This window comes from Salvelinus alpinus, chromosome 25, assembly GCF_045679555.1.
Source record: "Salvelinus alpinus chromosome 25, SLU_Salpinus.1, whole genome shotgun sequence".
NCBI classification, from domain to species: domain Eukaryota; kingdom Metazoa; phylum Chordata; class Actinopteri; order Salmoniformes; family Salmonidae; genus Salvelinus; species Salvelinus alpinus.
The window spans coordinates 44,308,060-44,378,673 of record NC_092110.1 but is presented as its reverse complement, the minus strand read 5'-3'; the positions used below and the strand labels follow the sequence as shown (position 1 = coordinate 44,378,673).

Genomic DNA, 70,614 nt, shown 5'->3' with positions numbered 1-70,614 from the left:
AACCCTCCGTCCTGGTTGTTCTGTAATCCTGATGAACCCTCTGCCCTGGTTGTTCTGTAATCCTGATGAACCCTCCGTCCTGGTTGTTCTGTAATCCTGATGAACCCTCCGTCCTGGTTGTTCTGTAATCCTGATGAACCCTCCGTCCTGGTTGTTCTGTAATCCTGATGAACCCTCCGTCCTGGTTGTTCTGTAATCCTGATGAACCCTCTGCCCTGGTTGTTCTGTAATGCTGATGAACCCTCTGCCCTGGTTGTTCTGTAATGCTGATGAACCCTCCTTCCTGGTTGTTCTGTAATCCTGATGAACCCTCCGTCCTGGTTGTTCTGTAATCCTGATGAACCCTCCGCCCTGGTTGTTCTGTAATGCTGATGAACCCTCCGTCCTGGTTGTTCTGTAATGCTGATGAACCCTCCGTCCTGGTTGTTCTGTAATGCTGATGAACCCTCCGTCCTGGTTGTTCTGTAATCCCGATGAACCCTCTGCCCTGGTTGTTCTGTAATCCTGATGAACCCTCTGCCCTGGTTGTTCTGTAATGCTGAGGAACCCTCCGTCCTGGTTGTTCTGTAATCCTGATGAACCCTCCGTCCTGGTTGTTCTGTAATCCTGATGAACCCTCCGTCCTGGTTGTTCTGTAATCCTGATGAACCCTCCGTCCTGGTTGTTCTGTAATCCTGATGAACCCTCTGTCCTGGTTGTTCTGTAATCCTGAGGAACCCTCTATCCTGGTTGTTCTGTAATCCTGAGGAACCCTCTGTCCTGGTTGTTCTGTAATCCTGATGAACCCTCTGCCCTGGTTGTTCTGTAATGCTGATGAACCCTCTGCCCTGGTTGTTCTGTAATGCTGATGAACCCTCCTTCCTGGTTGTTCTGTAATCCTGATGAACCCTCCGTCCTGGTTGTTCTGTAATCCTGATGAACCCTCCGCCCTGGTTGTTCTGTAATGCTGATGAACCCTCCGTCCTGGTTGTTCTGTAATGCTGATGAACCCTCTGTCCTGGTTGTTCTGTAATCCTGAGGAACCCTCCGTCCTGGTTCTGTAATCCTGATGAACCCTCTGCCCTGGCTGTTCTGTAATCCTGATGAACCCTCCGTCCTGGTTGTTCTGTAATCCTGATGAATCCTCTGCCCTGGTTGTTCTGTAATCCTGATGAACCCTCCGTCCTGGTTGTTCTGTAATCCTGATGAACCCTCCGTCCTGGTTGTTCTGTAATCCTGATGAACCCTCCGTCCTGGTTGTTCTGTAATCCTGAGGAATCCTCCGTCCTGGTTGTTCTGTAATCCTGATGAACCCTCCGTCCTGGTTGTTCTGTAATCCTGGTGAACCCTCCGTCCTGGTTGTTCTGTAATCCTGGTGAACCCTCCGTCCTGGTTGTTCTGTAATCCTGGTGAACCCTCCGTCCTGGTTGTTCTGTAATCCTGATGAACCCTCCGTCCTGGTTGTTCTGTAATCCTGATGAACCCTCTGTCCTGGTTCTGTAATCCTGAGGAACCCTCTATCCTGGTTGTTCTGTAATCCTGATGAACCCTCCGTCCTGGTTGTTCTGTAATCCTGGTGAACCCTCCGTCCTGGTTGTTCTGTAATCCTGGTGAACCCTCCGTCCTGGTTGTTCTGTAATCCTGATGAACCCTCCGTCCTGGTTGTTCTGTAATCCTGATGAACCCTCTGTCCTGGTTCTGTAATCCTGATGAACCCTCCGTCCTGGTTGTTCTGTAATCCTGATGAACCCTCCGTCCTGGTTGTTCTGTAATCCTGAGGAATCCTCTGCCCTGGTTGTTCTGTAATCCTGGTGAACCCTCCGTCCTGGTTGTTCTGTAATCCTGGTGAACCCTCCGTCCTGGTTGTTCTGTAATCCTGGTGAACCCTCCGTCCTGGTTGTTCTGTAATCCTGATGAACCCTCCGTCCTGGTTGTTCTGTAATCCTGATGAACCCTCTGTCCTGGTTCTGTAATCCTGATGAACCCTCCGTCCTGGCTGTTCTGTAATCCTGATGAACCCTCCGTCCTGGTTGTTCTGTAATCCTGATGAACCCTCCGTCCTCTCTGTCTTGTCCTGCAGGAGAAGCTGAAGCTGGTGACGGTCCTGGGAGCAGGGCTGCTGTGTGGTACTGCCCTGGCTGTCATCATCCCTGAGGGGGTCCATGCCCTGTATGAGGAGGTCCTGGAGGGTAAGACTCAGGCCATGTCCCAAAAGGCGCCCTATATTCCCTTTTTATAGTGCACTACTTTTGACCAGGTCCTATGGGGTTCTAGTCAAAAGTAGTGCACTATGTAATGCTGAGCACAGATCGAACAATGAGCCAGATATTTCACCGGATGTATGAATCTGAAGCATCCGCTTGGCGTTTCCACTCACTACCAAATATGGTGGTGAGAGGAAGTCCAGTGGCCGGCAGTGGGAGAAGGAGATGAATTTCGGCTCAACTTTCTGCCAATTTTCTCATCGATGAAACATTTGATCTCAATACAGTATTCTGTTCTTAAAACTAGAATTTGTTACAAACAGAGTGGACTAAGTTTTGTAGACTTTACCCTTTGCCAAAGTAAAAGAAAAAAAAAAAATGACGTTGTTTAGGAGTGCAAAGGAGAATTTTAGTTATCGTGCACTTCAGAGTAGGCGTTCCCTAACGGATATATGCAAATGCAAGCTAGAACGCGCCAATAGGATCTCGCTAGCTCGTGCTTGGCTCTTTGTTCCCATTGGAAAGGACAGTCTGTAGTCTATCTTGGGTTAGTTATAAAAAATCTTTGGTGGTAGTGTCTGTTCTGCGTTTGTCTGACTGGGTATGTCTGTCTGTACATAGCGACGCTAGCAAGCCCAAGTAGGTAACAGTGAGGACATAGTGAAGTGAATCAGGGTTTCCATTAGCTGGGTAAATGTTGTCTTTTGCCCCTCTTTTAATAATAATTCAAAGCCAATACATAGGTTAGGGTTTCTGTCTCTACTGTATGGGTTAGGATTTCTGTCTCTACTGTCTGGGTTAGGGTTTCTGTCTCTACTGTATGGGTTAGGATTTCTGTCTCTACTCTATGGGTTAGGGTCTCTGTCTCTACTGTCTGGGTTAGGGTCTCTGTCTCTACTGTCTGGGTTAGGGTATCTGTCTCTACTGTCTGGGTTATGGTCTCTGTCTCTACTGTCTGGGTTATGGTCTCTGTCTCTACTGTCTGGGTTAGGGTTTCTGTCTCTACTGTCTGGGTTAGGGTATCTGTCTCTACTGTCTGGGTTATGGTCTCTGTCTCTACTGTCTGGGTTAGGGTTTCTGTCTCTACTGTCTGGGTTAGGGTTTCTGTCTCTACTGTATGGGTTAGGGTCTCTGTCTCTACTGTCTGGGTTAGGGTCTCTGTCTCTACTGTCTGGGTTAGGGTCTCTGTCTCTACTGTCTGGGTTAGGGTCTCTGTCTCTACTGTCTGGGTTAGGGTCTCTGTCTCTACTGTCTGGGTTAGGGTATCTGTCTCTACTGTCTGGGTTATGGTCTCTGTCTCTACTGTCTGGGTTATGGTCTCTGTCTCTACTGTCTGGGTTAGGGTTTCTGTCTCTACTGTCTGGGTTAGGGTATCTGTCTCTACTGTCTGGGTTATGGTCTCTGTCTCTACTGTCTGGGTTAGGGTTTCTGTCTCTACTGTCTGGGTTAGGGTATCTGTCTCTACTGTCTGGGTTATGGTCTCTGTCTCTACTGTCTGGGTTAGGGTCTCTGTCTCTACTGTCTGGGTTAGGGTTTCTGTCTCTACTGTCTGGGTTAGGGTATCTGTCTCTACTGTCTGGGTTATGGTCTCTGTCTCTACTGTCTGGGTTAGGGTCTCTGTCTCTACTGTATGGGTTAGGGTTTCTGTCTCTACTGTCTGGGTTAGGGTCTCAGTCTCTACTGTATGGGTTAGGGTTTCTGTCTCTACTGTCTGGGTTAGGGTCTCTGTCTCTACTGTATGGGTTAGGGTTTCTGTCTCTACTGTATGGGTTAGGGTCTCTGTCTCTACTGTCTGGGTTAGGGTCTCTGTCTCTACTGTCTGGGGTTAGGGTCTCTGTCTCTACTGTCTGGGTTAGGGTCTCTGTCTCTACTGTCTGGGTTAGGGTTTCTGTCTCTACTGTATGGGTTAGGGTCTCTGTCTCTACTGTATGGGTTAGGGTCTCGGGTCTCTGTCTCTACTGTATGGGTTAGGGTCTCTGTCTCTACTGTATGGGTTAGGGTCTCTGTCTCTACTGTATGGGTTAGGGTCTCTGTCTCTACTGTCTGGGTTAGGGTCTCTGTCTCTACTGTCTGGGTTAGGGTCTCTGTCTCTACTGTATGGGGTTAGGGTCTCTGTCTCTACTGTATGGGTTAGGGTCTCTGTCTCTACTGTCTGGGTCTCGGTCTCAGTCTCTCTCTCTGTGTAGGTGTGCACCACGCCCCTGGCCAGGTGGAGGGGGTGGGGGTGTCCGAGCCCAGGGACGGTGTGGATGCAGCTCTGGGGGTCAGTGGGGAGCACAGCCACAGCCACGAGCACCTCCATGCCTACATCGGGGTGTCCCTGGTCCTGGGGTTTGTCTTCATGCTGCTGGTCGACCAGATAGGAAGCGCCCACGTACACAGCACTGCTGACGGTCAGTACACACACACACACACACACACACACACACACACACACACACACACACACACACACACACACACACACACACACACACACACAGACACACACACACAGACAGACACAGACACAGACATACAGCAGTGCTGACGGTCAGTCTGGGAACAGCATGTGTACACACACACACACACACACACACACACACACACACACACACACACACACACACACACAGCAATAACAGTCAGTATGGGTGGAGCTCAGCACTCTCAGGGCCTGTTTCCCAGACACAGATTAAGTCTAGTAGTCCTGGACTAAAACAACTTCAGTGGAGAATGACCATTGGAAGTTCTTTTCAGCCCAGTTCTAGGATTAATCAGTCCGGGAAACCGGGCCCTCAAGGTTCTACTTTATTAGATGTACGATTTGTCCGTGGAGTGGGTCTGTCTGATTTGTCCGTGGAGTGGGTCTGTCTGATTTGTCCGTGGTGGGGTCTGTCTGATTTGTCCGTGGTGGGGTCTGTCTGATTTGTCCGTGGAGTGGGTCTGTCTGATTTGTCCGTGGAGGGGTCTGTCTGATTTGTCCGTGGTGTGGTCTGTCTGATTTGTCCGTGGAGTGGTCTGTCTGATTTGTCCGTGGTGTGGTCTGTCTGATTTGTCCGTGGTGGGGTCTGTCTGATTTGTCCGTGGTGGGGTCTGTCTGATTTGTCCGTGGTGGGGTCTGTCTGATTTGTCCGTGGTGGGGTCTGTCTGATTTGTCCGTGGTGGGGTCTGTCTGATTTGTCCGTGGAGCGGTTCTGTCTGATTTGATATGTGTTTAGATCCAGAGTCTGCGAGGGTTGCCAGCTCAAAGATCACCACCACCTTGGGACTGGTGGTCCATGCAGCAGGTAAGATGGCTTCATTATACAGAGTTTCAGACCAGGATGTTTTAGGAAGAAGAGGCTTGTTGGTGGATTTGTTGTTGTTGTTGTTGTTGGTACGTTTTGATAAATGTTTTTAACTGTATGTTCCAGCGGACGGCGTGGCTCTCGGAGCAGCAGCTTCCACCTCTCAGACCAGTGTACAGCTCATTGTCTTCGTGGCCATCATGCTTCACAAGGTACAGGGAAACCTGTAACAACCAGTTCCTCTTCTAGTCCGTGTTCTGTTTCAACAGTTTGTGTGTTCGTAAACAGATGGTCACTGTGTTGCTTAACAGAATAGCTTCCTTCCTCACGAACCCACACTATGACAACGTCTTGACAACATTCTAAACAAATGATTTTCAGTAAAAAAAAAGATGAACAAAACAGATAAAAGGAACAACTATGAGGTAACAATTAGAAAGTAACCAATCAATGGTCTTATAAAGTTCAGTTGTCATTGGTCTGTATGTTAAACTGTCTTCCCCCCCCCCCCCCCCAGGCCCCAGCAGCCTTTGGCCTGGTCTCTTTCCTGATGCATGCTGGTCTAGAGAGGAACCGGATCCGTAAACACCTGCTGGTCTTCGCCCTGGCAGCACCCGTCCTCGCTATGGTTACCTTCGTAGGACTCAGCCAGGTCAGTTGGGGGGGGGGGTCCATGAGCCCATGAGCCCAGAAGGCTACTCCATCCTCCCCACTACTCGTGTCCCCAGCCCATAGAGTGAAATGAAGCCCTGATATAACATGCTACATTTTTAAAGTAGTCAACTGAGTGGAATCACAGCATTCCTTCCAAATGTTGTTTCTCCCTCTTTTCAAAATGTATTTCACTTTATGCTCCTCAGTCATGAGAATTGACGCTCATTCTAATTCCCCATGTTCTTTTTTTTCCTTCTTCCTGGTCTCTTCGACCCTCTAGTCCAGTAAAGAGGCCCTGTCAGATGTGAACGCCACGGGCGTGGCCATGCTCTTCTCTGCCGGGACCTTTCTGTACGTCGCCACGGTACATGTCCTCCCCGAGGTGGGCGGGACCGGACACAGCCACGCTCCTGTTCAGGGGAAGGAAGCAGCGAAGGGACTGAGCAAGGTGGAGGTTGGGGCTCTGGTTCTGGGCTGTCTGATACCGCTGGTGCTGTCTGTTGGACACCAGCACTAGACACACACACACACACACACACACACACACACTGCTACCAGACACACAGGAGACCCAGAGGGGCGAGAGGAGAGAAAGGATTGTAGGAAGGAAGAGGTTTTAGGAAGGAAAAGCAGCCAAAACAGACATCTCTTATTTATCTGTTCTGTGACTGCTGATTGGTTGGAGTGGGACAACGACCCGCGGCGGGACCATTAATAACCCACGCTGGAAGACACAGGGGTGATGATGTCATAATAACAGCACCCTCCCACTTTTTTTTCTACCCTCTACGAGAAGTGATGTCTGTTGATACTGTTTGACGAGAGACTTGTACAATCATGTGTTTTTATATATTTGATTATTTGATTTGAGCTCTAGCTAGGCTGTACAGAGATATAAGCAAGAGAGTTGGATTATGGCCGTATCCTGTTTCAGTGATACAGACGAACTGTCGACCGAACTCCTGAAACTCATCTTAATGGCACATTTGTTTGAAGACTTGGGCTGTACGAAATGTAAAGACCTTATATTGTGACTATTTGCAGTAAAAGTAAAGTTTTTATTTTATTTTAATCAGTGATTTAAACCCTCACTGGTTTTCTGACACACTATAATAACTTTGCTCTTACTGTAAAATGAAATCTGATAGTTATTTATGTTCTTGCTAGTGGGAATCAAGTAAGTATTTAGACGTTTTACATGTAAGTAGTTGTATTTCTATTACGTTTGATCTTACTTAATCGTTACTTATATATCTGCTCTACTGGTAATATGAAACGTCTGGGAGAAATGTGTCTGTAAGACTGATTTCCACAGACCCTAACCCTTGTTAACTGAAAGTTAATGACTGTCTTGCTTCAGGCACATAAAGGAAACGCTTGCCCCGGGATCAGCCTCTTAAATGATACACCGAAACATCTAAACCTATAACAGCCATTCTTTCTTTCACATTTAGTTTGGTTGTTTACCCCCGGACCTGCTTTACTGGTACAGGAAGTGGAGACATGATTGTGAAGTTGCTACTATATACTGTGGTCTGTGGTCAGTTTTGCGTTTTCCCCCACTAATGGTTAAAGTCAAAGCTGAGCCTAGATCTGTACTTGTACTCCTGAGCGATGATTGTATGTAGACAAAATGGCTACTAGTCTTTTTGACCGTGGTGGTGGTGGTCAAATAGACTAGTATCTGTTTTGTCTCTATACAGTATATGAGTAGTCAGAGAGACACATTATAATGAACTCTGAACTGAGGGACCAGCATTATGGGGTGTAGGGAGACAGGAGTCACATAATGAACTCTGAACTGAGGGACCAGCATTATGGGGTGTAGGGAGACAGGAGTCACATAATGAACTCTGAACTGAGGGACCAGCATTATGGGGTGTAGGGAGACAGGAGTCACATAATGAACTCTGAACTGAGGGACCAGCATTATGGGGTGTAGGGAGACAGGAGTCACATAATGAACTCTGAACTGAGGGACCAGCATTATGGGGTGTAGGGAGACAGGAGTCACATAATGAACTCTGAACTGAGGGACCAGCATTATGGGGTGGAGGGAGACAGGAGTCACATAATGAACTCTGAACTGAGGGACCAGCATTATGGGGTGGAGGGAGACAGGAGTCACATTATAATGAACTCTGAACTGAGGGACCAGCATTATGGGGTGGAGGGAGACAGGAGTCACATTATAATGAACTCTGAACTGAGGGACCAGCATTATGGGGTGTAGGGAGACAGGAGTCACATAATGAACTCTGAACTGAGGGACCAGCATTATGGGGTGTAGGGAGACAGGAGTCACATAATGAACTCTGAACTGAGGGACCAGCATTATGGGGTGGAGGGAGACAGGAGTCACATAATGAACTCTGAACTGAGGGACCAGCATTATGGGGTGGAGGGAGACAGGAGTCACATTATAATGAACTCTGAACTGAGGGACCAGCATTATGGGGTGGAGGGAGACAGGAGTCACATTATAATGAACTCTGAACTGAGGGACCAGCATTATGGGGTGTAGGGAGACAGACCGACAGACTGACACAGGCAGACAGACAGACAGACTGACACAGGCAGACAGACAGACAGACAGACTGACACAGGCAGACAGACAGACAGACAGACTGACACAGACAGACACACAGACAGACTGACACAGGCAGACAGACAGACAGACACAGGCAGACAGACAGACTGACACAGGCAGACAGACAGACTGACACAGGCAGACAGACAGACAGACAGACAGCTTTGTCTGGACCACTTAGTTCTCATCTATCAAATCAGATGTTATTAGTCACATGACATTACAGTGAAATGCTGAATACAACAGGTGTAGACTGTACAGTGAAATGCTGAATACAACAGGTGTAGTAGACCTTACAGTGAAATGCTGAATACAACAGGTGTAGTAGACATTACAGTGAAATGCTGAATACAACAGGTGTAGTAGACCTTACAGTGAAATGTTGAATACAACAGGTGTAGTAGACCTTACAGTGAAATGCTGAATACAACAGGTGTAGTAGACCTCACAGTGAAATGCTGAATACAACAGGTGTAGTAGACCTCACAGTGAAATGCTGAATACAACAGGTGTAGTAGACCTTACAGTGAAATGCTGAATACAACAGGTGTAGTAGACCTCACAGTGAAATGCTGAATACAACAGGTGTAGTAGACATTACAGTGAAATGCTTACTTTTCATGCCCTTAACCAACAATACAGAGTTAAAAAGTAGGAAACAATTGCAAAGTAAGAGAAGGAAATGGTAACACAATAACAAGGCTATATACAAGGAGTACCAAGTCAATGTGCAGGGGTACGAGGTAGTAATGAGGCTATATACAAGGAGTACCAAGTCAATGTGCAGGGGTACGAGGTAGTAATGAGGCTATATACAAGGAGTACCAAGTCAATGTGCAGGGGTACGAGGTAGTAATGAGGCTATATACAAGGAGTACCAAGTCAATGTGCAGGGGTACGAGGTAGTAATGAGGCTATATACAAGGAGTACCAAGTCAATGTGCAGGGGTACGAGGTAGTAATGAGGCTATATACAAGGAGTACCAAGTCAATGTGCAGGGGTACGAGGTAGTAATGAGGCTATATACAAGGAGTACCAAGTCAATGTGCAGGGGTACGAGGTAGTAATGAGGCTATATACAAGGAGTACCAAGTCAATGTGCAGGGTACGAGGTAGTAATGAGGCTATATACAAGGAGTACCAAGTCAATGTGCAGGGTACGAGGTATTAATGAGGCTATATACAAGGAGTACCAAGTCAATGTGCAGGGTACGAGGTAGTAATGAGGCTATATACAAGGAGTACCAAGTCAATGTGCAGGGTACGAGGTATTAATGAGGCTATATACAAGGAGTACCAAGTCAATGTGCAGGGGTACGAGGTAGTAATGAGGCTATATACAAGGAGTACCAAGTCAATGTGCAGGGGTACGAGGTAGTAATGAGGCTATATACAAGGAGTACCAAGTCAATGTGCAGGGGTACGAGGTAGTAATGAGGCTATATACAAGGAGTACCAAGTCAATGTGCAGGGGTATGAGGTAGTAATGAGGCTATATACAAGGAGTACCAAGTCAATGTGCAGGGGTACGAGGTAGTAATGAGGCTATATACAAGGAGTACCAAGTCAATGTGCAGGGGTACGAGGTAGTAATGAGGCTATATACAAGGAGTACCAAGTCAATGTGCAGGGGTATGAGGTAGTAATGAGGCTATATACAAGGAGTACCAAGTCAATGTGCAGGGGTACGAGGTAGTAATGAGGCTATATACAAGGAGTACCAAGTCAATGTGCAGGGGTACGAGGTAGTAATGAGGCTATATACAAGGAGTACCAAGTCAATGTGCAGGGGTACGAGGTAGTAATGAGGCTATATACAAGGAGTACCAAGTCAATGTGCAGGGGTACGAGGTAGTAATGAGGCTATATACAAGGAGTACCAAGTCAATGTGCAGGGGTACGAGGTAGTAATGAGGCTATATACAAGGAGTACCAAGTCAATGTGCAGGGGTACGAGGTAGTAATGAGGCTATATACAAGGAGTACCAAGTCAATGTGCAGGGGTACGAGGTAGTAATGAGGCTATATACAAGGAGTACCAAGTCAATGTGCAGGGGTACGAGGTAGTAATGAGGCTATATACAAGGAGTACCAAGTCAATGTGCAGGGGTACGAGGTAGTAATGAGGCTATATACAAGGAGTACCAAGTCAATGTGCAGGGGTATGAGGTAGTAATGAGGCTATATACAAGGAGTACCAAGTCAATGTGCAGGGGTACGAGGTAGTAATGAGGCTATATACAAGGAGTACCAAGTCAATATGCAGGGGTACGAGGTAGTAATGAGGCTATATACAAGGAGTACCAAGTCAATATGCAGGGGTACGAGGTAGTAATGAGGCTATATACAAGGAGTACCAAGTCAATGTGCAGGGGTGTAAACAGTTCTATTTTTGTTTCATCAGACCAGGGGACATTTCTCCAAAAAGTACGATCTTTGTCCCCATGTGCAGTTGCAAACCATAGTCTGGCTTTTTTATGGCGGTTTTGGAGCAGTGGCTTCTTCCTTACTGAGCTGCCTTTCAGGTTATGTCGATATAGGACTCGTTTTACTGTGAATGTAGATACTTTTGTACCTGTTTCCTCCAGCATCTTCACAAGGTCCTTTGCTGTTGTTCTGGGATTGATTTGCACTTTTCGCACCAAAGTAGATTCATCTCTAGGAGACAGAGTCTCCTTCCTGAGGTGTATGACGGTTGCGTGGTCCCATGGTGTTTATACAGATGAACATGGTACCTTCAGGCGTTAGGAAATTGCTCCCAAGAATGAACCAGACTTTTGGAGGTCTACATTGTTTTTCTGAGGTCTTTGCTGATTTCTTTTGATTTTCCCATGAAAGAGGCACTGAGTTTGAAGGTAGGCCTTGAAATACATCCACAGGTACACCTCCAATAGGCTAATTGACATTATTTGAGTCAATCAGAATCTTCTAAATCCATGACATAATTTTCTGAAATTTTCTAAGCTGTTTAAAGGCACAGTCAACTTAGTGTATGTAAACTTCTGATTTGTGATACAGTGAATTATAAGTGAAATAATCTGTATGTAAACAATTGTTGGAAAAATGAATTGTGTCATGTACAAAGTAGATGTCCTAACCGACTTGCCAAAACTATAGTTTGTTAACAAGAAATGTGTGGAGTGGTTGAAAAATGATTTTTAATGACTCCAACCTAAAGTGTATGTAAACTTCCGACCTCAACTGTACATGTAGGTAGGGGTGAAGTGACTAGTCAATCAGGATAGATAATGAACAGAGTAGCAGCAGTGTTGGTAGTTGAGGTAATATAATGTAGGTAATATAATGTAGGTAATATAATGTAGGTAATATAATGTAGGTAATATAATGTAGGTAATATAATGTAGGTTATATAATGTAGGTTATATAATGTAGGTTATATAATGTCGGTACGGGTAAAGTGACTAGTCAATCAGGATACTAAACATAGTAGCAGCAGCGGCGCATGAGTAGAGTGAAAGTGTGTGGCGTCAACATGCATTTGGATGTGTGTGTGAGCGTATGTTGTGAGTGTCGGTGTAGTATTTGTGACTGTGTCAGTAGAGTCCAGTGAGTGCGTAGAGCCAGTACAAGAGATCCAGTGCCAATAAATGGGGGTAAATAGTCTGGGCGGCCATTTGATGAACTGTTCAGCAGTTTTATGGCTGATAGAAGCTGTTAAGGAGCCTTTTGCTCCCAGACTTGGCACTTGGTTCCACGGTAGCAGAGAGAATAGTCTATGACTTGGATGGCTGGAGTCTCTGACAATTTTTAGGGCCTTCCTCTGACACTGAGGTCCTGGATGGCAGGGTGCTCGGCCCCAGGGATGTACTGGGCGATACGCACTACCCTCTGTAGCGCCTTATGGTCGGATGCTAAGCAGTTGCCATACCAAGCGGTGATGCTGCCTGTCAAGATGCTCTCATTGGTGGAGAACTTTTTGAGCATCTGAGGGCCCATGCCAAATCTTTTCAGGCTCCTGAGGGGTAAGAGGCGTTGTCGTGCACTCGTCACGACTGTGTTGGTGTGTTTGGACCATGATAGGTCCTTAGTGATGTGGACACAGAGAACCTAAAGTTTCTCGACCCGCTCCACTACAGCCCCATCGATGTGAATGGGGGCGTGTTTGGCCCTCTGTTTCCTGTAGTCCAAGATCCGCTCGTTTTGTCTTGCTGACGTCGTTGAGGGAGAGGTTGTTGTCCTTGCACCACACTGCCAGGTCTCTGACCTCCCTATAGGCTGTCTCATCATCGTCGGTGATCAGGCCTACCACCGTTGTGTTGTCTGCAAATGTAATAATCGTGTTGAAGTCGTGCATGGCCACGCAGTCGTGGGTGAACAGGGAGTACAGGAGGGGTCTAAGCACACACCCCTGAGGGGCCCCCATGTTGAAGGTCAGTGTGGCGGATGTGTTGTTGCCTACCCTCACCACCAGGGGGCGGTCCAGCAGGAAGTCCAGGATCCAGTTGCAGAGGGAGGTGTTCAGTCCCAGGGTCCTTAGCTTAGTGATGAGCTTGGAGGGCACTATGATGTTGAACGCTAAGCTGTAGTCAATGAACAGCATTCTCACATAGGTTCCTTTAGTCCACGTGGGAAAGGGCAGTGTGGAGTGCAATCTGTTGGGGCGATATGCGAATTGGAGTGGGTCCAGGGTATCTAGGATGATGGTGTTGATGTGAGCCATGACCAGCCTTTCAAAGAATTTCATGGCTACAGGTGTGAGTGCTATGGGGCGATAGTCATTAAGACAGGTTACCTTCACATTCTTGGGCACAGGGACTATGGTGGTCTGCTTGAAACGTAAGTATTACAGACTGGGTCAGGGAGAGGTTGAAAATGTCAGTGAAGACACTTGCCAGCTGGTCAGCGCGTGCTCTCAGCACGCATCTTGGTAATCTGTGCGGCCTTGTAAATGTTAACTTGTTTAAAGGTCTTACGTCGGCTTCGCAGAACATGATCACACAGTCATCTGGAACAGCTGGTTCTCTCATGTATGGTTCAGTGCTGCTTGCCTCAAAGCGAGCATAGAAGGCATTTCGCTCGTCTGGTAGGCTCGCGTCATGGGTTAGCTCGCGGCTCGGTTTCCCTTTCTAATCCGTGATAGTTCGCAAGCCCTGCCACATCCAACGAGCATCAGAGCCTGTGTAGTAGGATTCGATCTTAGTCCTGTATTGATGCTTTGCCTGTTTGATGGTTCGTCGGAGGATGTAGTGGGGTTTCTTATAAGCGTCTGGATTAATGTCCTGCTCCTTGAAAGCGGTACCTCTAGCTCAGTGCAGATGTTACCTGTAATCCATGGCTTCTGGTTGGGATATGTACGTACGGTCACTGTGGGGACGACATCGTCGATGGATCTATTAAAGAAGCCGGTGACTAATGTAGTAAGCTCCGCCTTCAGATGAATCCCGGAACATATTCCAGTCTGCTAAGCTACTGAATTGTTTCGCTAGCACATCATCGGACCACTTCCGTATTGAGCTTCCAGTTAGAGTTTTTGCTTGTAAGCAGGAATAAGAAGGATAGATTTATGGTCAGATTTGCCAAAATGGAGGGCGGGGGAGAGCTTTGTACATGTCTCTGTGTGGAGTACAGGTGATCTAGAGTGTTTGCTCTTCTAGTTGCTGGTAGAAATTAGGTAAAACGTATTTGAGATTTCCTGAATTAAAATCACCGGCCACGAGGAGCACCGCCTCTGGGTGAGCATTTTCTTGTTTGCTTATGGTCCTATACCACTCGTAAGTGCCAGCATCAGTTTTTGGTGGTAAATAGACAACTACAAAAAAGATTGATAAACTCTCTTGGTAAATAGTATGATCTACAGCTTATCATGAGGTATTTTAACTCAGGAGAGCAGAACCTCCAGACCTCCTTAATATGAGAGATCGTTCACCAGCTGTTGTTGACAGCGTCACACACTTCCTCCTTGAGCTGACGCTGCCGTTCTATCCAGCAGATGAATAGATTAAAACCAGCAAGATTTATATTAACCATGTCCTTGTTCAGCCACGACTTGGAGAAACATCGGATGTTACAGTTCTTCAGATCACGTTGATCTCGAATGGAGCTTGTCCAGTTTATTCTCCAGTGATTGCATGTTTGCCAGTAGAACGGAAGATAGAGGCGGGTTTATCCACTCGCCAACGTAGTCTCGTCAGGTATCCCCGGCCTCTATAACGCCACCTCTTCCTTTCTTTAAGTGTCTTTTTTTGAGTGGGATTTGGGCCTGGTCCAGGATGAGCAGTATGTCCTTCGAGGCCTGAATCACCGAGGTAGAAATCTTCATCCAAATCGAGGTTATTCATCGCTGTTCTGATGTCCAGAAGCTCTTCACGGTCGTAGGAAACGAAGGAGGGAAACATTATGTACAAAAAAAAAGTTATGATCAGTGTCACGGCCCCTCTGCATTGCAGGGTTGTTAGTGATTGGAGCCACCTGGGCTCAGTGTATAAAACTGCTTCACTAATCACTTCTCTCTCTCTCTGCTCCTCCAGGTATGATCCTGTTTTGTTTGTTCCTTTGTAGTTGTACATAGTTTTCACTCAGTCATATTCACACACACAGATCCATGCACTTTACATACACCCTACATTATGATACTTTCACACCTCATTCCTTTTTCTTTGTTTAAAGTTAATAGTTCTGGTTTATAATAAAGAACCTTTTTAATTGGCCAAAACCTGTTGTTCGTGTCCCCTCATTTTTGTCACAGGCTATGAGCCGGCCTGTGATATCAGCGCAAAAATAAATACGCAGGAGCTCGTAAAACGGCTGCTATTCCCTCCAGGGTCATTCTGGCAATGTTGCGTCTGTAAAGAGTTAATTATTTTAATTTGGACCAAACAAAACAGCAGTTATAACGTAGATGTGTTTCGTTTTATTTTTTTGGGATTGCTTTAATTTATCTTCAGCCGTTAAAGCTGAGATCTGCATTTGTTGAAACAGCGCCACTGGTCGACCCTGGCGCATCGTGGTAAAAATCATAGTACATAGTCCGCTGTTCTATCGCGCGTGCAATGATGTCTGGGAAAAAACGTTGTTGTTTAAAGTAACGTATTTTCCTTTGTAATATCGCAAACGGACGTGGCAGTTTCACCACTACGGATTCCAGCTTTAAAGGGATACCGCAAGATTTAAGATTTCTCATGAGTACCATTTTTATGTCTCTGCGTGCAGTTTGGACATGATTGAAATGAAGATATCGTTAGCTTAACGCAGTAGCTGAAAGACTCCCGGTACAGTAGTCAGCTCCTCTGAAAAGCATTAAAACAGACCTAACATCCCCAAAGCTGGGTCATTTATAGTCTTACAAAGATATACATAGTAATCAATATTTTATAAATTAGTATATTTTTACTGATAATCATAAGAAACAAGATTCCACTCATGTTGTATCTGTGTCTCAATGGCGCTGCCCGTGCTCTCACAGACAAGTGGACAGAATCTCATTTCTTATGAGTATCAGAAAAATGATCTATTTTATAAAATATCAGTTACTTAGTTTTTTTCCCCCGTAGTATCCCTTTAAGAGCATTAATCATGTTGCTTTGCTTGAGATGGTTTTACTGCAACACTGTATCCAAGTTTCTTGACAAAGAGCTGTCAGTCAAAACGAGCTCATGAATATAAGCTACCCGCCCACTCAGCTTGTCTTTTCAAACTTCCTGGTAGTTAGCCATGAGAGGAAAAAGTACTTTTCAGAATGACTGTTCAGAACCTTTTAATGGGGTTGCCATTGGAACACTTTCCAATAATACTTAGAGGTGCACTACTCACCTGTACCCACAGAGGGGGTGTGTGAGCCTCACTCTCATTCTGTTGGCCTGGGCAGCCTAGGCTACAGTGCTACAGTGGTTTCTGGCCTTGCACAGTAGAGAGGAGAGTAGTCTATCACAGTAGAGAGGTGGTAGAGAGGAGAGGGTAGAGGGTAGTCTATGACAGTAGAGAGGAGAGTAGTCTATGACAGTAGAGAGGAGAGTAGCCTATCACAGTAGAGAGGAGAGTAGCCTATCACAGTAGAGAGGAGAGTAGCCTATCACAGTAGAGAGTAGAGCAGCCTATCACAGTAGAGAGGAGGGTAGCTTATCACAGTAGAGAGGAGAGTAGCCTATCACAGTAGAGAGGAGAGTGTTTTTTCCGTAAAGCTTTTTTGAAATCTGACACAGCGGTTGCATTAAGGAGAAGTTTATCTAAAGTTCCATGCTTAACAGTTGTATCTTTTATCAGTGTTTATTATGAGTATTTCTGTAAATTGATGTGGCTCTCTGCAAAATCACCGGATGTTTTGGAAGCAAAACATTACTGAACATAACACGCCAATGTAAACTGAGGTTTTTGGATATAAATATGAACTTTATCGAACAAAACATACATGTATTGTGTAACATGAAGTCCTATGAGTGTCATCTGATGAAGATCATCAAAGGTTAGTGATTCATTTTATCTCCTTCTGCTTTTTGTGACTCCTCTCTTTGGCTAGAAAAATGGCTGTGTTTTTCTGTGACTAGGTGCTGACCTAACATAAATCGCATGGTATGCTTTCGTTGTAAAGCCTTTTTGAAATCGGACACTGTGGTGGGATTAACAACAAGTTTATCTTTTAAAATGGGGTAAAATACTTGTATGTTTGAGGAATTTTAATTATGAGATTTCTGTTGTTTGAATTTGGCGCCCTGCACTTTCACTGGCTGTTGTCATATCGATCCTGTTAACGGGATATCAGCCGTAAGAAGTTAAAGAGTATCTTAATAAATCGCTCCTCTTTCACCCCAAACTAACCCTGATTCAGATGACCATCCTACCCATGCTAGATTACAGAGACATAAGTTATAGATCGGCAGGTAAGGGTGCTCTCGAGCAGCTAGATATTCTTTACCATTCGGCCATCAGATTTGCCACCAATGCTCCTTATAGGACACATCACTGCACTCTATACTTCTCTGTAAACAGGTAATCTCTGTCTGCGGCATTGAAGGTCCCCAAGAACACAGTGGCCTCCATCGTTCTTAAATGGAAGAAGTTAGGCTCTTCCTAGAGCTGTCTGCCCGGCCAATCAGCGGAGAAGGGCCTTGGTCAGGGAGGTATATACTGTATTCTACCCTATTCTACTGTATCTTAGTCTATGTATTACTCATCTCATATGTATATACTGTATTATATACTATTCTACTGTATTATATCCTATTCTACTGTATCTTAGTCTATGTATTACTCATCTCATATGTATATACTGTATTATATACTATTCTACTGTATTATATCCTATTCTACTGTATCTTAGTCTATGTATTACTCATCTCATATGTATATACTGTATTATATACTATTCTACTGTATTATATCCTATTCTACTGTATCTTAGTCTATGTATTACTCATCTCATATGTATATACTGTATTATATACTATTCTACTGTATTATATCCTATTCTACTGTATCTTAGTCTATGTATTACTCATCTCATATGTATATACTGTATTATATACTATTCTACTGTATTATATCCTATTCTACTGTATCTTAGTCTATGTATTACTCATCTCATATGTATATACTGTATTATATACTATTCTACTGTATTATATCCTATTCTACTGTATCTTAGTCTATGTATTACTCATCTCATATGTATATACTGTATTATATACTATTCTACTGTATCTTAGTCCATGCAGCTCTGACATTGCTCGTCCAAATATTTATATATTCCATTCCTTTAATTAGATGTGTGTGTTGAATATATGTTGTGAAATTGTTAGATATTACTGCACTGTTGGAGCTAGAAATACAAGCATTTCACTACACCCTCAATAACATCTGCTAAACACGTGTATGTGACCAATAAAATGTGATTTGATTTGATTATTACAGCTCATTATGAGCTTTGAGTCTATTATATATTACAATCCCTTTGTGATTCTCCTAATACATTCCTCCATTAAATAAGAGAGACTTTTTTTCACCCTGGTATTTACCTGGTCTGGATGTGTCTAATGATGAGTCTGTCACTGTGTGTGTGTGTGTGTGTGTGTGTGTGTGTGTGTGTGTGTGTGTGTACAGTACTTTTCCTCTGACAGTGTGTGTGCTCTCTGACTCCCCCTACAGGTTAAAGGAGAATGAGCCACACACTGCAGTGCTACAGGAGGCTCTCAGTCCAGGACCCTACAGCAGTCCCTCACACATCTCATCATGTGGACAAGAAGCAGACTGAGGTGGACTACTGCAACTCTCTGTTGGCTGGGCTCCCCGCTTGTGCCATCAAACCCCTGCAACTTACCCAGATCTTAGCCTCAGACAGACACTTCAAAACCTTATTCCTTATTATTTGTTTTTTTGTCATTTATGAATGTGTTATTCAATGCGTTTCTATGGGCTATAGTAGTAAAGGTCATGTTCAATATTTTATCAAATTAGATTTTCATAGATATTTTTTATCCTCAAATTCCAAATCAAATAGCTAAATGATCCATGGTATGATCATCGGCAGGGTAGCCTAGTGGTTAGAGGCAGGTAGCCTAGTGGTTAGAGGCAGGTAGCCTAGTGGTTAGAGGCAGGTAGCCTAGTGGTTAGAGGCAGGTAGCCTAGTGGTTAGAGGAGGCAGGTAGCCTAGTGGTTAGAGGAGGCAGGTAGCCTAGTGGTTAGAGGAGGCAGGTAGCCTAGTGGTTAGAGGAGGCAGGTAGCCTAGTGGTTAGAGGAGGCAGGTAGCCTAGTGGTTAGAGGAGGCAGGTAGCCTAGTGGTTAGAGGCAGGTAGCCTAGTGGTTAGAGGCAGGTAGCCTAGTGGTTAGAGGCAGGTAGCCTAGTGGGTAGAGGAGGCAGGTAGCCTAGTGGTTAGAGGAGGCAGGTAGCCTAGTGGTGAGAGGCAGGTAGCCTAGTGGTTAGAGGAGGCAGGTAGCCTAGTGGTTAGAGGAGGCAGGGTAGCCTAGTGGTTAGAGGCAGGTAGCCTAGTGGTTAGAGGAGGCAGGTAGCCTAGTGGTTAGAGGAGGGAGGTAGTCTAGTGGTTAGAGGAGGCAGGTAGCCTAGTGGTTAGAGGCAGGTAGCCTAGTGGTTAGAGGAGGCAGGTAGCCTAGTGGTTAGAGGAGGCAGGTAGCCTAGTGGTTAGAGGAGGCAGGTAGCCTAGTGGTTAGAGGCAGGTAGCCTAGTGGTTAGAGGAGGCAGGTAGCCTAGTGGTTAGAGGAGGCAGGTAGCCTCGTGGTTAGAGGAGGCAGGTAGCTTAGTGGTTAGAGGAGGCAGGTAGCCTAGTGGTTAGAGGAGGCAGGTAGCCTAGTGGTTAGAGGGGGCAGGTAGCCTAGTGGTTAGAGGAGGCAGGTAGCCTAGTGGTTAGAGGAGGCGGGTAGCCTAGTGGTTAGAGGAGGCAGGTAGCCTAGTGGTTAGAGGAGGCAGGTAGCCTAGTGGTTAGAGGCTGGTAGCCTAGTGGTTAGAGGAGGCAGGTAGCCTAGTGGTTAGAGGAGGCGGGTAGCCTAGTGGTTAGAGGAGGCGGGTAGCCTAGTGGTTAGAGGAGGCGGGTAGCCTAGTGGTTAGAGGAGGCGGGTAGCCTAGTGGTTAGAGGAGGCAGGTAGCCTAGTGGTTAGAGGAGGCGGGTAGCCTAGTGGTTAGAGGAGGCAGGTAGCCTAGTGGTTAGAGGAGGCAGGTAGCCTAGTGGTTAGAGGAGGCGGGTGGCCTAGTGGTTAGAGGCGGGTAGCCTAGTGGTTAGAGGCGGGTAGCCTAGTGGTTAGAGGCGGGTAGCCTAGTGGTTAGAGGCAGGTAGCCTAGTGGTTAGAGGCAGGTAGCCTAGTGGTTAGAGGCAGGTAGCCTAGTGGTTAGAGGCTGGTAGCCTAGTGGTTAGAGGAGGCAGGTAGCCTAGTGGTTAGAGGAGGCAGGTAGCCTAGTGGTTAGAGGAGGCAGGTAGCCTAGTGGTTAGAGGAGGCAGGTAGCCTAGTGGTTATTATGGGGCGGCAGGTAGCCTAGTGGTTAGAGGAGGCAGGTAGCCTAGTGGTTAGAGGAGGCAGGTAGCCTAGTGGTTAGAGGAGGCAGGTAGCCTAGTGGTTATTATGGGGCGGCAGGTAGCCTAGTGGTTAGAGGAGGCAGGTAGCCTAGTGGTTAGAGGAGGCAGGTAGCCTAGTGGGTAGAGGAGGCAGGTAGCCTAGTGGTTAGAGGAGGCGGGTAGCCTAGTGGTTAGAGGAGGCGGGTAGCCTAGTGGTTAGAGGAGGCGGGTAGCCTAGTGGTTAGAGGAGGCAGGTAGCCTAGTGGTTAGAGGAGGCGGGTAGCCTAGTGGTTAGAGGAGGCGGGTAGCCTAGTGGTTAGAGGCTGGTAGCCTAGTGGTTAGAGGCTGGTAGCCTAGTGGTTAGAGGAGGCAGGTAGCCTAGTGGTTAGAGGAGGCAGGTAGCCTAGTGGTTAGAGGAGGCAGGTAGCCTAGTGGTTAGAGGAGGCAGGTAGCCTAGTGGTTAGAGGAGGCAGGTAGCCTAGTGGTTAGAGGAGGCAGGTAGCCTAGTGGTTAGAGGAGGCAGGTAGCCTAGTGGTTAGAGGAGGCAGGTAGCCTAGTGGTTAGAGGAGGCAGGTAGCCTAGTGGTTAGAGGAGGCAGGTAGCCTAGTGGTTAGAGGAGGCGGGTAGCCTAGTGGTTAGAGGAGACGGGTAGCCTAGTGGTTAGAGGAGACGGGTAGCCTAGTGGTTAGAGGAGACGGGTGGCCTAGTGGTTAGAGGAGGCGGGTGGCCTAGTGGTTAGAGGAGGCGGGTGGCCTAGTGGTTAGAGGAGGCGGGTGGCCTAGTGGTTAGAGGAGGCGGGTAGCCTAGTGGTTAGAGGAGGCGGGTAGCCTAGTGGTTAGAGGAGGCGGGTAGCCTAGTGGTTAGAGGAGGCGGGTAGCCTAGTGGTTAGAGGAGGCGGGTAGCCTAGTGGTTAGAGGAGGCGGGTAGCCTAGTGGTTAGAGGAGGCGGGTAGCCTAGTGGTTAGAGGAGGCGGGTAGCCTAGTGGTTAGAGGAGGCGGGTAGCCTAGTGGTTAGAGGAGGCGGGTAGCCTAGTGGTTAGAGGAGGCGGGTAGCCTAGTGGTTAGAGCGTTAGGTCAGTAACCAAAAGGTTGCTAGATTGAATCCCTGAGCTGACAAGGTATAAATCTGTCGTTCTGTCCCTGAACAAGGCAGTTTACCCACTGCTCCTAGGCCGTCATTGTAAATAAGAATTTGTTCTTAACTGACTTGCCAAGTTAAATAAAGCCTAAATAAAAATACAAATAGAAAACAATACCATATGTTAGTTTAAAAAAGTCGCAGGTTTAAGTTTATTCCACCTGAGCGAGTCTGACTAGAAGTAAGAGACCACTATGATGACACACCAAGTGATGACCACCAATCAGAGACCACTATGACACACATAATTATGACCACCAATCAGAGACCACTATGATGACACACCAAATGATGTCCACCAATCAGAGACCACTATGACACACATAATTATGACCACCAATCAGAGACCACTATGATGACACACCAAGTGATGACCACCGGAGACCACCATGATGACCACCAATCAGAGACCACTATGATGACACACCAAATGATGACCACCAATCAGAGACCACTATTATGATGACACACCAAATGCGTTTGATGGATCCTTTTTTTCCTACTTCTAATGCCTCTTATGGGGAAAGTCATCCAATTACGTTACTGAGTTTGGGTAATCCAAAAACGATGTTACTTTGTACAGGTAACTAGTAACTGTAATAGATTACATTTAGAAAGTAACCTACCCAACCCTGTATATAAGTTGACATACCGTTGAAGTCGGAGGTTTACATACACTTAGGTTGGAGTCATTAAAACTCGTTTTTCAACCATTCCACAAATGTCTGGTTAACAAACTATAGTTTTGCCAAGTCGGTTAGGACATCTACTTTGTGCATGACACAATTCATTTTTCCAACAATTGTTTACAGACAGATTATTTCACTTAGAATTCACTGTATCACAATTCCAGTGGGTCAGAAGTTTACATACACTAAGTTGACTGTGCCTTTAAACAGCTTAGAAAATTCCAGAAAATTATGTCATGGCTTTAGAAGCTTCTGATAGGCTAATTGACATAATTTGAGTCAATTGGAGGTGTACCTGTGGATGTATTTCAAGGCCTACCTTCAAACTCAGTGCCTCTTTGCTTGACATCATGGGAAAATCAAAAGAAATCAGCCAAGACCTCAGAAAAGCAATTGTAGACCTCCACAAGTTTGGTTCATCATTGGGAGCAATTTCCAAACGCCTGAAGGTACCACGTTCATCTGTACAAACAATAGTACGCAAGTATAAACACCATGGGACCACGCAGCCATCATACTGCTCAGGAAAGAGATGCATTCTGTCTCTTAGAGATGAACGTACTTTGGTGCGAAAAGTGCAAATCAATCCCAGAACAACAGCAAAGGACCTTGTGAAGATGCTGGAGGAAACAGGTACAAAAGTATCTATATCCACAGTAAAACGAGTCCTATATCGACATAATCTGAAAGGCCGCTCCGCAAGGAAGAAGCCACTGCTCCAAAACCGCCATAAAAAAGCCTTGAAATACATTCACAGGTACACCTCCAATTGACTCAAATTATGTCAATTAGCCTATCAGAAGCTTCTAAAGCCATGCCATATACAGCCCTATATAATCTGTGATACGGAGGAGGACGGAATTCTGAGAATAAATGGATTTCAATAATTTCGGGAAAAAAAAAAGATTGAACTTCTTAGGGAATCAACTAAATGTATTGAAAATGTATTAATTTGCCTACGTTTATCATAAGACATGAACAGGATGAATCAGTGATTTGTATTTCCTAAAACTATCTGAAGAGTCGATGAGAATTCCCCGTCTCTGGCAATGTGCAGTTAAGAACATTGGGCCAGTAAACGAAAGGTCGCTGGTTCGAATCCCCAAACCGACAAGGTGGAAAAATGGACCATTCTGCCGTTGAGCAAGGCAGTTAACCCCAATAACTATTCCGCGGATGATGTGGGCGTCGATTAAGGAAGCCCCCTGCACCTCTCTGATTGGGCTAAATACGGAATGCATTCAACATTTTGATTGAATATTTAACCTTAGTGCCTTATTGCAAACACAATGCATGTTTTTGGAATATTTGCATTCTGTACAGGCTTCCTTCTTTTCACTCTGTCATTTAGGTTAGTATTGAGGAGTAACTACAATGTTGATCTATCCTCAGTTTTTTCCTGTAATTGTTTTAAAGTCACCATTGGCCTCATGGTGAAATCCCTGAGTGGTTTTCTTCCTCTCCGACAACTAAGTTAGGAAGGACGCCTGTATCTTTGTAGTGACTGGGTGTATTGGTACACCATCCAAAGTGTAATTAATAACTTTATGCTGAAAGGGATATTCAATGTGTGCTTTTTTTTTTAACCTATCTACCAATAGGTGCCCTTCTTTGCGAGGCATTGGAAAACCTCCCTGCTCTTTGTGGTTTGAATCTGTGTTTGAAATTCACTGCTCGAGTAAAGGACTTTATGTGTGGGGTAGAAAGATGAGGTAGTCACTCAAAAATAATGTTAAACACTATTATTGCACACAGACTGAGTCCATGCAACTTATTATGTGACCTAGGGTTAGGCCCCTTTTTTCTCAATTTCCGCCTGAATGATGTGCCCAAAGTAAACTGCCTGTTACTCAGGCCCAGAAGCCAGGATAAGCATATAAGTGGTACCATTGGATAGAAAACACTTTGAAGTTCGTAGAAATGTTAAAATAATGTAGGAGAATATAACACAATAGATATGGTAGGAGAAAAATCCAAAGATAAACCAACCGGAATGTTTTTTGTTGTTGTTGAGAGACCATCCTCTTAGAATGGCAAGTATAAGATCATATTGAAAACTAGCTCCCTGGATACAATTCCTATGGATTCCACAGGGTGTCAGCAGTGTATGTTGAAGGTTTCAGGCTTGTAACTTCAAAAAACGAATAAGAAATATCAGTTGTAGTACAGGGACACAGTCTTGGAAATTCATGTTTGCATGAAGACATTACGCACCTGCTAAAATCGGTTTCCTATTGAACATACTACTTTCCGTAAGACATGTTATAGTTTGATTACATTTCAGGGTGTCTGAGGAGTAAATAGAAACGTATTTTGACTTGTTGAAACAAAGTTTAGGGGTAGATTTTCGGATTCCTTTCTCTGCATGTTGAATCAAATCGATGGCGCCAACTAAACAGACTTTTTGGGATCTAAAGAAGGATTTTTATCTAAAACAACACTACATGTTATAGCTGGAACCCCTTGGATGACAAATCAGAGGAAGAGTTTTCAAAAAGTAAGTGAATATTTAATCCCGATTTGTGAATTTATGAAACCTGTGCCGGTGGAAAGATATTTTGAACTGGGGCGCCGTCCTCAAACAATCGCATGGCATGTTTTCGCCGTAATAGCTAATGTAAATCGGATAGTCCAGTTAGATTAACAGGAATTTAAGCTTTCAGCTGATATAAGACACTTATATGTACCTAAATGTTTAAAATCCATAATATGTATGATTATTTATTTGAATTGCGCGCTCCAGTTTCACCGGAAGTTGTCCCGCTAGTGGGACGCCTAGCCCTAAAGCAAATGTTTACTCCTGACCTTATTTAGGTGTATCATAACAAAGGGGTTAAATACTTATTGACTCAAGACATTTCAGCTTTTTATTTGTATTAATTTGTAGATATAATTCCACTTGATGGGGTACTGTGTGAAGGCCAGTGGGTGTGAATAGTTCCTGAAGGCACTGTAGCGACCTAACCAAATACAGCCATCTGGGAGAGGGATCAGTATGTTCAGCAACATGAAGTTGGTAGAAACATTTTTTGTTGAAACTGTAGAAACGTGTACCTACTGTCTCCAGCGTCTGATGTTCTCACTCCTTCTCCACGTGTGTCACGCTGAGCTGCACCTGGCCACCTGTTTCCAGCCTGTTAACGGACGTATCCAACTGCAGGTTCTCGCTGACGTCACAAAGGGGTTGAATACTTACTGACTTAAGACATTTCAGGTTTTCATTTTTAATTTGTTTGTGAACATTAAAAGCGTTTTATTTAAAAATATTTTTTATTAAAATGAATATATGTTTATTGTATATGGTATACCATCCGTCTATATACTGTCCTCTATTAATGATTCAAGGACATCTGGAAAAAATAATGTATATAGTTATTGAGCCAATAGGATACGTGAGCTGCTCTGTAACCACTGTGACAATGTGATGGTATTAACAAGCTAGCTACATACAGTACAGGCTAACCCTAACCCTAAACCCTAACCCTAAACCCTAACCCTAGCTACATACAGTACAGGCTAACCCTAACCCTAACCCTAACCCTAACCCTAACTCTAACTCTCTGACATCCGGCGCCGGAAAGAGATGGCCGCCTCGCTTCGCGTTCCTTGGAAAATATGCAGTATTTTGCTTTTTTATGTGCTATTTCTTACATCGGTACCCCAGGTAATCTTAGGTTTCATTACATACAGTCGGGAGGAACTACTGAATATACGATTAACGTCAACTCATCATCGTTCCTACCAGGAATATGACTTTCCCGAAACGGATCCAGTGTTTTGCCTTCCACCCAATACAATGGATCTGATCCCAGCCGGCGACCCTGTGCGACGCCGTAAAAGGGGCAAACGAGGCGGTCTCGTGGTCAGGCTTCGGAGACGGGCACATCGCGCTCCACTCCCTAGCATACTACTCGCCAATGTCCAGTCTCTTGACAATAAGGTTGATGAAATCCGAGCACGGGTAGCATTCCAGAGAGACATCAGGGATTGCAACGTGCTCTGCTTCACGGAAACATGGCTAACTCAAGAGACGCTAACGGAGTCGGTGCAGCCAGCTGGTTTCTTCATGCATCGCGCCGACAGAAACAAACATCTTTCTGGTAAGAAGAGGGGCGGGGGGGTATGCCTTATGATTAACGAGACGTGGTGTGATCATCATAACAACACACAGGAACTCAAGTCATTCTGTTCACCTGATCTAGAACTCCTCACAATCAAATGTCGACCGCATTATCTACCAAGGGAATTCTCTTCAATCATAATCACAGCCGTATATATTCCCCCCCAAGCAGACACATCGATGGCCCTGAACGAACTTTATCTGACTCTTTGTAAACTGGAAACCACACACCCTGAGGCTGCATTCATCGTAGCTGGGGATTTTAACAAGGCTAATCTAAAAACAAAACTCCCTAAATTCTATCAGCATATCGATTGTGCTACCAGGGCTGGGAAAACCCTAGATCATTGTTATACTAATTTCCGCGACGCATATAAGGCCCTCCCCCGCCCCCCTTTCGGAAAAGCTGACCACGACTCCATTTTGTTGATTCCAGCCTACAAACAGAAACTAAAACAACAAGCTCCCGCGCTCAGGTCTGTTCAACGCTGGTCCGACCAATCTGAATCCACGCTTCAAGACTGCTTCGATCACGCGGATTGGAATATGTTCCGCATTGCGTCCAACAACAATATTGACGAATATGCTGATTCGGTGAGCGAGTTCATTAGGAAGTGCATTGACGATGTCGTACCCACAGCAACGATTAAAACATTCCCAAACCAGAAACCGTGGATTGACGGCAGCATTCGCGTGAAACTGAAAGCACGAACCACTGCTTTTAACCAGGGCAAGGTGACCGGAAGCATGACCGAATACAAACAGTGTAGCTATTCTCTCCGCAAGGCAATCAAACAGGCTAAGTCCCAGTACAGAGACAAAATCGAGTCGCAATTCAACAGCTCAGACACAAGAGGTATGTGGCAGGGTCTACAGTCAATCACGGATTACAAAAAGAAAACCAGCCCCGTCGCGGACCAGGATGTCTTGCTCCCAGACAGGCTAAACAACTTTTTTGCCCGCTTTGAGGACAATACAGTGCCACTGACACGGCCCCCTACCAAAACCTGCGGGCTCTCCTTCACTGCAGCCGAGGTGAGTAAAACATTTAAACGTGTTAACCCTCGCAAGGCTGCAGGCCCAGACGGCATTCCCAGCCGCGTCCTCAGAGCATGCGCAGACCAGCTGGCTGGTGTGTTTACGGACATATTCAATCAATCCTTATCCCAGTCTGCTGTTCCCACATGCTTCAAGAGGGCCACCATTGTTCCTGTTCCCAAGAAAGCTAAGGTAACTGAGCTAAACGACTACCGCCCCGTAGCACTCACTTCCGTCATCATGAAGTGCTTTGAGAGACTAGTCAAGGACCATATCACCTCCACCCTACCGGACACCCTAGACCCACTCCAATTTGCTTACCGACACAATAGGTCCACAGACGACGCAATCGCAACCACACTGCACACTGCCCTAACCCATCTGGACAAGAGGAATACCCATGTGAGAATGCTGTTCATCGATTACAGCTCAGCATTTAACACCATAGTACCCTCCAAACTCGTCATCAAGCTCGAGACCCTGGGTCTCGACCCCGCCCTGTGCAACTGGGTCCTGTACTTCCTGACGGGCCGCCCCCAGGTGGTGAGGGTAGGTAACAACATCTCCACCCCGCTGATCCTCAACACTGGGGCCCCACAAGGGTGCGTTCTGAGCCCTCTCCTGTACTCCCTGTTCACCCACGACTGCGTGGCCATGCACGCCTCCAACTCAATCATCAAGTTTGCGGATGACACTACAGTGGTAGGCTTGATTACCAACAACGACGAGACGGCCTACAGGGAGGAGGTGAGGGCCCTCGGAGTGTGGTGTCAGGAAAATAACCTCACACTCAACGTCAACAAAACAAAGGAGATGATTGTGGACTTCAGGAAACAGCAGAGGGAGCACCCCCCTATCCACATCGACGGGTCAGTAGTGGAGAAGGTGGAAAGTTTTAAGTTCCTCGGTGTACACATCACGGACAAACTGAATTGGTCCACCCACACAGACAGCGTTGTGAAGAAGGCGCAGCAGCGCCTCTTCAACCTCAGGAGGCTGAAGAAATTCGGCTTGTCACCAAAAGCACTCACAAACTTCTACAGATGCACAATCGAGAGCATCCTGTCGGGCTGTATCACCGCCTGGTACGGCAACTGCTCCGCCCACAACCGTAAGGCTCTCCAGAGGGTAGTGAGGTCTGCAGAACGCACCACCGGGGGCAAACTACCTGCCCTCCAGGACACCTACACCACCCGATGTCACAGGAAGGCCATAAAGATCATCAAGGACAACAACCACCCAAGCCACTGCCTGTTCACCCCGCTATCATCCAGAAGGCGAGGTCAGTACAGGTGCATCAAAGCAGGGACCGAGAGACTGAAAAACAGCTTCTATCTCAAGGCCATCAGACTGTTAAACAGCCACCACTAACATTTAGCGGCCGCTGCCAACATACTGACTCAACTCCAGCCACTTTAAAAATGGGAATTGATGGAAATTATGTAAAAATGTACCACTAGCCACTTTAAACAATGCCACTTAATATAATGTTTACATACCCTACATTACCCATCTCATATGTATATACTGTACTCTATATCATCTACTGCATCTTGCCATCTTATGTAATACATGTACCACTAGCCACTTTAAACTATGCCACTTTATGTTTACATACCCTACAGTACTCATCTCATATGTATATACCGTACTCTATACCATCTACTGCATCTTGCCATGCCGTTCTGTACCACCACTCATTCATATATCTTTATGTACATATTCTTTATCCCTTTACACTTGTGTGTGTGTATAAGGTAGTAGTTGTGGAATTGTTAGGTTAGATTACTTGTTGGTTATTACTGCATTGTCGGAACTAGAAGCACAAGCATTTCGCTACACTCGCATTAACATCTGCTAACCATGTGTATGTGACTAATAAAATTTGATTTGATTTGATTTGATTTAACCCTAACCCTAAACCCTAACCCTAACCTGTTTGACCTGACCTCTACACCAAAGATGTACTCTAACCCTAACCCCTAACCCTAACCCCTAACCCTAACCCTAACCCTAGCTACATACAGTACAGGCCTTAAACCTGTTTGACCTGACCTCTACACCAAAGATGTACTCTAACCCTAACCCCTAACCCTAACCCTAACCCTAACCCTAACCCTAACCCTAACCCTAACCCTAACCCCTAACCCCTAACTCTAACCCTAACCCTAACCCTAACCCTAACCCTAACCCTAACCCTAACCCTAACCCTAACCCTAACCCTAACCCTAACCCTAACCCTAACCTGTTTGACCTGACCTCTACACCAAAGATGTACCCTAACCCTAACCCCTAACCCTAACCCTAACCCTAGCTACATACAGTACAGGCCTTAAACCTGTTTGACCTGACCTCTACACCAAAGATGTACCCTAACCCTAACCCCTAACCCTAACCCTAACCCTAACTCTAACCCTAACCCTAACCCTAACCCTAACCCTAACCCTAACCCTAACCCTAACCCTAACCCTAACCCTAACCCTAACCCTAACCCTAACCCTAACCCTAACCCTAACCCTAACCCTAACCCTAACCTAACCCTAACCCCTAACCCTAACCTGTTTGCTAACCCTAACCCTAACCCTAACCCCTAACTCTAACCCTAACCCTAACCCTACCCCTAACACTAACCCTAACCCCTAACCCCTAACCCTAACTCTAACCCTAACCCTAACCTGTTTGACCTGACCTCTACACCAAAGATGTACCCTAACCCTAACCCCTAACCCTAACCCCTAACCCTAACTCTAACCCTAACCTGTTTGACCTGACCTCTACACCAAAGATGTACCCTAACCCTAACCCCTAACCCTAACCCCTAACCCTAACTCTAACCCTAACCCTAACCCCTAACCCTAACTCTAACCCTAACCCTAACCCCTAACCCTAACCCTAACCCCTAACCCCTAACCCTAACCCTAACCCCTAACCCTAACTCTAACCCTAACCTGTTTGACCTGACCTCTACACCAAAGATGTACTCTAACCCTAACCCTAACCCCTAACCCTAACTCTAACCCTAACCCTAACCCTAACCCCTAACCCTAACCCCTAACCCTAACTCTAACCCTAACCCTAACCTGTTTGACCTGACCTCTACACCAAATATGTACTCTTGAAAATAGAAATGCAATTGTGAATCACCCATATAGCCAACACACACACACACACACACACACACACACACACACACACACACACACACACACACACACACACACACACACACACACACACACACACACACACACACACACACACTGCAAGTCGACTTGGAAACATGTTGGGATTTATTTTTCTCGTAGTTGATTGTATTTACATAGATTGGCAACTTTTGAAACATTTTGAAGGTAAACTGACAGAGATAGATTTTAATCTGATATAATTATAAAACGAAAGCAGTTTCTAACTAAGCCTGGTCCTAGATCTGTTTTGTGCTGTCTTGCTTGGCAATGACCATAGGATTTGACAAGACAGCACAAAACAGATCTGGGACCAGGAATAGGTTCAAGGCTACATGGGAATATTCTGTTCTCGACCAGAAAAACAAAGGAAGAAACACTCATCACTGCTAACACGCATCTCACTGTAAATTATACAAATTAATATATACAGAGCATTCAGAAAGTTTTCACCTTGTCATTATCCACATTTTAGTTATGTTACAGCCTTATTCTAAAGTGAATTAAATCAACATTTTACCTCCCTCATCAATCTACACACAATACACCATAATGACGAAGAAAAAAACAGTTTTTTTGAAATGTTAGCAAATTTATACAAATAAAAAAAACTGGAAATATAAAATTTACATAAGTATTCAGACCCTTTACTCAGGAGGGATGGTGGCAGGTTTCCTCCAGACATGATACTTGGCATTCAGGCCAAAGAGTACAATCTTGGTTTCATCAGACCAGAGAATCTTGTTCTCATGGTTTGTGAGTTTTTTTAGGTGCCTTTTGGCAAACTCCAAGCAGGCTGTCATGTGTCTTTTACTGAGGAGTGGCTTCCGTCTGGCCACTCTACCATAAAGGCCTGATTGGTGGAGTGCTGCAGAGATGGTTGTCCTTCTGGAAGGTTCTCCCATCTCCACAGAGGAACTCTAGAGCTCTGTCAGTGACCATCACGTTTTTGGTCACCTCCCTGACCAAGGCCCTTCTTCCCCGATTGCTCAGTTTGGCCGGGTGGCCAGCTCTAGGAAGAGTCTTGGTGGTTCCAAACTTCTTCCATTTAAGAATGATGGAGGCCACTGTTTTCTTGGGGACCTTCAATGATGCAGAAATGTTTTGGTACCCTTCCCCAGATCTAAGCCTCGACACAATCCTGTCTCGGAGCTCTACAGACAATTCCTTCGACCTCATGGCTTGGTTTTTTCTCTGACATGCACCATTAACTGTGGGACCTTATATAGACAGGTGTGTGCCTTTCCAAATCGAGTCCAATCAAGTTAATTTACCACAGGTGGACTCCAATCAAGTTGTAGAAACATCTCAAGGAGGATCAATGGAAACAGGATGCACCTGAGCTCAATTTTGAGTCTCATAGCAAAAGGTCTGAATACTTATGTAAATAAGGTATTTCTGTTTTTCGCTTTGTCATTATGGGGTATTGTGGGTAGATTGATGAGGAAAAAATGTATTTAATCCCTTTTAGAATAAGGCTGTAACCTAACAAAATGTGGAACAAGTCAAGGGGTCTGAATACTTTCTGAATGCATTGTATAACTGAACACATGACATGTACCACGGCGGAAAATAGGCCCTCGTGTTTTAGGCCAGGGAAACATAACATCATATTGAACCTAATATTGTGGTAATAATGTTCAACCTAGGCCTTGTTCTGGTTCAATACATTACAGACCCATAACTCTAACCTAGGCCTTATTCTGGTTCAATACACTGAAGTCCTCTAAGAGCCCATTGAGGATAGCCTTGTGTATACAGAGGAGTAGAAGTAGTTCTATTGGCTGTGGGTCAGTGTTCTGTAGGACAGGTAGGAGTAGAACTAGTTATATTGGCTGTAGGTCAGTGTTCTGTAGGACAGGTAGGAGTAGGACTAGTTCTATTGGCTGTAGGACAGTGTTCTGTAGGTCAGTGTTCTGTAGGACAGGTAGGAGTAGAACTAGTTCTATTGGCTGTAGGTCAGTGTTCTGTAGGACAGTGTTCTGTAGGTCAGTGTTCTGTAGGTCAGTGTTCTGTAGGTCAGTGTTCTGTAGGTCAGTGTTCTGTAGGACAGGTAGGAGTAGGACTAGTTCTATTGGCTGTGGGTCAGTGTTCTGTAGGACAGTGTTCTGTAGGACAGGTAGGAGTAGAACTAGTTCTATTGGCTGTAGGTCAGTGTTCTGTAGGACAGGTAGGAGTAGGACTAGTTCTATTGGCTGTAGGACAGTGTTCTGTAGGACAGGTAGGAGTAGAACTAGTTCTATTGGCTGTAGGTCAATGTTCTGTAGGTCAGTGTTCTGTAGGACAGGTAGGAGTAGGACTAGTTCTATTGGCTGTAGGACAGTGTTCTGTAGGACAGGTAGGAGTAGAACTAGTTCTATTGGCTGTAGGTCAGTGTTCTGTAGGACAGGTAGGAGTAGAACTAGTTCTATTGGCTGTAGGTCAGTGTTCTGTAGGACAGGTAGGAGTAGAACTAGTTATATTGGCTGTAGGTCAGTGTTCTGTAGGACAGGTAGGAGTAGGACTAGTTCTATTGGCTGTAGGTCAGTGTTCTGTAGGACAGGTAGGAGTAGGACTAGTTCTATTGGCTGTAGGTCAGTGTTCTGTAGGACAGGTAGGAGTAGGACTAGTTCTATTGGCTGTAGGACAGTGTTCTGTAGGACAGGTAGGAGTAGGACTAATTCTATTGGCTGTAGGACAGTGTTCTGTAGGAGTAGAACTAGTTCTATTGGCTGTAGGTCAGTGTTCTGTAGGTCAGTGTTCCGTAGGTCGGTGTTCCGTAGGTCGGTGTTCCGTAGGTCGGTGTTCCGTAGGTCGGTGTTCCGTAGGTTGGTGTTCTGTAGGACAGTGTTCCGTAGGACATTCAGGACTGTTCTCCAGGGCATCATGGTAGGAGGCAGAGTTCTATTGGCTGTAGGCGTGGCTCTAGTGTTCTGTAGGACATAGACTAGTCGGCAGAGTCATTTTGGCAATAGGAGAGTTCTGTAGGGTATGGTAGGTAGAGGTGGAGGTGGGGACACTAGGTAGGTAGAGGTGGAGGTGGGGACACTAGGTAGGTAGAGGTGGAGGTGGGGACACTAGGTAGGTAGAGGTGGAGGTGGGGACACTAGGTAGGTAGAGGTGGAGGTGGGGACACTAGGTAGGTAGAGGTGGAGGTGGGGGCACCAGGTAGGTGGAGAACGTCATCGCCCTTTCCATCCTTGCCATGATCTGCAACACACATAATAACATTATGACATTTAATATTGAAGTTAAGATAAAGAGGTTCCCTTTAAATATAACATTTCTTCCTCAGAGGCAGATAAATAGCCCATGTTTGTAACTCTGCCAGCTCACTCCAGTTCACCTCCCCTCTGGCCAGCTGAAGGACACACACACAATGTGCATCCCACACGGCACTCTATTCCCTATATAGTACACTACTTTTAACCAAAGCCCTATGTGCCATGGTCAAAAGTAGTGCACTAAATAGGGAATAGGGTGCCTATGGAGACTCATTCAGATCTCTGCAGTCAGTATAGTAAGTCTAACACACTCCTCTCTGCCAGGCCGGACTAATGCGACAGGGAACAGCTCTAATACATTTCGGCCTTTATATTTCATCTCATCATTTAGGTATCTAGATGGATGTTGGCAGATTTTCTATTTTGTTAAAAGCAAAATAATACAGTGACAAAATAATACAGTGACAGGTGCCAGTCTAAGCTGTGTAGAAAGCTGGAGAGAGAAAGGCAGATTATAGAGTGAGAGACAGAGAGAGGGATCTGTGCAGATAGAGAGAGAGAGAGGCAGGGAGAGAGAGGGATATGTGCAGAGACAGAGAGAGAGAGGGAGGGAGAGGGATCTGTGCAGAGAGAGAGAGAGAGGCAGGGAGAGAGGGATCTGTGCAGAGAGAGAGCGAGAGAGAGGCAGGGAGAGACAGGGATCTGTGCAGAGAGAGAGCGAGAGAGAGGCAGGGAGAGAGAGGGATCTGTGCAGAGAGAGAGAGAGAGAGAGGCAGGGAGAGAGAGGGATCTGTGCAGAGACAGAGAGAGAGAGGGAGGGAGAGGGATCTGTGCAGAGAGAGAGGGGGAGGGAGGGAGAGATTGAGAGGGATCTGTGCAGAGAGAGAGAGAGAGAGAGAGAGAGAGGGGTGGAGAGATACAGAGGGTAGGCGGGAGAGAGAGTGAGAGAAAGAGAGGCTAACTGACTGTAGGTATTTTTGTGTTTGTTTCATTAATCTATTGTTGACACAGTCCCAACATGTTTTGCTTGTCAGCAATCAACTTTTCAAGATATGTAACTTTCAAAATATAGCAATCTGGCAGGTATGATCGACTAATGAAACAAATAGCAGTTTTCCTTTAAGGGATTTTTCTCCCTCATTCTGAACCCTGTCCAGGAAGGCAAAGCTCTGCAGTAATGTCCCTCCCTGCTCCACACAGTTGTCAATGTTATTGCACATTAGCTCAGCCTGTCTCCAATAAATGTCCTTTAGGAATCTACTTGCTAGATGAGAGAAATCTGCAACTGTAGGTCAGTTGAGAGACACACTTTCTGCTGTGTGCAGGAATGAAAAGCTGGAGGCGTTTGTCCTCCGCTCCCCTCCCCCCGTCTCTCCACCCTGCAGCCTGTCACCAGCCCTCCCCTCCCCCCGCCTCCCCTCCCCCCGTCTCTCCACCCTGCAGCCTGTCAGCAGCCCTCCCCTCCCCCCGTCTCTCCACCCTGCAGCCTCCCCTCCCCCCGTCTCTCCACCCTGCAGCCTGTCAGCAGCCCTCCCCTCCCCCCGTCTCTCCACCCTGCAGCCTCCCCTCCCCCCGTCTCTCCACCCTGCAGCCTCCCCTCCCCCCGTCTCTCCACCCTGCAGCCTGTCAGCAGCCCTCCCCTCCCCCCGTCTCTCCACCCTGCAGCCTCCCCTCCCCCCGTCTCTCCACCCTGCAGCCTCCCCTCCCCCCGTCTCTCCACCCTGCAGCCTGTCAGCAGCCCTCCCCTCCCCCCGTCTCTCCACCCTGCAGCCTCCCCTCCCCCCGTCTCTCCACCCTGCAGCCTCCCCTCCCCCCGTCTCTCCACCCTGCAGCCTGTCAGCAGCCCTCCCCTCCCCCCGTCTCTCCACCCTGCAGCCTCCCCTCCCCCCGTCTCTCCACCCTGCAGCCTGTCAGCAGCCCTCCCCTCCCCCCGTCTCCCCTCCCCCCGTCTCTCCACCCTGCCTCCCCTTTTCCACCCATACCAACACTGGCAGTCCCTCCCCTTCTCCAATCAGCACCAATACTGACAGTCCTTCCCCTTTTACAACCAGCACCCCTCCCCTTCTCCAACCAGCAACATCACCGAGAGTCTCTCCCCTTCTCCAACCAGCACCAACACTGACAGTCCCTCCCCTTCTCCAACCAGCACCAACACTGACAGTCCCTCCCCTTCTCCAACCAGCACCAACACTGACAGTCCCTCCCCTTCTCCAACCAGCACCAACACTGACAGTACCTCCCCTTCTTCAACCAGCACCCCTGCCCTTCTCCAACCAGCACCAACACTGACAGTCCCTCCCCTTCTCCAACCAGCACCAAAACTGAACGTCTCTCCCCTTCTCCAACCAGCACCAACAATGACAGCCCCACCCCTTCTCCATCCAGCACCAACACTGACAGTCCTTCCCCTTCTCCAACCAGCACCAACACTGACAGTCCCTCCCCTTCTCCAACCAGCACCAACACTGACAGTCCCTGCCCTTCTCCCACTAGCACCAACACTGACAGTCCCTCCCCTTCTTCAACCAGCACCAACACTGACAGTCCCTCCCCTTCTCCAACCAGCACCAACACTGACAGTCCCTCCCCCTTCTCCAACTAGCACCAACACTGACAGTCCCTCCCCTTCTCCAACCAGCACCAACACTGACAGTCCCTTCCCCTTCTCTAACCAGCACCAACACTGACAGTCCCTCCCCCTTCTCCAACCAGCACCAACACTGACAGTCCCTCCCCTTCTTCAACCAGCACCAACACTGACAGTCCCTCCCCTTCTCCAACCAGCACCAACACTGACAGTCCCTCCCCTTCTCCAACCAGCACCAACACTGACAGTCCCTCCCCTTCTCCAACCAGCACCAACACTGACAGTACCTCCCCTTCTTCAACCAGCACCCCTGCCCTTCTCCAACCAGCACCAACACTGACAGTCCCTCCCCTTCTCCAACCAGCACCAAAACTGAACGTCTCTCCCCTTCTCCAACCAGCACCAACAATGACAGCCCCACCCCTTCTCCATCCAGCACCAACACTGACAGTCCTTCCCCTTCTCCAACCAGCACCAACACTGACAGTCCCTCCCCTTCTCCAACCAGCACCAACACTGACAGTCCCTGCCCTTCTCCCACTAGCACCAACACTGACAGTCCCTCCCCTTCTTCAACCAGCACCAACACTGACAGTCCCTCCCCTTCTCCAACCAGCACCAACACTGACAGTCCCTCCCCCTTCTCCAACTAGCACCAACACTGACAGTCCCTCCCCTTCTCCAACCAGCACCAACACTGACAGTCCCTTCCCCTTCTCTAACCAGCACCAACACTGACAGTCCCTCCCCCTTCTCCAACCAGCACCAACACTGACAGTCCCTCCCCTTCTTCAACCAGCACCCCTGCCCTTCTCCAACCAGCACCAACACTGACAGTCCCTCCCCCTTCTCCAACCAGCACCAACACTGACAGTCCCTTCCCCTTCTCCAACCAGCACCAACACTGACAGTCCCTCCCCCTTCTCCAACCAGCACCAACACTGACAGTCCCTCCCCCTTCTCCAACCAGCACCAACACTGACAGTCCCTCCCCCTTCTCCAACCAGCACCAACACTGACAGCCCCTCCCCTTCTTCAACCAGCACCCCTGCCCTTTTCCAACCAGCACCAACACTGACAGTCCCTTCCCCTTCTCCAACCAGCACCAACACTGACAGTCCCTCCCCTTCTCCAACCAGCACCAACACTGACAGTCCCTCCCCCTTCTCCAACCAGCACCAACACTGCCAGTCCCTCCCCTTCTCCAACCAGCACCAACACTGACAGTCCCTCCCCTTCTCCAACCAGCACCAACACTGACAGCCCCTCCCTCTTCTCCAACCAGCACCAACACTGACAGTCCCTTCCCCTTCTCCAACCAGCACCAACACTGACAGTCCCTCCCCCTTCTCCAACCAGCACCAACACTGACAGTCCCTCCCCTTCTCCAACCAGCACCAACACTGACAGTCCCTCCCCCTTCTCCAACCAGCACCAACACTGACAGTCCCTCCCCCTTCTCCAACCAGCACCAACACTGACAGTCCCTTACGTTCCCACGTACCCCTGCCCTCTCTGTCTCAGCTCTAACTTCTGCCACCCCTCAGCTCCGCCCCATCCCCTGGTGCTGTTACCATGGTAACTCCTACATCGGAGGCCAAATCACCGCCGTGTGTATTTCTCTTTCTGTTTTAATCAGAGAGACACTGGCCTCTAAAGCTTGTTGGCTACGATGGCAGGTTGTGCATATGTGTGTGTGTGTAGCGTGTGTAGCGTGTTTTTTGTGTGTGTGTGTGTGGTTGTGTGTGTGGTTGCGTGTGTTTGGTCACGGATGTAGTAAGGAGGAATAACACAAAAACTGAACACGATACATATGATATGTAAAAACAACTACTACATTTAATTGGATAACATCGTAAAAAGCTTGTACATACCTGTTAAGCTTCACACAGAGAGGCAAACTCTGTGCCTGGATGGTTGCCGGGGGTAGAAGGTGGGGATTTGGGGTTAGAGGGTCTCTGGCTAGAACACAACACTTTCCTGTTAAGTCACGTGACATGAGGAAGGTCCAGGAGCAGAGACTGGAGGAGAGACTGGGGGAGAGACTGGAGCAGAGACTGGAGGAGAGACAGGGGAAGGTCTAGAAGGAGAGACAGGAGGAGAGACTGGAGGAGAGACTGGAAGAGAGACTGGAGGAGAGACTGGGGGAGAGACTGGGGGAGAGACTGGGGGAGAGACAGGGGAAGGTCTAGAAGGAGAGACAGGAGGAGAGACAGGAGGAGAGACAGGAGGAGAGACAGGAGGAGAGACAGGAGCAGAGACAGGAGCAGAGACTGGAGGAGGGTCTAGGAGGAGATACAGGAGGAGAGACTGGAGGAGAGACTGGGGGAGAGACTGGGGGGGAGACTGGGGAGAGACAGGGGAAGGTCTAGAAGGAGAGACAGGAGGAGAGACAGGAGGAGAGACAGGAGGAGAGACAGGAGCAGAGACAGGAGCAGAGACTGGAGGAGAGACTGGAGGAGGGTCTAGGAGGAGAGACAGGAGGAGGGTATAAAACATAGCGATATCTATTCTCTATGGTATAGAATGTCCTCCACTGCAGAACCAGGAGGGTATAGAATGTCCTCCACTGCAGAACCAGGAGGGTATAGAATGTCCTCCACTGCAGAACCAGGAGGGTATAGAATGTCCTCCACTGCAGAACCAGGAGGGTATAGAATGTCCTCCACTGCAGAACCAGGAGGGTATAGAATGTCCTCCACTGCAGAACCAGGAGGGTATAGAATGTCCTCCACTGCAGAACCAGGGGGGTATAGAATGTCCTCCACTGCAGAACCAGGAGGGTATAGAATGTCCTTCACTGCAGAACCAGGAGGGTATAGAATGTCCTCCACTGCAGAACCAGGAGGGTATAGAATGTCCTCCACTGCAGAACCAGGAGGGTATAGAATGTCCTCCACTGCAGAACCAGGGGGGTATAGAATGTCCTCCACTGCAGAACCGGGAGGGTATAGAATGTCCTCCACTGCAGAACCAGGAGGGTATAGATTGTCCTCCCCTGCACAACCAGGAGGGTATAGAATGTCCTCCACTGCAGAACCAGGAGGGTATAGAATGTCCTCCACTGCAGAACCAGGAGGGAATAGATTGTCCTCCCCTGCAGAACCAGGAGGATATAGAATGTCCTCCACTGCAGATCCAGGAGGGTATAGAATGTCCTCCACTGCAGAACCAGGAGGGTATAGAATGTCCTCCACTGCAGAACCAGGGGGGTATAGAATGTCCTCCACTGCAGAACCAGGAGGGTATAGAATGTCCTCCCCTGCAGAACCAGGGGGGTATAGAATGTCCTCCACTGCAGAACCAGGAGGGTATAGAATGTCCTCCACTGCAGAACCAGGGGGGTATAGAATGTCCTCCACTGCAGAACCGGGACGGTATAGAATGTCCTCCACTGCAGAACCAGGAGGGTATAGATTGTCCTCCCCTGCACAACCAGGAGGGTATAGAATGTCCTCCACTGCAGAACCAGGAGGGTATAGATTGTCCTCCCCTGCAGAACCAGGAGGATATAGAATGTCCTCCACTGCAGATCCAGGAGGGTATAGAATGTCCTCCACTGCAGAACCAGGAGGGTATAGAATGTCCTCCACTGCAGAACCAGGGGGGTATAGAATGTCCTCCAATGCAGAACCAGGAGGGTATAGAATATGTCCTCCAATGCAGAACCAGGGGGGTATAGAATGTCCTCCACTGCAGAACCGGGACGGTATAGAATGTCCTCCACTGCAGAACCAGGAGGGTATAGATTGTCCTCCCCTGCACAACCAGGAGGGTATAGAATGTCCTCCACTGCAGAACCAGGAGGGTATAGATTGTCCTCCCCTGCAGAACCAGGAGGATATAGAATGTCCTCCACTGCAGATCCAGGAGGGTATAGAATGTCCTCCACTGCAGAACCAGGAGGGTATAGAATGTCCTCCACTGCAGAACCAGGGGGGTATAGAATGTCCTCCAATGCAGAACCAGGAGGGTATAGAATATGTCCTCCAATGCAGAACCAGGGGGGTATAGAATGTCCTCCAATGCAGAACCAGGAGGGTATAGAATCCATAATAGCAGCAGAGGGGATGGAACAGGAGAGAGAGTCCAGGAGGGTATAGAAAACCTCTGCAGCAAAACTAGGAAGGTATATATTCTATACTATACTCCACTGCACAACCAAGGCTCTGGCGTTTCCTGTTATATGACATGAGGAGAGACAGGATCCTGGAGGAGAGACTGGAGGAGAGACTGGAGGAGAGACTGGGGGAGAGACAGGCATAGGATCCTGGAGGAGAGACTGGAGGAGAGACTGGAGGAGAGACTGGAGGAGAGACTGGAGGAGAGACTGGAGGAGAGACTGGAGGAGAGACTGGAGGAGAGACTGGGGGAGAGACAGGCATAGGATCCTGGAGGAGAGACTGGAGGAGAGACTGGAGGAGAGACTGGGGGAGAGACAGGCATAGGATCCTGGAGGAGAGACTGGAGGAGAGACTGGAGGAGAGACTGGGGGAGAGACAGGCATAGGATCCTGGAGGACAGTCCAGGACTGTTTATAGAACATACCGGTCTCTATACTATAGAACACCTCTACAGTAGAATCAGGTTCCAGGTAGATTCTATACTGCAGTAGAATCAGGGTCCAGGTAGATTATATTCTACAGTAGAATCAGGGGCCAGGTAGATTCTATATTGCAGTAGAATCAGGGACCATGTAAATTATATTCTACAGTAGAATCAGGGTCCAGGTAGATTATTTTCTACAGTAGAATCAGGGACCATGTAAATTATTTTCTACAGTAGAATCAGGGTCCTCTCCGATGCCTCATCAGCAGCTGGCTCGGTTGTGTTGTGCTGACATCACTCTGAGTGATGTCACGTTTCTCTGCCACAGCTGCTTCGTCAGCGGTTGGTTAGTCGGCTCGGCCGCACGGTGAAGACAGGAGGAGAGTACAGCCAAGGGGCTCAGTAACAGCACACTACACACTTAGAAAAAAGGTTTCCAAAATGGTTCTTTGGCTGCCCCCATAAGAGAACCCTTTTTGGTTCCAGGTAGAACCCTTTTGGGTTCCAGGTAGAACCCTCTCTGGAAAGGGTTCTACCTGGAACCAAAAAAGGGTTCTTCAAAGGGTTATCCTATGGGGACAGCCGAAGAACCCTTTTAGATTCTAGATAGCACCTTTTTTCTAAGAGTGTACTGCACACAGTTTCTCCATCTGCATCACAACATACAAACGAGTCCCTGGTCTGCTTCGGGGCTCTCAGATCACTCACTTGTACTTCCTTTCCCTTTCTGTCTGATTCTCTCTCCCCCCTACAGAAGAGAAGGGCTCCGTTAAAAGGCAGCCAATGTGGCTAGTTGTCATGGAGTTGTGCTTCCCGGGGCAACAATGGTTCTTTTCATTCCAACAGCACAGCTCTTAGTTGGGTAGATCTGATAAAGAGGGAGGCTAGAAGGGGGCTGTGGGGAACACTCTGATCCACGTAATATACTATGTCCCAAACTGTTGGGTCTTTGTCCAAGTCCACCTACAGACACTATTTTATTCTCTCCTCTTTTTCTTCTTCATTGATTTGCATATTATAAAGTGTACTTTTGGCTTTAAGATAATATGTCTAAACAATACAAAGGAATGATTCTGATTTCATCAAATACAAATGGGTGAGGAATTAAGAGGAAAGGGTCATCATAGGACAGGAGATACCATTCCTTATGAGAGACAGATGTCATCACAGGACAGGAGATACCATTCCTTATGAGAGACAGATGTTGTCATAGGACAGGAGATACCATTCCTTATGATAGACAGCTGTCATCATAGGACAGGAGATACCATTCCTTATGAGAGACAGATTTCATCATAGGACAGGAGATACCATTCCTTATGAGAGACAGATGTCATCATAGGACAGGAGATACCATTCCTTATGAGAGACAGATGTTATCATAGGACAGGAGATACCATTCCTTATGAGAGACAGATTTCATCATAGGACAGGAGATACCATTCCTTATGAGAGACAGATGTCATCATAGGACAGGAGATACCATTCCTTATGATAGACAGCTGTCATCATAGGACAGGAGATACCATTCCTTATGAGAGACAGATGTTGTCATAGGACAGGAGATACCATTCCTTATGAGAGACAGATGTTGTCATAGGACAGGAGATACCATTCCTTATGATAGACAGATATTGTCACAGGACAGGAGATACCATTCCTTATGAGAGACAGATGTTATCATAGGACAGGAGATACCATTCCTTATGAGAGACAGATGTTATCATAGGACAGGAGATACCATTCCTTATGAGAGACAGATGTTTTAAAGCTGTGCAGCATTGAAGCTAGTTAGGAGGCTATAAGCAGTCAGAGACCACTATGATGACACACCAAATGATGACCACCAATCAGAGACCACTATGATGACACACCAAATGATGACCACCAATCAGAGACCACTATGATGACACACCAAATGATGACCACCAATCAGAGACCACTATGATGACACACCAAATGATGACCACCAATCAGAGACCACTATGATGACACACCAAATGATGACCACCAATCAGAGACCACTATGATGACACACCAAATGATGACCACCAATCAGAGACCACTATGATGACACACCAAATGATGACCACCAATCAGAGACCACTATGATGACACACCAAATGATGACCACCAATCAGAGACCACTATGATGACACACCAAATGATGACCACCAATCAGAGACCACTATGATGACACACCAAATGATGACCACCAATCAGAGACCACTATGATGACACACCAAATGTGTTGGAAGGATCCTTTTTGACTTCTTTGAATGCCTCTTAAGGGAAAAGTAATCCAAAATAATCAGATTACGTTACTGAGTTTGGGTAATCCAAAAGTTGATTTTGCACAGGTAGCTAGCAACTGTAACGAATTACATTTACAAAGTAACTTGTCCAACCCTGGCTATAGCATAGCACATGGTAACCAGTAGTAACCAGTAATCCAGGGTAGTAAGCAGTAGATACCAGTAGTCCAGGGTAGTCAGTAGTTACCAATAACCAGTAGTCCAGGTTGTTAACTAGTAGTTACCAGTAGTTACCACTAACCAGTAGTCCAGGGTATTAACTAGTAGTTACCAGTAGTTACCACTAACCAGTAGTCCAGGGTATTAACTAGTAGTTACCACTAGCAAGTAGTCCAGGGTATTAACTAGTAGTTACCAGTAGTTACCACTAACCAGTAGCCCAGGGTATTAACTAGTAGTTACCAGTAGTTACCACTAACCAGTAGTCCAGGGTAGTAACCAGTAGTTACCAGTATTCCAGGGTAGTAACCAGTATTAACCAGTAGTTACCAGTAGTCCAGGGTAGTCAGTAGTTACCATGAACCAGTAGTCCAGGGTAGTCAGTAGTTACCATGAACCAGTAGTCCAGGGTAGTAACCAGTAGTTACCAGTAGTCCAGGGTAGTAACCAGTAGTTACCACTAACCCGTAGTCCAGGGTATTAACTAGTAGTAACCAGTAGTTACCAGTATTCCAGGGTAGTAACCAGTATTAACCAGTAGTTACCAGTAGTCCAGGGTCGTCAGTAGTTACCATGAACCAGTAGTCCAGGGTAGTAACCAGTAGTTACCAGTAGTCCAGGGTAGTAACCAGTAGTTACCACTAACCCGTAGTCCAGGGTATTAACTAGTAGTAACCAGTAGTTACCACTAACCAGTAGTTCACCAGTAGCATGAAGGTGTGCCTCATCACTTGTCATCCAGGCTGGCTTTGAACTGGAACTGAGCCTCCAGATCCATCTTATCAAAGGTCCTCATGTTGGTCTCCTCCCTGACCCGGTCCCGTACGTGGAAGGAGGCACGGGCGGTAGAGCGAGCGCTCTCCAGCACGGCTCTCTTCTCCCTGAAGATCTGCTCACTCTTCTCCAGCTTCCTCTCGATGGACTGCAGGAGCTCCGTCCTCCTGGCTTGCTCCTCCCCTTCCACACGCTGTCTGTTGAGTCGTTGTAGTCTCTCCTTCTCCTGCCTGCTCTGTACTGCTCTCTGGGCTTTCTCCTTGGCTTTCTCCTCTGCCACCAGAGCTGCCTGCTGGGCCCGTCTCTCTGCTTCCTTGGCCCGGGCCTCCACCTGCTGTTGCTGCTGTTTCTCCCTCTTCTCCGCAGACCTCCTTGCCTTCTGAATCTGCTGCTCCTCCCTCTTAGCCTTCTCCTTCAGCTCCTTGTCTCTCCTCTCTACGATCTGTTCATAGTTTTCCAGGGAACGGCTCAGCTTCTCCTCCGCAGCCTTCCGTGCCTCCTCCCGCTCCTCCTCCTCTCTCCGGGCGATCTCCCTGATCAGGGCTGCGTGGCGCCTCCTCTCGGCCCGGTTCAGTCCCCGGCGCTCCTCGTGGGCCTGGTGCTCCTTCTCCTGCTTCTTCAGCTCGGCAATGGTAAGTTTCTCCTTGAGGAGGAGCTGCTCCTGCTCCAGCACTGCAGCCCTGTCCTCCTCCAGAGCCTTGAGGTTCTGCTCCTGCTGTTCCTTCTTCTGTTTCTCCTCCCTGGCAGTCTGCTGGAGCCTCTGCTGCCTACTGCGCTCTTGCAGCTCCGCCAGCTCCCTCCACCGCTCCTCGCTCTCCGCCACCTGACGCAGCTTAGCGGCCGACGACTCTCTCTCCTGCTGGCTGAGCCGGCGCTGGCGGTGGGACACCTGGGACTGCCACGCCCGCTGGCACTGCAGCACCGCCCGCTGCTTCTCCCGGTCCTCCCGCTCCCGCTGCAGGTCCCCCAGGCGCTTCTCGCTGTCCCACTGCAGGTGAGCCACGTATCGCGTCTGGCTCATGATGTCCTCCTCCTGGTACCGGGCCAGCATCAGAGCAGCGATCTTCCTGTCCCGCTCCGGAACCGCCTTCAGCCCCCGCCGCCGCACCTCCTTGACGATACGCTCCACCTTCTGGGTGGTCTGGAGGGAGTGGCTGAGGTCCCCCAGGCTAAGGCTCCTCCCCATCAAGGAGTTGAAGGTGGCCAGGGTGCGGGCACGGGGGGAGGAGGACTTGGCCCAGTGGTCTCTGGGTCCATCCCAGCTGTAGGAGGAGGAGGCGCCGGACTCCTCTCCAGAGGAGGTGCAGGTGGTGGTAGAGTTGGTGGTGGAGGTGGAGATGGTATCCATCCTCCTTTGTAGGGACTCAAGGGAGTGGCTCTTCCCTCTGCCCTTTGGAGTGGACACAGGGTGGCCGTTGTGGTGAGGGAACGGCCCTCCGAGACCCCCTGTGATGCCGTTGAGAGCTGCTGTAGTCGGGGTGACTGGGCTCTGCACGGAACTCTTGAACATGGTGGATGTCATGGAGGTGGTTGTTCTGGGGAAGCAGGAGGGTTTGGAGGCTGATCTGGGGAAGGTGTTGGAGGCTTTCGGTGTGGTGGCGGTGGTGCTGCTGGGGATCTTTCTGACCACTGGAGGTGGACCTGAGACAGGGCGGGGTGCCTTGGTTAGTTCTGAGGATTTAGGACGTTTAGCAGAACCAAAACCACAGTCCAGACCTTTAGAGGATGAGGACACAGAGCCGAATGAGCTGGTTTTAGAGGACTGCAGAGAGCTACTTTTAGCTAGAGGATTTGTACTAGTTTTATTAATGCTTGGACCTGGTGTTGTAGTAGCAGCTTTAGAGGTCTGTTCTCTACTACTGGGGGAAGGTTTAGATTTAGTAGGACTAGAGGCCACAGGGCCCGGTTTAGATAGCTGAGTTAAGCTGGGTGTGACTGGTGCTCTGTGCTGTTCCTCTGTAGATGATGCAGCATGTCCGTTGACTGCAGCCTGAAGGATTCTCCTCTTATCTTCCCTCGTGATCCTCTCTCTCTCCTCCCGGCATGCTCTCAGCTTGGCGTGCCTGTCCTTCTCATAGACCTCAAACATGCCCGTCGCCACGCGCATGGACCGTCCCGGGGCCTCACGGGCGAAGTCTGACAACGGGCGCGACAAGATCTCCACGGGTTTGACCCCGCAGCGAGCGCAGGCCTCCAAGGAGCGGGGGCTGGTCAGGACGTAACGGCTTCCCTCTGCCACCGGGGTGTCAAAGTTATACAGGTCCAGATGCAGCTTGGGGGATGGTTTACTGGGCTCTGGGTCGCTGCTTGGAGGCTGGAGGTCTTGAGGTAGAGGGTTCGGAGCTTGACTGCTATCTGAAAGGGGGGTTGCTGCCTCCAGACTGACCGGAGGGCTCTGTAGCTGGGTGTGTGGACTGGGAGGCTGGCAGTCTGGAGGGGCAAGGGGAGGAACCTGAAGCTGCCTGTCCAGAGGGCCCTGAAGCTGGGGCTGGGTGTGTGGACTGGGAAGCTGGAAGTCTGGAGGGCTTGGAGAATGAAGCTGCCTGTCAGTAGGGCCCTGAAGCTGGGGCTGGGTGTTTGGACTGGGAGGACTGGCCTCCTGTGCAACAGGGGGAGGAGCTACCATCCTCTCCCCCAGCCCAGCAGAGTGTATGGGTGTGGTCTCTGCATCACTGCCACCCACACCCTCACACTCCTCTGTTGCTTTCCCATCAGCCTGGTCTGGTAGTCTGGTGGGTGCAGAGGCCTGGTCTGGTAGTCTGGTGGGTGCAGAGGCCTGGTCTGGTAGTCTGGCGGGTGCAGGGGCCTGGTCTGGTAGTCTGGTGGGTGCAGAGGCCTGGTCTGGTAGTCTGGCGGGTGCAGAGGCCTGGTCTGGTAGTCTGGCTGGTGCAGAGGCCACCGGCAGGGCCTCCATCTGTTTCCCCTTGGTCTGGTCCTCTGGCTCAGACGGGTCAACCATAGCTGGCTAATATTAGAACAAGAGAGGAAGGGAGGGAGGGAATTAATGTAGAGGAATGGGGTGAATAGACGAGAGAATTTAAGCAGCAGGATCATATCAGGCCATCTCTGTCCTACTCTGTCCAGGGCTTAATCTGTCTGTATGTCTGTCTGTATGTCTGTCTGTGTGGGTGAGGGAATATCTAGAGCATATTTTACATGCATGGATGATGCTTCGGCTGCATACATTCATACATTCTCTTTCATGATTCACAATATGCTGATTATGCTCCAGTAGAGGCCTTTTGTCTTCAGGGGATTTTAAATTAACCAACAACAAGAAGTAATGGAATTATCCTACGACGATGGGGGCAGCTGTTCATTTATATGAATTATTTTACATGGCTATGAACAAGCACAGGATGCCTGCTGCAATGCACATGTCATACACAGGCCGAACACATAGCCGAACAGACCCTTATTACAGACCGAACAGACCCTTATTACAGACCTAACAGACCCTTCTTACAGACTGTTATTTCCACATCCCAATTAAATGTGCATTACGTAGAATAGAATAGAGCCGTATAATAAATAAACAAATTAAGATACTATAAATAATACTATTTTATTACTTATTCATAAGTCATTCATAGGCCTACACACATCAAACATAGTGTATAACCATGTTAAAGCTGATCTATAATAAGTTATGTCTGCAGGCCTACGGCTACCAAAACAACTCCTGTCATATCGCATCAACAGATAATCAACACAGATGACACATCTCACCCCAAACCGAGATAGTCCCCCCCCCCCAGATTAAAAGAATGATCAGTAATATGTATAGGCTATAGCCTACTGACTGAAACAAACCTGCCACTTTGACGATTGTTTCCTAAACCGATGCTTTCTAGTTCCAAATGAGTGCGTTTAGTCCACTCCGCACCCTGCATACTACCAGGTGACGGAGGAATTACTCTGTGCGATGACAGACCCAGAGATGGAAGATCACAGACGTCACCGCGACCTCTGAGCGACGCGACACAGACGCGGTCTTTCTCCGTCTGTTACAGAGGGCCGTTCTTGATGACACGACTCGACGCAGTCTTTCAACTCTTGGTGTTTACATTTATCTGCAGCTTCTATTATTTTTTGTATTTTTTTTTTTAAACCGCAAATAGCTAGGCTATATTCTGTTGGTCGGTCTTTGCTTAGTCTCTGTGCTAGGCTGGTGTGCTTAGTCTCCACCTGCTGTTCTGCGCTCTCCCGCATCTCTCCATCCCTTCATCTCATCTCTTCATCCGATACTATAGCCCCGCCTGCTCCTGCTGCTGCTTGTGACAATATGGTTAAAAAAATATTGTGCAATGGCACTGCAATGCAATCCCCCCTTCTCCCTTTGTCTGCTCATCTTACATTATAAAACGACAATATTATAATATTACTGCAATAATAGAATAATATTTGATTATTTCCAAAACATAGCAGTATTGCATTTATTCTCTATTTTGCAGCAATATAACTAAGGCCTATGTAGGCCATATGAAGCCTATAATTGAAAACGATTGACCACTAGTATTTTTATACAATGTTATATTTCCTAGGCTTTAGCAGAATACAAATCGAAAATAGTAGTTACCTTATTAAAGATCCCGAAAGCTTCCAGAAAATACATGTTTATTATTCAAGCTATTAATAGACAGGATGCTGTGTTCAACGTTCTAATTCTGTGGTATTTTATCCATCTGCCAGCTAGCCATCTGCCATAGACAGTATATATCTGCCAGTGGGCTTCCGTGGGGGTGGCCAAGACTGTAATGAACCAATATAGCCACCAGGGGATGCTGTAAGCTCATTGTATTAGCTTTTACAACGCTGTAATTTACAATACCTTCAGAAAGAATTCATACCCTTTAACTTATTCCACATTTTGTTACGTTACAGCCTGAATTCAAAATGGATTAAATCATCCATCTACACACAATACCCCATAATGACAAAGTTAACAAAATATTTTTGGACATTTAATAAATATACACACCCCTGAGTCAATTGGTTGTAGAAGCACCTTTGACAGTGATTACAGCTGTGAGTCTTTCTGGATAAGTCTCTAAGAGCTTTCTACACCTGGATTGTGGCTGAGAAGGGAATAACCGGGATAGCATATGGTCTGCCTTTTGGTTCCTGTTGTTTATCATATTATGATTCTCTTGTATATATTAGGGATTAATTGTTTTATATATTAAGGGTATGTGAGACAAGGGAGATGTACTGTACCTGTCCATAGTTGTTTATTAGGAAAGGGAATTGTACTAATTATCTCATGTTATCAAACAAACAACCATTTTATCTGTCATTGTCTGTTGATGCTACTATTACTGCCTAACCTGCCTAACCTCGCCTCCCCCTTCCCTATTCCATCTCCACCTTCCACCTTCCCCCTTCCCTCTTCCACCTTCCCCCTTCCCTCTTCCACCTTCCCCCTTCTCCCTTCCCTCTTCCACCTTCCCCCTTCCCTCTTCCTCTTCCACCTTCCCCCTTCCCTCTTCCACCTTCCCCCTTCCCTCTTCCACCTTCCCTCTTCCACCTTTGCTCTTCGCTTTTCCACCTTCCCCCTTCCCTCTTCCATCTCCACCTTCCCTCTTCCCTCTTCCCTCTTCCACCTTCCCTCTTCCATCTCCCCCTTCCCTCTTCCACCTTCCCTCTTCCCTCTTCCCTCTTCCATCTCCCCCTTCCCTCTTCCCTCTTCCCTCTTCCACCTTCCCCCTTCCCTCTTCCACCTTCCCCCTCCCCCTTCCCTCTTCCACCTTCCCCCTTCCCCCTTCCCTCTTCCACCTTCCCCCTTCCCTCTTCCACCTTCCCTCTTCCACCTTTGCTCTTCGCTTTTCCACCTTCCCCCTTCCCTCTTCCATCTCCACCTTCCCTCTTCCCTCTTCCACCTTCCCCCTTCCCTCTTCCACCTTCCCCCTTCCCCCTTCCCCCTTCCACCTTCCCCCTTCCCCCTTCCCTCTTCCCCCTTCCCTCTTCCACCTTCCCCCTTCCCTCTTCCACCTTCCCCCTTTCCCTCTTCCACCTTCGCTCTTCGCACTTCCCCAATCGCCCTTCCCTCTTCCCCCTTCCCTCTTCCCTCTTCCACTTCCCCCTTCCCTCTTCCCCCTTCCCTTTCCCCCATTCCCTCTTCCCCTTCCCTCTCTCTTCTTCCCTCTCTCTTCTTCCCTCTCTCTTCTTCCCTCTTCAAAAGGACCACAATGGAAATAAGCTGTTAAGCTTTATCGTGCTATCCTGATGATTTTCTTAAATTGTATGTTGATGCTTCACCAGCTGGAGCGCCCTTATGTACTTATGTATGGAAAAATTAAATCAATCAATTGTGCAACATTTGCCCATTATTCTTTTCAAAATTCTTCAAGCTCTGTCAAATTGGTTGTTGATCATAGCTAGACAGGTCTTGTCATAGGTCTTGTCATAGGTTTTCAAGTAGATTTAAGTCAAAACTGTAACTCAGCCACTCAGGAACATTCACTCTCTTCTCCAGTGTAGATTTGGCCTTGCGTTTAAGGTTATTGTCCTGCTGAAAGCTAAATTCATCTCTCAGTGTCTGGTAGAAGGCAAACTGAAACAGGTTTGCCTCTAGGATTTTGCCCCCATTCCGTAAATGTTTTATCCTGGAAAAATTCCCCAGTCCTTAACGATTACAAGCATACCCATAACATAACGCAGCAACCACTATGTTTGAAAATATGGATTTGCCCCAAACATAACACTTTGTATTCAGGATAAAAAGTGAATTGCTTTGACACATTTTGTACAACATTACTTTAGTGCCTTGTTGAGAACAGGATGCAAGTTTTGGAATATTTGTTTCTGTACAGGCCTCCTTATTTTCACTCTGTCAATTAGGTTAGTATTGTGGAGTAACTACAATGTTGCTTTCTCCTATCACAGCCATTAAACTCTGTAATTGTTTTAAAGTCACCATTGGGCTCATGGTGAAATCCCTGAGCGGTTTCCTTCCTCCCAGGCAACTGAGTTAGGAAGGACGCCTTTATCTTTGTAGTGACTGGGTGTATTTATACACCATTCAATATGTTATTAATAACTTCACCATGCTCAAAGGGATATTCAATAAATCTGTGTTTGAAATTCACTGCTCGACTGAGGGACCTTACAAATAATTGTATGTTTGGGGTACAGGGATGAGGTAGTCATTCAAAACTTTTCTTAAACACTATTATTGCACACAGAGTCCATGCAATTTATTATGTGACTGGTTAAGCAGATTTTTACTCCTGAAACCTATTTAGGCTTGCCATAACAAAAGGGTTGAATACTTATTGACTCCAGACATTTCCTCTTTATGTCCTATGTCTCCCTCCCGGAGAACATGAGTCCTAGGGCCATGCCCCGGGACTACCTGGCCTAACGACTTCTGGCTGTCCCTGTTCCCAGTCCACCTGGTCATGCTGCTGATCCTTCTATAATCACTGTGGCTATTATTTAACCCTGCTGGTCATCGACGAAACGTTTAAACGTATTGAAGAACGATTTGGCCTAAATGGACATGTAATTTGGCCTAAATGGACATCTTAAACTCTTAGAAAACAAGGTTATTTGGTTTTGCTTCAAGATTGTTTTGATCACGCGGACTGGGATATGTTCCGGGTAGCCTCTGAGAATAACATTGACGTATACACGGACAAGGTGACTGAGTTAATCGAGAAGTGTGTAGTGGATGTTGTTCACACTGTGACTATTAAAACCTACCCAAATCAGGAACTGTGGATAGATGACAGCATTCGCGCAAAACTGAAAGCACGAACCACCGCATTTAACCAATGCAAGGTGAATATGGTTGAATACAAACAGTGTAGGGTTACCCTCTGTAAGGCAATCAAACAGGCAAACAACAGTATACAGACAAAAGGAGAGTCACAATTCAACGGCTTAGACATGAGACGTATATGGCAGGGTCTACAGACAATCACGGACTTCAAAGGGAAAACCAGCCATGTCGTCGAGACCAACGTCTTGCTCCCAGTCAAGCTTAACACCTTCTTCGCCCGCTTAGAGGATAACACGGCCCGCGGGACGCGGCCCACTCCCAAAGACTGTGGGCTTTCATTCTCCTTGGCCAACATGAGTAAGACATTTAAACATGTTAACCCTCACAAGGCTGCCGGCCCAGATGGAGTCCCTAGCCACGTCCTCAGCGCAGGCCAGCTGCCTTAGAGTGTTTACGGACATATTCAATCTCTCCCAGTCTACTGTCCCCACATGCTTCAAGATGTCCACCATTGTTCCCGTACCCAAGAAAGCAATGGTAACTGAACTAAATGACTATCGCCCCGTAGCACTCACTTGTGTCATCATGAAATGCTTTGAGAGACTAGTCAAGGGTCACATCACCTCTACCTTACCTGTCACCCTAGACTCACTTCAATTTGCATATCGCCATCGCACTGCACACTGCCCTATCCCATCTGGACAAGAGGATTACCTATGTAAGAATGCTGTTCATTGATTATAGCTCAGCCTTCAACACCATAGTACCCTCCAAACTCATCATTAACAACTCGGTCATAGACTTCCTGACGGGTCGCCCCCAGGTGGTGAAGGTAGGAAACATCACCTCCACTTCGCTGATCCTCAACACTGGGTCCTAACAAGGATGCGTTCTCTGCCCCCTCCTGTACTCTCTGTTCACCCATGACTGCGTGGCCACTCGCGCCTCCAACTCAATCATCAAGTTTGCAGACGACACAACAGTAGTAGGCCTGATTACCAACGATGACAAGACAGCCTACAGGGAGGAGGTGAGGGCCCTGGCGGAGTGGTGCCAGGAAAATAACCTCTCCCTCAACGTCAATAAAACGAAGGAGCTGATCGTGGACTTCAGGAAAAAGCAGAGAGCACGCCCCTGTCCACATCGACGGGACCGCAGTGGAGAAGGTGAAAAGCTTCAAGTTCCTCGACATACACATCACGATGATCTGAAATGGTCCACCCACACAGACAGTGTGGTGAAGAAGGCGCAACAGTCCCTCTTCAACCTCAGGAGGCTGAAGAAGGCTGAAGAAATTTGGCTTGTCACCTAAAACCCTCAAAAACATTTACAGAGGCACAATCGAGAGCATCCTGTCCAGACTGCGTACTTACTGACTCCAGACATTTCAGCTTTTCATTTGTAATTCATTTGTAAACATTTCGAAAAACATTAGGTGGTGCGGTCTGCACAACGCATCACCGGGGGTACAGTGGGGTACACCGGGGGTACACCGGGGGTACAGTGGGGTACACCGGGGGTACAGTGCCTCCCCTCCAGGACACCAACAGCACCCAATGTCACAGGAAGGCCAAAAAGATCATCAAGGACAACAGCCACCCAAGCCACGGCCTGTTCAACCCGCTATCATCCAAAGGTCAGTACAGGTACATCAAAGCTTGGACCGAGAGACTGAAAAACAGCTTCTGTCTCAAAGCCATCAGACTGCTAAATAGCCATCACTAGCCGACAACTACCCGGTTACGCAACCCTGCACCTTAGAGGCCGCTGCCATATATACAGTTTGGGTAGTATGGGTATATACAGTTGAAGTCGGAAGTTTACAAACACTTAGGTTGGAGTCATTAAAATTCATTTTTCAACCACTCCACAAATGTCTTGTTAACTAACTATAGTTTTGGCAAGTCGGTTAGGAAATCTACTTTGTACATGACACAAGTAATTTTTCCAACAATTGTTTACAGACAGATTATTTCACTTATAATTCACTGTATCACAATTCAAGTGGGTCAGAAGTTTACATACACTAAGTTGGCTGTGCCTTTAAACAGCTTTGAAAATTCCAGAAAATGATTTCATGGCTTTAGAAGCTTCTGATAGGCTAATTAACATACTTTGAGCCAATTGGGGGTGTACCTGTGGATGTATTTCAAGGCCTACCTTCAAACTCAGTGCCTCTTTGCTTGACATCATGGGAAAATCAAAAGAAATCAGCCAAGACCTCAGAAAAACAATTGAAAATCAAAAGACCTTTAGAAAAAAAATTTGTAGACCTCCAGAAGTCAATTTCCAAACGCCTGAAGGTACCACGTTCATCTGTACAAACAATAGTACGCAAGTATAAACACCATGGGACCACGCAGCTGTCATACCGCTCAGGAAGGAGACGCGTTCTGTCTCATAGAGATGAACGTACTTTGGGTGAAAAGTGCAAATCAATCCCAGAACAGCAGCAAAGGACATTGTGAAGATGCTGGAGGAAACAGGTACAACAGTATCTATATCCACAGTAAAACGAGTCCTATATCGACATAACCTGAAAGGCCGCTCAGCAAGGAAGAAGCCACTGCTCCAAAACCGCCATAAAAAAGCCAGACTACGGTTTGCAACTGCACATAGGGACAAAGATCGTACTTTTTGGAGAAATGTCCTCTGGTCTGATGAAACAGAAATAGAACTGTTTGGCCATAATGACCATCGTTATGTTTGGAGGAAAAAGGGGGAGGCTTGCAAGCCGAAGAACACCATCCCAACCGTGAAGCACGGGGGTGGCAGCATCATGTTGTGGGGGTGCTTTGCTGCAAGAGGGTCTGGTGCACTTCACAAAATAGATGGCATCATGAGGAGGCAACATTATGTGGATATATTGAAGCAACATCTCAAGACATCAGTCAGGAAGTTAAAGCTTGGTCGCAAATGGGTCTTCCAAATGGACAATGACCCCAAACATACTTCCAAAGTTTTGGCAAAATGGCTTAAGGACAACAAAGTCAAGGTGTGGGAGTGGCCATCACAAAGCCCTGACCTCAATCCTATAGAAAATTGTGGGCAGAACTGAAAAAGTGTGGGCGAGCAAGGAGGCCTACAAACATACCTCAGTTACACCAGCTCTGTCAGGAGGAATGGGCCAAAATTCAACCAACTTACTGTGGGAAGCTTGTGAAAGGCTACCCGAAACGTTTGACCCAAGTTAAACAATTTAAAGGCAAATACTAATTGAGTGTATGTAAACTTCTGACCCACTGGGAATGTGATGAAAGAAGTAAAAGCTGAAATACATCATTCTCTCTACTATTATTCTGACATTTCACATTCTTAAAATAAACTGGTGATCCTAACTAACCTAAGACAGGGAATTTTTACTAGGATTAAATATCAGTGTCACGACTTCCGCCGAAGTTGGTTCCTCTCTTTGTTCGGGCGGCGTTTGGCGATCGGCGGTCTTCTAGCCATCATCGATCCACTTTTCATTTTCCATTTGTTTTGTCTTGTCTTCCCACACACCTGGTTTCAATTCCATCATTACGTGTCGTGTATTTAACCCTCTGTTCCCCCCCCCATGTCCTTGTCCGGAATTGTTTATTGTAAGTGCTTGTGCACGTTATTCTGATGTGCGACGGGTTTTGTACCCATTGATTGATTGTTCTGTTTCCGTTTTATTATTAAACTGCGCAGTTGTAAATACAGTTTTTGCTCTCCTGCACCTGACTTCTCTGCCGCCAGTACGCACCCCATACAGTCAGGAATGGTAAAAAAACGGAGTTTAAATGTACTTGGCTAAGGTGTATGTAAACTTCCGACTTCAACTGTACATAGACTTGGAATCATTGGCCACTTTATTTAATAATGTTTTAATAATGTTTACATCCTGCTTTACTCATCTCATATGTATATACTGTATTCTATTTAACTGTCTTGTAGTCAATTTCACTCCGACATTGCTCATCCTAATATTTACATAGTTCTTAACTCAATTATTTTACTTTAGATTTGTGTGTATTGTTGTAAATTGTTAGATATTACTGTTGGAGCATTTCGCTACACCCCCAATAACATCTGCTAAATTTGTGTATGTTACAAATAACATTTGATTTGATTAGGACCCTTTTTGGTTGCATGTAGAACGCTTTTGGTTCTAGGTAGAACCCAATTGGGTTCCATGTAGAACTATTTTGGTTCTAGGTCGAACCCAATTAGGTTCTGTGTAGAACCCTTTTTGTTCTAGGTAGAACCCATTTGGGTTCCATGTAGAATGCTTTTGGTTCTAGGTAGAACCCATTTGGGTTCCATGTAGAATGCTTTTGGTTCTAGGTTGAACCCATTTGGGTTCCATGTAGAATGCTTTTGGTTCTAGGTAGAACCCAATTGGGTTCCATGTAGGACTCTTTCCCCAGAGGGTTTTACCTGGAACCAAAACGGGTTCGAATCCCCGAGCTGACAAGGTAAAAATCGGTCATTCTGCACCCTGAACAAGGCAATTAACCCACTGTTCCTCGGGTAGGCCGTCATCGTAAATAAGAATTTGTTGTAGTTAAATAAAGGTTAAAGAAAAAAAGAAAACAATTCTACCTGGAACCAAAAAGGGTTCTCCTATGGGGACAGCCGAAGAACCCTTTTGGGACCCTTTTTTCTAAAAGGGTATAATTTCCAGCCAGCACAGCCAGAAGAGGCCTGGCCACCCCTCAGAACCTGGTTCCTCTCTAGGTTTCTTCCTAGGTTCCTGCTTTTCTATGTAGTTTTTCCTTAGCCACCGTGCTTCTACATCTACATTGCTTGCTCTTTAGGGTTTTAACCCTCAGCCCTGTTATGTAAGGATATAACATTTTATTTGCGGCCTGCACGCACTAAGTATTTAAAACATTAATTAATTTACTATTTGCTCTGGGGCCTGAGTTTAGCAACTACCAAGTAGTCTGAGAGCCAAAAACTCTTGAAATGTAGCCTAATGTTTATTTGATATTAGAGCTAGACCCAGGCCTATATTTCATTTTCAGACCTCCTTGTACTTTCCAGGCAGTCCTTGATGTCAACAAAAGGAGGTATTCTACAAACACACTTCAAAATCCTGCTGGCTCCCTTTTTCTCTACCACATTTTCCTTTGTTGTTGACCAGGATTCAGCTATGTCAGCCTTATTCCCTCTTCACACAATAAGCCCCATCACTTATGAAATCATCTTTACTACGCAGAAGATGTCTAAATATTTTTGATATCCAACAAGGATTTTTCCAGAGCTGAAAGTCTGTGTTTACAGAGGGAACATTTCCATGCTCCTGACCCGAAGGGTTAGTTAAGGTTAGAGGACAGACAGACACTGCTAATGAGGAGACCTTTAAGAGAACACTGTTTCACTGTCTCTCTACCCTATTTCTATCCTATTCTAATAACTTTTCTAAAAACTATACTAATGACTATTCTAAAAACTCCTGATCTCTCTACAGTATATAAGAGATATTTGCTTACTATTATGCACAGCTTGTTGTTTGTGTATAAGTTGCATTTCACTTTGCCCCTTTGAGTCACACTGACATGTACATCCAGCCCCCTCTTGGCATGTTTGTTGTGGTGCCATATTCTTTCAAAAAATTTTTTTTTACAATGGATTTAATAGTGCTCCGTGGGATGTTCAAAGTTTTGGATATTTTTTTATAACCCAACCCTGATCTGTACTTCTCCACAACTCTGTCCCTGACCTGTTTGGAGAGCTCCTTGGTCTTCATGGTGTCCCTTGCTTAACGGTGTTACAGTCTCTGGGGCCTTTCAGAACAGGTGTATATATACTGAGATCATGTGACAGATCATGTGAGACTTAGATTGCACACAGGTGGACATTATTTAACTAATTATGTGACTTCTGAAGGTAATTGGTTGCACCAGATCTTCAGTCACATCTGGGCGACACACTTTGTCAGTGTTCAGTAATGTTTTAGCAACAACTTCTCAGTGTTCAGTCACATCTGGGCAACACACTTTGTCAGTTTTGTCATATTTTTGCAACACCCTTTGTCAGTGTTCAGTCACGTTTGGGTGACACCCTTGGTCTGTGTTCAGATAACCACGTTTGGGTATCACCCATTGTAAGTGTTTAATCAAGTTTAGGAAAAAACCTTTGTCAGTGTTAATTTAATCACATTTTGGCAACACACTATGTCAGTGTTCAGTCATGTTTGGGCAATACCCTTTGTCAGTGTTCAGTTAACCACGTTTGGGTGTCACCCTCTGTCAGTGTTCAGTCATGTTTGAATAACACCCTTTGTCAGTATTCAGTTAACCATGTTTTGGCAACACCCTTTGTCAGTATTCAGTTAACCACGTTGGGCGACACCCTTTGTCATTATTCAGTCACGTTTGGGCAGCAACTTCTGTCAGTTCAGTTAACCACGTTTTGGTGACACACTTTGGCAGTGCTCCGTCTCATTTGGGCAACACCCTTTTCAGTGTTCAGTTAACCACGTTTTGGTGACACACTTTGGCAGTGCTCCGTCTCATTTGGGCAACACCCTTTGGCAGTGTTCAGTTAACCACGCTTTGGTAACACCCTCTGTCAGTGTTCAGTCATGCTTGGGCAACACCCTTTGTCATTATTCAGTTAACCACATTTGGGCAACACCCTTTGTCACTGTTCAGTCACTTTTAGGCAACACCCTTTCTCAGTTACCCACGTCAAAGCTGGTATATTGTTGTCCCCACGATGAAATTAGGGAGATGTCCTGTGGATCTGTCTCCGTCTTTCCGAGGGTACAGGCAGGCTAAGAGGAGACATGTTTAACTATCCACCCAGAGGGTACAGGCAGGCTAAGAGGAGAGATGTTTAACTATCCACCCAGAGGGTACAGGCAGGCTAAGAGGAGAGATGTTTAACTATCCACCCAGAGGGTACAGGCAGGCTAAGAGGAGAGATGTTTAACTATCCACCCAGAGGGTACAGGCAGGCTGAGAGGAGAGATGTTTAACTATCCACCCAGAGGGTACAGGCAGGCTAAGAGGATAGATGTTTAACTATCCACCCAGAGGGTACAGGCAGGCTGAGGAGAGATGTTTAACTATCCACCCAGAGGGTACAGGCAGGCTAAGAGGATAGATGTTTAACTATCCACCCAGAGGGTACAGGCAGGCTAAGAGGAGAGATGTTTAACTATCCACCCAGAGGGTACAGGCAGGCTAAGAGGAGAGATGTTTAACTATCCACCCAGAGGGTACAGGCAGGCTAAGAGGAGAGATGTTTAACTATCCACCCAGAGGGTACAGGCAGGCTAAGAGGAGAGATGTTTAACTATCCACCCAGAGGGTACAGTCAGGCTAAGAGGAGAGATGTTTAACTATCCACCCAGAGGGTACAGGCAGGCTGAGAGGAGAGATGTTTAACTATCCACCCAGAGGGTACAGGCAGGCTGAGGAGAGATGTTTAACTATCCACCCAGAGGGTACAGGCAGGCTAAGAGGAGAGATGTTTAACTATCCACCCAGAGGGTACAGGCAGGCTAAGAGGAGAGATGTTTAACTATCCACCCAGAGGGTACAGGCAGGCTGAGGAGAGATGTTTAACTATCCACCCAGAGGGTACAGGCAGGCTAAGAGGAGAGATGTTTAACTATCCACCCAGAGGGTACAGGCAGGCTAAGAGGAGAGATGTTTAACTATCCAGCCAGAGGGTACAGGCAGGCTGAGAGGAGAGATGTTTAACTATCCACCCAGAGGGTACAGGCAGGCTAAGAGGAGAGATGTTTAACTATCCAGCCAGAGGGTACAGGCAGGCTAAGAGGAGAGATGTTTAACTATCCACCCAGAGGGTACAGGCAGGCTAAGAGGAGAGATGTTTAACTATCCACCCAGAGGGTACAGGCAGGCTAAGAGGAGAGATGTTTAACTATCCACCCAGAGGGTACAGGCAGGCTAAGAGGAGAGATGTTTAACTATCCACCCAGAGGGTACAGGCAGGCTGAGAGGAGAGATGTTTAACTATCCACCCAGAGGGTACAGGCAGGCTAAGAGGAGAGATGTTTAACTATCCACCCAGAGGGTACAGGCAGGCTAAGAGGAGAGATGTTTAACTATCCAGCCCAGAGGGTACAGGCAGGCTAAGAGGAGAGATGTTTAACTATCCACCCAGAGGGTACAGTCAGGCTGAGGAGAGATGTTTAACTATCCACCCAGAGGGTACAGGCAGGCTAAGAGGAGAGATGTTTAACTATCCACCCAGAGGGTACAGGCAGGCTAAGAGGAGAGATGTTTAACTATCCAGCCAGAGGGTACAGGCAGGCTAAGAGGAGAGATGTTTAACTATCCACCCAGAGGGTACAGGCAGGCTAAGAGGAGAGATGTTTAACTATCCACCCAGAGGGTACAGGCAGGCTGAGAGGAGAGATGTTTAACTATCCACCCAGAGGGTACAGGCAGGCTAAGAGGAGAGATGTTTAACTATCCACCCAGAGGGTACAGGCAGGCTGAGGAGAGATGTTTAACTATCCACCCAGAGGGTACAGGCAGGCTGAGGAGAGCAGTGATGATGGTGATGACCCACTAAACTCCTGACCCGATGACGGTCTGGTGTGGGAAACAGGACCAACCAAGCCTGTATCATCAGAGGACCAACCAAGCCTATATCATCACAGGACCAACCAAGCCTGTATCATCAGAGGACCAACCAAGCCTGTATCATCAGAGGACCAACCAAGCCTGTATCATCAGAGGACCAACCAAGCCTGTATCATCAGAGGACCAACCAAGCCTGTATCATCAGAGGACCAACCAAGCCTGTATCATCAGAGGACCAACCAAGCCTGTATCATCAGAGGACCAACCAAGCCTGTATCATTATAGGACCAACCAGGCCTGTATCATTATAGGACCAACCAAGCCTGTATCATCAGAGGACCAACCAAGCCTGTATCTTCAGAGGACCAACCAGGCCTGTATCATCACAGGACCAACCAAGCCTGTATCATCAGAGGAACAACAAATGTGTGAGAAGTGACAACAGAGAATGTGCAGGCTGGCTTGTTAAACAGGGCCATTGGGTCTAGGGGGGCCTGAGGTCTGGGGGGGGGGGGGGGGGCATGGGGCATGGGGGGAGGGGATGGGGGGGTCACGGGGTGGGGGGGTGTCCCTCCACAGTTCACTGGTGCAGGGGTATGCTGCTCTGATCGCTCCCAGAAGCTGGTTCGACTGGGGGTTCATCTGGAGGTGAGACGTTTTGCTCAGTGGAACCCTGAACCGATGCCTGGAATGGTTGTACAGTGACTGGCTGATCAGTGCCGGTATAGAGAGCAGAGTTGTGATGTTCCCCCAGGGGAATGGTCAGAGACAACACTTTAATCGTACCTTACATGACCTTACCCTCAGATCTTCTTTTGTCGTTCATGACAAATTAATGACATATTTCTATCTCAAATTAGGAATCATTTTAATGCCTTGAAGACTAATAGGATCTCTGTCCTGGACTGGAGTTGCCCCAAAACATCTCTCCTCTCCTCTCTTAACCCCAAAACACCTCTCCTCTCCTAACCCCAAAACACCTCTCCTCTCCTCTCTTAACCCCAAAACACCTCTCCTCTCTTAACCCCAAAACACCTCTCCTCTCCTCTCTTAACCCCAAAACACCTCTCCTCTCTTAACCCCAAAACACCTCTCCTCTCCTCTCCTAACCCCAAAACACCTCTCCTCTCTTAACCCCAAAACACCTCTCCTCTCCTCTCCTAACCCCAAAACACCTCTCCTCTCCTCTCCTAACCCCAACACACCTCTCCTCTCCTCTCCTAACCCAAAAACACCACTCCTCTCCTCTCCTAACCCCAAAACACCTCTCCTCTCCTCTCCTAACCCCAAAACACCACTCCTCTCCTCTCCTAACCACAAAACACCACTCCTCTCCTCTCTTAACCCCAAAACACCACTCCTCTCCTCTCCTAACCACAAAACATCTCTCCTCTCCTCTCCTAACCCCAAAACACCACTCCTCACCTCTCATAACCCCAAAACACCTCTCCTCTCCTCTCATAACCCCAAAACACCTCTCCTCTCCTCTCCTAACCCCAACACACCTCTCCTAACCCCCAAACACCTCCACCCGTCCTCTCCTCTCCTAACCCCAACACACCTCCACCTTTCCTGGTACGGGACATTGTGGAGGTAGTCCATGTCCTGCCTTCCTGTAGCTCATTTGGTAGAGCATGGCGATTGCAAACGCCAGGGTTGTGGGTTCGATTCCCTCGGTGGACCACTGTAGTGGCTCTGGATCAGAGAGTCTGCTAAATGACTCACTACTGTAGTGGCTCTGGATCAGAGAGTCTGCTAAATGACTCACTACTGTAGTGTCTCTGGATCAGAGAGTCTAAATGACTCACTACTGTAGTGTCTCTGGATCAGAGAGTCTGCTAAATGACTCACTACTGTAGTGGTTCTGGATCAGAGAGTCTGTTAAATGACTCACTACTGTAGTGTCTCTGGATCAGAGAGTCTGCTAAATGACTCACTATTGTAGTGGTTCTGGATCAGAGAGTCTGTTAAATGACTCACTACTGTAGTGGCTCTGGATCAGAGAGTCTGCTAAATGACTCCCTACTGTAGTGTCTCTGGATCAGAGAGTCTGCTAAATGACTCACTACTGTAGTGTCTCTGGATCAGAGAGTCTGCTAAATGACTCACTACTGTAGTGGCTCTGGATCAGAGAGTATACTAAATGACTCACTACTGTAGTGGGATCATAGTGTCTGCAAAATTAAAAATTACTAAAATCCTCTGTATAATGACTCAATCATTCTAGTATAGAATCCCTAATGGTCAAAAGTAGTGTCCTATATATAGGGAATAGGGCTCTGGTCTAAAGTAGTGCACTATATAGGGAATAGGGCTCTGGTCTAAAGTAGTGCACTATATAGGGAATAGGGCTCTGGTCTAAAGTAGTGCACTATATAGGGAATAGGGCTCTGGGCTAAAGTAGTGCACTATATAGGGAATAGGGCTCTGGGCTAAAGTAGTGCACTATATAGGGAATAGGGTTCTGGGCTAAAGTAGTGCACTATATAGGGAATAGGGCCCTGGGCTAAAGTAGTGCACTATATAGGGAATAGGGCCCTGGTCTACAGTAGTGCACTATATAGGGAATAGGGCTCTGGTCTACAGTAGTGCACTATATAGGGAATAGGGCTCTGGTCTACAGTAGTGCACTATATAGGGAATAGGGCCCTGGTCTAAAGTAGTGCACTATACAGGGAATAGGGCTCTGGGCTAAAGTAGTGCACTATATAGGGAATAGGGCTCTGGGCTAAAGTAGTGCACTATATAGGGAATAGGGCTCTGGTATAAAGTAGTGCACTATATAGGGAATAGGGCCCTGGTCTAAAGTAGTGCACTATTAGGGAATAGGGCCCTGGTCTAAAGTAGTGTACTATATAGGGAATAGGGCTCTGGTCTATAGTAGTACCACTATATAGGGAATAGGGCCTTGGTCTAAAGTAGTGCACTATAATAGGGAATAGGTTGCCATAGGGCTCTGGTATAAAGTAGTGCACTATATAGGGAATAGGGTGCCATTTGGGATACTCCCTACGTCTCTCCCAGTTTCTCTGTCAGAACAGAGAGGTCAGCCTTTTCAAACTTCTGGCCTGGGACACCCAGGCGTTCCATGTTTTTGATCTATTCCAGAACTTGCACACCAACTTGTCAACTAATCATCAAGCCCTCGACTACTTGAATCGGTTGAGCTAGTTCAGGGCTACAACAAAAATTGTCTGGGGATCTCGAAGGTTTAAAAGAAAAAGAATGGTTTAGGTAGCCTATCTGTTGCCACAGCGGAAGGCCGTAGTTTAGGACCCAGCAGCCTATCGGCTGGCTGGTGGTCTTTCCTGTGAAGACAAGGACCTCTGGTTGCCCCCGGTTCCATTTCCAGTCTGGCTTTGCCAACAGAAAGGGACACATTTTCTTGACAGTTTCAACAACTTCCCATCCTCCCCCCTCTTGACCCTGTGTTTCTCTCTCTCTCTCTCTCTCTCTCTCTCTCTCTCTCTCTCTCTCTCTCTCTCTCTCTCTCTCTCTCTCTCTCTCTCTCTCTCTTCCTCTCTCTCTCTCTCTCTCTCTCTCTCTCTCTCTCTCTCTCTCTCTCTCTCTCTCTCTCTCTCTCTCTCTCTCTGTCTCTCTCTCTCTCTCTCTGTCTCTCTCTCTCTGTCTCTCTCTCTCTGTCTCTCTCTCTCTGTCTCTCTCTCTCTCTCTCTCTCTCTCTCTCTCTCTCTCTTTTTTTCGCTGTGAGATGGTAGTCTACAGGACAGGGTCTCTGTTCTCTCTTCTTTCCAGGCTGGGGAGTCCCTACTCCCCCAGTCCCAACAGCCCCCGTCCTCTACTCTAACCAGGGGAAAAGGTCGGTCCCAGAGACGGAGCTGTTAATTCAATCAGCAGAGTGCCATGCTCAATTAGGCATCCACAAGGGCCCGGGCTGGAGGCTGCAGGGTGCATGGCAGGGTGCGGGGGCCCTGTGGAGGACAGAGAGCCCAGCCCCCAGAGCCTGTAATTGTGGATGACAGTGGGTAAACACTGGGGTGAATAGGGAGCGCAGGTGCGGGATACTCCAGGCCTGTCTTGTTCTGCTCTGTTCTGCTCTGTTCTGCTCTGTCCTGTTCTGCTCTGTTCTGCTCTGTCCTGTTCTGCTCTGTTCTGCTCTGTTCTGCTCTGTCCTGTTCTGCTCTGTCCTGCTCTGTCCTGTTCTGCTCTGTCATGTCTTGTCCTGTTCTGCTCTGTCCTGTTCTGCTCTGTCCTTTCTGCTCTGTTCTGCTCTGTCCTGTTCTGCTCTGTCATGTCTTGTCCTGTTCTGCTCTGTCCTGTTCTGCTCTGTCCTGTTCTTTCTGCTCTGTCCTGCTCTGTCCTGTTCTTCTCTGTCCTGCTCTGCTCTGTCCTGCTCTGTTCTGCTCTGTTCTGTCCTGTTCTGCTCTGTCCTGCTCTGCTCTGTCCTGTTCTGCTCTGTCCTGTCCTGCTCTGTTCTGCTCTGTTCTGCTCTGTCCTGTTCTGCTCTGTCCTGCTCTGCTCTGTCCTGTTCTGCTCTGTCCTGTCCTGCTCTGTTCTGCTCTGTCCTGTTCCTGTTCTGCTCTGTTCTGCTCTGTTCTGCTCTGTTCTGCTCTGCTCTGTCCTGTTCTGCTCTGTCCTGCTCTGCTCTGTCCTGTTCTGCTCTGTCCTGTCCTGCTCTGTTCTGCTCTGCTCTGTCCTGTTCCTGTTCTGCTCTGTTCTGCTCTGTTCTGCTCTGTTCTGCTCTGCTCTGTCCTGTTCTGCTCTGTCCTGTTCTGCTCTGTCCTGTCCTGCTCTGTTCTGCTCTGCTCTGTCCTGTTGCTGTTCTGCTCTGTTCTGCTCTGTTCTGCTCTGTTCTGCTCTGTTCTGCTCTGCTCTGTCCTGTTCTGCTCTGTCCTGCTCTGCTCTGTCCTGTCCTGGCCTGCTCTGTCCTGTTCTGCTCTGTTCTGCTCTGCTCTGTCCTGTTCTGCTCTGTTCTGCTCTGCTCTGTCCTGGTCTGTTCTGCTCTGTTCTGCTCTGTCCTGTCCTGGCCTGCTCTGTCCTGCTCTGTCCTGTTCTGCTCTGCTCTGTCCTGCTATGTCCTTCTCTGTCCTGCTATGTCCTGCTCTGTCCTGTCCTGCTCTGTCCTGTTCTGATCTGTCCTGTTCTGCTCTGTCCTGTCCTGTCCTGGCCTGCTCTGTCCTGTCCTGCTCTGTCCTGTTCTGATCTGTCCAGTTCTGCTCTGTCCTGTCCTGTCCTGTCTTGTCCTGGCCTGCTCTGTCCTGTCCTGGCCTGCTCTGTCCTGTCCTGCTCTGTCCTGTTCTGATCTGTTCTGCTCTGTCCTGTCCTGTCCTGTCTTGTCCTGGCCTGCTCTGTCCTGTCCTGTCCTGTTCTGTCCTGGCCTGCTCTGTCCTGTTCTGCTCTGTTCTGTTCTGTGCTACTCTGTCCTGTTCTGTTCTGTCCTGTTCTGTTCTGTCCTTTTCTGTCCTGTTCGGTTCTGTTCTGTCTTGCTCTGTTCTGTCCTGCTCTCTTCTGTGCTACTCTGTTCGGTTCTGTCCTGTCTTGTCCTGGTCTGTCCTGCTCTGTTCTGTTCTGTCCGGTTCTGTTCAGTTCTGTCCTGCTCTGCACTTTTAACTACTCTCTTTTTTTAACTGCCTCTCTCTGTCTTTTCCGAAAGCTATCTATTTTTATTCTACCTTTATTTAACTAGGCAAGTCAGTTAAGAACAAATTCTCATTTACAATGACGGCATTATCCGGCCAAACACTGACGATTCTGGGCCAATTATGGGCCTCCCAATCACGGCCGGGTGTGATACAGCCTAAATCACTGTCTTTTTAGAAAACTGTATCTACACTACTGTTCAAAAGTTTTAGAACACCTACTCATTCAAGGGTTTTTCTTTATTTTTACTATTTTCTACATTGTAGAATAATAGTGAAGACATCAAAACTATGAAATAACACATATGGAATCATGTGCTTACCGAAACAGTGTTAAACAAATCAAAATATATTTTATGTTTGAGATTCTTCAAATAGCCACCGTTTGCCTTGATGACAGCTTTGCTCAATTTTGGCATTCTCTCAACCAGCTTCATGAGGTAGTCACCTGGAATGCATTTAAATTAACAGGAGTGTTTTGATAAAAGTTAATTTGTGGATTTTCTTTCCTTCTTAATGCTTTTGAGACAATCACTTGTGTTTTGACAAGGTAGGGGGGTTATACAGAAGATAACCCTATTTGGTAAAAGACCAAGTCCATATTATGGCAAGAACAGCTCAAATAAGCAAAGAGAAATGACAGTCCATCATTGCTTTGAAGGTCAGTCAATACGGAAACTTTGAGAGTTTCTCCAAGTGCAGCTGCAAAAACCATCAAGCGCTATGATAAAACTGTCTCTCACGATGGACCGCCACAGGAATGGAAGACTCAGAGTTAACTCTGCTGCAGAGGGTAAGTTCATTAGAGTTACCAGCCTCAGAAATTGCAGCCCAAGTAAATGCTTCACAGAGTTCAAGTAACAGACACATCTCAACATCAACTGTTCAGAGGAGACTATGTGAATCAGGCCTTCATGGTCGATTTGCTGCAAAGTAACAACTGCTAAAGGACACAAATGAGAAGAAGAGACTTGCTTGGGCCAAGAAACATGAGCAATGGACATTAGACGGGTGGAAATTTGTCCTTTGGTCTGGAGTCCAAATTGGAGATGTTTCGTTTCAACCTCAGTGTCTTTGTGAGACACGGTGTGGGTGAACGGATGATCTCCACATGTGTATTACCCACCGTAAATCATGGAGGAGGAGGTGTTATGGTGTGGGGGTGCTTTGCTGGTGACACTGTCTGTGATTTATTTAGAATTCAAGGCACAATCAACCAGCATGGTTACCACAGCATTCTGCACTGATAGGCTTAGTGGGACTATTATTTGTTTTTCAACAGGACAATGACCCAACACACCTCCAGGCTGTGTAAGGGCTATTTGACCAAGAAGGACAGTGATGGAGTGCTGCATCAGATGACCTGGCCTCCACAATCACCCGAGCTCAACCCAATTTGAGATGGTTTAGGATGAGTTGGACCGCAGAGTGAAGGAAAAGCAGCCAACAAGTGGTCAGCGTATGTGGGAACTCCTTCAAGACTGTTGGAAAAGCATTCCAGGTGAAGCTGGTTGAGAGAATGCCAAGAGTGTGCAGAGCTGTCATCAAGGCTAAGGGTGGCTATTTGAAGAATCAAAAAAATAAAATATATTTTGATTTGTTTAACACTTTTTGGTTATGAAAACTTAGGACACCAAAGAGGCCTTTCTACTGACTCTGAAAAACACCAAAAGAAAGATGCACAGGGTCCCTGCTAATCTGCGTGAACGTGCCTTAGACATGCTGCAAGGAGGCATGAGGACTGCAGATGTGGCCAGGGCAATAAATTGCAATGTCCGTACTGTGAGACGCCTAAGACAGCGCTACAGGGAGACAGGACAGACAGCTGATTGTCCTCGCATTGGCAGACCACGTGTAACAACACCTGCACAGGATCGGTACATCCGAACATCACACCTGCGGGACAGGTACAGCATGGCAACAACAACTGCCCGAGTTACACCAAGAACGCACAATCCCTCCGTCAGTGCTCGGACTGTCCTCAATAGGCTGAGAGAGGCTGGACTGAGGGCTTGTAGGCCTGTTGTAAGGCAGGTCCTCACCAGACATCACAGGCAATAATGTCACCTATGGGCACAAACCCACCGTTGCTGGACCAGACAGGACTGGCAAAAAGTGCTCTTCACTGACGAGTCGCGGTTGTGTCTCACCAGGGGTGATGGTCGGATTCGCGTTTATCGTCGAAGGAATGAGCGTTACACCGAGGCCTGTACTCTGGAGCGGGATCGATTTGGAGGTGGAGGGTCCGTCATGGTCTGGGGCGGTGTGTCACAGCATCATCGGACTGAGCTTGTTGTCATTGCAGGCAATCTCAATGCTGTGCGTTACAGGGAAGACATCCTCCTCCCTCATGTGGTACCCTTCCTGCAGGCTCATCCTGACATGACCCTCCAGCATGACAATGCCACCAGCCATACTGCTCGTTCTGTGCGTGATTTCCTGCAAGACAGGAATGTCAGTGTTCTGCCATGACGGGATCTCAATCCCATTGAGCACGTCTGGGACCTGTTGGATCGGAGGGTGAGGGCTAGGGCCATTCCCCCCCAGAAACATCCAGGAACTTGCAGGTGCCTTGGTGGAAGAGTGGAGTAACATCTCACAGCAAGAACTGGCAAATCTGGTACAGTCCATGAGGAGGAGATGCACTGCAGTACTTAATGCAGCTGGTGGCCACACCAGATACTGACTGTTACTTTCTTATTTTGACCCCCCTTTGTTCAGGGACACATTATTCCATTCCTGTTAGTCCCATGTCTGTGGAACTTGTTCAGTTTATGTCTCAGTTGTTGAATCTTGTTATGTTCATACAAATATTTACACATGTTAAGTTTGCTGAAAATAAACGCAGTTGACAGTGAGAGGACGTTTATTTTTTTGCTGAGTTTATATCTGTCTTTTTTTTTAAACAATCTATATCTGTCTTTTTAGGAAACTCTATTTATATCTCTGTATTTTTAGGAAACTCTATATCTCTGTCTTTTTAGAAAACTATATCTGTTCTCACACCTTTTTTTTTTTTGCTGTGTGTGTTCTCTTGAACAGAACAAAGAAGATGTGAAGAGGATGATTTGGTTATTTGAGGAGATTTATTTGTTTGTGGTGTTTGTGTGTTTATGGATGTTTGTCTCGCTGCAGGGCATGTGTCTTTATTCGGGTGTGTGTGTGTGTGTGTGTGTGTGTGTGTGTGTGTGTGTGTGTGTGTGTGTGTGTGTGTGTGTGTGTGTGTGTGTGTGTGGGTGTGTGTGTTAAAGAAGTAATGAGAGTCCAGGTTGCTGCTGAAGGCTTGTTGGCCAGCTTGAGGTTCACGCTGCTCCCTGGATTCAGGAGCAGCCAGTACATGTATCAAATGAAATCCAGATGAGGAACTTTAAAAGAGGGAGGGCTTTCGATCTGACCTCACATATTTGTGTTTGAAGTCCCCTCTGTCTGAATACACCCATTGTCCATTATTGGAGAGGCCCATTTGTCTTGGACCTCCACAGGACACCATTCAACCATCTGAAGAAGTACTTTGAAATGTTGTGTTGCCTGAAATACCCTGTTGTGCAGGTACAAGTGCATGTATGTTTGTTACATTTGCCTGAATAGGATCTTCCACACATATTTTAGTTAAATTGTAGTTCACAAATCCACCAATATGTTACACACAAATACAAAAGACAACATTACAACTTCTTGAACTGGGGATCTTGTTTTCAATGTGGGGGTGAAGGACTGGGGATCTTGTTTTCAATGTGGGGGTGAAGGACTGGGGATCTTGTTTTCAATGTGGGGGTGAGGGACTGGGAATGTTGTTTTCAATGTGGGGGTGAAGGACTGGGGATCTTGTTTTCAATGTGGGGGTGAAGGACTGGGGATCTTGTTTTCAATGTGGGGGTGAGGGACTGGGGATCTTGTTTTCAATGTGGGGGTGAGGGACTGGGAATGTTGTTTTCAATGTGGGGGTGAAGGACTGGGGATCTTGTTTTCAATGTGGGGGTGAAGGACTGGGGATCTTGTTTTCAATGTGGGGGTGAGGGACTGGGAATGTTGTTTTCAATGTGGGGGTGAAGGACTGGGGATCTTGTTTTCAATGTGGGGGTGAAGGACTGGGGATCTTGTTTTCAATGTGGGGGTGAGGGACTGGGAATGTTGTTTTCAATGTGGGGGTGAAGGACTGGGGATCTTGTTTTCAATGTGGGGGTGAAGGACTGGGGATCTTGTTTTCAATGTGGGGGTGAGGGACTGGGGATCTTGTTTTCAATGTGGGGGTGAGGGACTGGGAATGTTGTTTTCAATGTGGGGGTGAAGGACTGGGGATCTTGTTTTCAATGTGGGGGTGAAGGACTGGGGATCTTGTTTTCAATGTGGGGGTGAG

General features: G+C 47.1%; 4 protein-coding genes across 5 annotated transcripts in view; 3 read left to right on the top strand and 1 right to left on the bottom strand.

The window, feature by feature from the left end:
- Positions 1-7,492, top strand: part of slc39a9 (solute carrier family 39 member 9) — a 9,231-nt gene extending 1,739 nt beyond the window's left edge. Inside the window, exons 2-7 of the mRNA XM_071366910.1 lie at positions 2,060-2,168; positions 4,370-4,576; positions 5,384-5,452; positions 5,579-5,664; positions 5,970-6,104; positions 6,387-7,492. Of these exons, the coding sequence (XP_071223011.1) occupies positions 2,060-2,168; positions 4,370-4,576; positions 5,384-5,452; positions 5,579-5,664; positions 5,970-6,104; positions 6,387-6,623 (843 nt within the window). The 3' untranslated portion in view covers positions 6,624-7,492. The remainder of the gene's footprint in view (positions 1-2,059; positions 2,169-4,369; positions 4,577-5,383; positions 5,453-5,578; positions 5,665-5,969; positions 6,105-6,386) is intronic.
- A 23,410-nt stretch (positions 7,493-30,902) lies between these two features.
- Positions 30,903-49,102, bottom strand: ccdc177 (coiled-coil domain containing 177). Of its 2 annotated transcripts, none has more exons than XM_071366907.1 (3): positions 48,983-49,102; positions 38,482-47,368; positions 30,903-34,006 (listed from the first exon to the last, which is right to left on the bottom strand). In XM_071366907.1, the coding sequence occupies exons 1-2, from the start codon at positions 49,016-49,018 to the stop codon at positions 44,357-44,359; spliced, it is 3,048 nt and encodes a 1,015-aa protein (XP_071223008.1). In that variant the 5' UTR covers positions 49,019-49,102; the 3' UTR covers positions 30,903-34,006; positions 38,482-44,356. The 2 variants fall into 2 exon arrangements, with proteins under 2 accessions (XP_071223008.1, XP_071223009.1); XM_071366908.1 differs by lacking the exon at positions 48,983-49,102 and adding an exon at positions 48,217-48,667.
- Positions 33,683-36,622, top strand: LOC139553115 (uncharacterized). Its single transcript, XM_071365070.1, has 3 exons — positions 33,683-33,709; positions 35,406-35,929; positions 36,370-36,622. Exons 1-3 carry the CDS (start codon positions 33,683-33,685, stop codon positions 36,620-36,622), a joined length of 804 nt encoding a protein of 267 aa, XP_071221171.1.
- On the top strand, positions 38,605-42,013 carry LOC139553114 (uncharacterized). The gene is made up of 3 exons (XM_071365069.1): positions 38,605-38,685; positions 39,150-40,248; positions 41,910-42,013. Exons 1-3 carry the CDS (start codon positions 38,605-38,607, stop codon positions 42,011-42,013), a joined length of 1,284 nt encoding a protein of 427 aa, XP_071221170.1.
- Positions 49,103-70,614: the final 21,512 nt, after the last annotated feature.

What these genes read in the sequence shown, in the direction of transcription:
- LOC139553114 (XM_071365069.1), top strand. Translation starts at nt 38,605, where the DNA reads ATGAGGAAGGTCCAGGAGCAGAGACTGGAGGAGAGACTGGGGGAGAGA. An exon ending in TGGAGGAGAGACAGGGGAAG is followed by an intron (nt 38,686 to 39,149) that starts GTCTAGAAGGAG and finishes CCTCCACTGCAG; the next exon opens with AACCAGGAGGGTATAGAATG. An exon ending in TCCAATGCAGAACCAGGAGG is followed by an intron (nt 40,249 to 41,909) that starts GTATAGAATATG and finishes TCCCCCCTACAG; the next exon opens with AAGAGAAGGGCTCCGTTAAA.
- ccdc177 (XM_071366907.1), bottom strand. Translation starts at nt 49,018, where the DNA reads ATGTATTTTCTGGAAGCTTTCGGGATCTTTAATAAG. An exon ending in CTTTCGGGATCTTTAATAAG is followed by an intron (nt 47,369 to 48,982) that starts GTAACTACTATT and finishes TTCTAATATTAG; the next exon opens with CCAGCTATGGTTGACCCGTC.
- LOC139553115 (XM_071365070.1), top strand. Translation starts at nt 33,683, where the DNA reads ATGGTAGGAGGCAGAGTTCTATTGGCT. An exon ending in GAGGCAGAGTTCTATTGGCT is followed by an intron (nt 33,710 to 35,405) that starts GTAGGCGTGGCT and finishes TCCACCCTGCAG; the next exon opens with CCTGTCACCAGCCCTCCCCT. An exon ending in GTCTCTCCACCCTGCAGCCT is followed by an intron (nt 35,930 to 36,369) that starts GTCAGCAGCCCT and finishes TTCTCCAACCAG; the next exon opens with CACCAACAATGACAGCCCCA.